The 70239-nt window shown below is 35.8% G+C and overlaps 2 protein-coding genes and 2 pseudogenes across 2 annotated transcripts; 1 reads left to right on the top strand and 3 right to left on the bottom strand.

Moving 5' to 3' along the window:
* The first annotated feature begins 3684 nt into the window (after positions 1-3684).
* LOC116894251 lies at positions 3685-4624 on the top strand (annotated as a pseudogene).
* An 11094-nt stretch (positions 4625-15718) lies between these two features.
* LOC116893224 lies at positions 15719-16424 on the bottom strand (annotated as a pseudogene).
* Positions 16425-30635: 14211 nt separating this feature from the next.
* Positions 30636-31631, bottom strand: LOC116894250 (olfactory receptor 14C36-like). Its single transcript, XM_032895956.1, has one exon. The coding sequence runs from the start codon at positions 31629-31631 to the stop codon at positions 30636-30638; it is 996 nt and encodes a 331-aa protein (XP_032751847.1).
* Positions 31632-64808: 33177 nt separating this feature from the next.
* On the bottom strand, positions 64809-65804 carry LOC116893223 (olfactory receptor 14C36-like). Its single transcript, XM_032895104.1, has one exon. It carries the CDS (start codon positions 65802-65804, stop codon positions 64809-64811), a length of 996 nt encoding a protein of 331 aa, XP_032750995.1.
* Positions 65805-70239: the final 4435 nt, after the last annotated feature.

The following is a 70239-nucleotide window of genomic DNA, read 5'->3' as shown; positions in this document are numbered from 1 at the left end:
ATAAGCCATATAACATGTATTTGGTCGATATGATTCTGGGGAAAGTATGAGGCAATTTCATCAAGGATTTTTCTATGTGTGTGGGGGAATGATCAGTCCTTCCTACAGAAAGTGCCAATTATTGCAACAGTAATTGTCTTAAGAGAAAAGTAAATAATAAGGAAGGCTTTTAAGAAAGATTTTCCCTTGGGGATTATTAAGTTGTAGCTATAGCTCCTTAAAAAGGTCTGTTGGAGACCTTTGATTACATAGTGTTTCAAAGAAAAATCTAAAACATAATTTAAAAACATGGTAAATCATTTTCTTATTTGTATTTGCTTTAGCATATATGAAGGAATGGCTAAAGTTTAGGACCCTACTTTTATCAGTCTTCTCAGAGGCTGAAATTCTAACCATCTGTCATGATTATAGAGTTTGCAAACTTGTATATGATCCTTCAGTAATCTCAATGTTAATGTTTATGAAATATTTTCCCTCATCTGTATCTGTAAAGCAAGTCCTTTCTATACATGACTGATAACTATTTCATGTTCCAGGTACTTGAGGAATCTGAATTAATTTAAAGTGTATATTTCAAATTTCTCTTAAAATACTGCAACACTCTGCTCCAAAAACAAAATGATTTTTAGGATGCATATACATATGTGTGTTTATTTTGTGGCCATTTTCAATAAAGAGTAAATCAATACCTAAATGTAGTAATGAGTACTTACAGACAGAGCTTGAATGTACACAGGATATCAGCATATGGTGGATCAGCAAGTGATCATAACAAGATATGTTAAAGAGAAATATGAAGACACAGTTGGAGGAAGTATTTTGATATGGTGGTCTCTCAAGATTCCTTTACAAAAGAAAAATATATAGAAATGCCAACTTGTCCATACTAAAAGTGTGTAGGTGAGTGACTTAATAATTTTCTAATTTAGTTCTTTCCTTATAGAGAAATTTTAGTTTCATTTATATTTGTGTTCTTTTTATGAAATTATGTTTTTGTACACTGTATGTGCTGGTGCCTATAAAAGACACAAATAGGTATTAGATCTATTGGAACTGGAATCACGGACAACTGTGAGCTCATATTGTCTCCAAGAGTAACAAGTGTTTTTAACTTCTGAGATAAGGCTCTCAGCCACTAATCTTTTTCCCTTCTTTTTCCTTTAAAAATGTTTTGAGAATATGCTTTAATTACTTACATCATCACTCTAACCCCTACACAACAGAACTGTTCTCTCTTTTCTCTAAATTTCTTATTAGATATATTTCTTTTACTTTACATTTCAAATGGTATTCCCTTTTCCGGTTCTCCTGTCCATGTTTTCGAATCCCGACCCTCTCCCCAGCATGGGTGTTCCCCCCTCCACCTCCCTTCCACCTTCGCTTGACAGTCCCTCACACTAGGGGTCCAACCTTGGCAGGACCCAGGGCTTCACCTTCCACTGGTGCCCCAACAAGGCTACTCTCTGCTACATATGCAGTTGGAGCCCTGGGTCAGTCCTTTGTATAGTCTTTGGGTAGTGGCTTAGTCCCTGGAAGCTCTGGTTGCTTGGCATTGTTGTTCTTATGGGGTTGCAAGCACCTTCAGCTCTTTCAATCCTTCCTCTAATTCCCCTAAATGGGGTCTTGTTCTCAGGTCAGTGATTTGTTGCTAGCATTGACATCTGTATTGGACATGCTCTGGATTTGTCTCTCAGGAGAGATCTATATCCAGTCCATTTCAGCATGCATTTTTAGCTTCGTCAATCTTATCTAGTTTTGGTGGCTCTCTCTATATATGGGCCACATGTAGGGCAGGCTCTGAATGGCCGTTCCTTCAGTCACTGCTCCAAACTTTGCTTCCATATCTCAACAGTATCTATTTCCTGTTGTTTTGACTAAGATACTACATGCATGTAAGTGCATATGTATATATGTGTTTATATGCAAACATACAGAGAGACTCTCGTATAAGGATGTAGAACACTGGCAGGAAGACAAAGTATTCTTAAAATTGATGAGAGAATAAAAGGAGATGCAAGGAGATTTGAAATAAAGTCAGAGGAGATGATGGGGAAACATGGAACAGATAGATAGAAGGAGACTCCAAGGAAGAAGAGGGTCAGTACTGATGGATAGGTTACTAACTAACTGATAGAGATAGAGTAGTGTGAATGGGTTAAATAAATTATGAGTTAGCAGAAAATGAGCCAAAAATTACGGCCTAGGCATTTAATAATAAAAAATTAGTCATAGAGTTGTCATCTTTGAAGCAGGATCTAGGAGAAACCCACTTATTATTTATTACATACATTCACACACATACACACACACACACACACACACACACAAATGCTCTGCACTTGGGAAGTCCATCTCTCCCATTCCCAGAAAGGTTCTTACTCTTCATCTCTTAGCAATCTCATTGATATCTTCAATATTTTAGAATTTTATAAAGTTAAGATGATATAAATGCTAAACAACAAATCTATATTTATGTTAGTTTGTTAACATTCATTATGACAATATTTATCTGTATATCTTAAACTAATATAAATATAACTAAGAGTTTACAATTACAAACCATGACTGGATACATAAAAATGTGATGTGATGCACAGTTTTATTTTCTTAAGCAAGGAAGTTTAAATTGCTTTGTTATGGAAATCTTGTGGCACAGAAGCCTGATTTTATAGAATTCCAGCAAATTAAGTGTGGTTAATTATCACAGAAAGCAAATAAAAAATAACTGTAAAAGCCAGGAAAGGAATTTGATAAACATAGACATATAAGATAACTATTTATTTGAAAGTAGGAAGAAGTCATAGATTATTAGGAAAGAAAGGTAAGAGCTATTGATTTCACCCACTCCTGGTCAAGCTGTGACTCCTTTGATCATTATCTCTGTTCTGAAATTAATGAATCTTATCAGTGAGATTAAAATTTCTAAGAGTGAGTAGGGGTAAATCTCAATTTGACCCAGAAAAAACTGTTTCTGCATGGAAGTGGAATGGTCCTTTGTACTGAAAGGGCTGAATCTTTCAGATGTTAATCTGGCAAGGAGATGTTGGTCCCTTAGAGATGATCACCCTGCTTATTGCACAGGCTCACCATGGATGTACATGAAAGAAGTTTTGTCCAAAGACTGAAAGCAACAAAATAAGGAATCCAAGCCTAGTCAAGGGTCCAGAAAACATGATAAAGCACATATATTCTGGCAAACTTTGAAAATATTGTGAAAGACAATTTCACATTAGGGAAAATTCTTGTAAATGATAATTCTGGCCATACAAAGTATAGCAGTGTCTGAAACAAGATTAAGAATAAAGGAAAATAAAAGTGAAGGAAAAGACTTGAAGGTTTTATTTTGCTGTTTTGTTGCCCACTGAAAACTGTACAATTTCATGGAAAAAAAGTCAATAATATTAAAAAAATGATGATATATTGATATATATATATACATATTTATAATATAATGTATAATTTTTCTAAAATTTGTAGAAACACATGGTACAACAGTTGTAAATGGTATATTAGTACAACTTATACATCCAGTGAAAAATAAAGCACCTTATTGAAAGATAAAGTGGGAGCTATACAATGTTTATCATGGGGTCCTGGCTCCCATTTCTGAGCATTTTGCACATCACTATTATGCAATTTTTGTTTATTTCTCATAACTTACAGGCTGGGGAAAGACTCCTTATCATGCCCAATGTGACTAAAATAACAAGTTTCATACTTATGGGATTCTCAGACGTTTCTGAGCCACAGACTGTATGTGGGCTGTTCTTCCTAGTAATGTATCTAGCAGTCATAATGAGTAACTTCCTTATCATCACTCTTGTCACTTTTGGATCTGAAACTCAAAACACCCATGTACTTTTTTTCCTAAAGAATTTGTCCCTGTTGGATATTTTTCTTTATTTCTGTTTCAATCCAAATTTTCTTTATCAATAGCATACACACACTAATTCAATTTCTATTCTGGGTTTGTGCCCTCCAAGTGTTTTTAATGACTACTTTTACATCTGGGGAAGGATGTATCCATCATAATGTCATAGATCGTTATATTGGCTATCTGTTCTCCCCTACACTATATGAAACCATCATGAGTAGTGGTAATGTGTGGATGGTGGGTGTTCCCTGGTCTCTAGGGTACTCCTCGGAGTTTTTATACACAGCCGTATATTTTCCATGCCTTTCTGTGTGGTTCCAGGTGATTCCACAGTTTTTCTGTGATATTCCTCATTGTTAAAGATTTCTTGCTCTGACAAACTCCTAGTCATTTATATAAGTCTTGGAATTGGTTTTGTCTGGGTATGTCTTTTTCATCTCTGTTGTGATCTCTTACTGTTACATTTTTCTCCACTGTGCTGAAGATTCCTACCACTAAGGTCAGTCCAAAGCATTTGCTACCTGCCTCCCCCACCTCATTGTTTTCAGTACTTTTATTGCTACTGCCTGCTTTGTCTATCTGAAGCCATCCTCAGAAGAACCCTCAGCTTCAGACAGGCTGTTTTCTGTGCTGCATACTGTTTTGCCTCCAGCACTTAATCCTGTGATTTACAGCCTGAGAAATACTGATATCAAGTGTGCTTTGAGGAGGTTGGAAAACAATCTTTTCCCAAGGAGTTCACTTACCTAACAAGTCAAAGTATCTGTCCATCGTATAGTGTCACATTTAACAAGCAAGTTTTATAATTTTCGATTCTCAAAAAAAAGTAGATTCTCTTATTTTGCCTTGAGTTAATAAACACTCAGATGAAGACTGATGTGGTTAAAGATCAGAAAATTATTTTACATCAGGCTAACCTCTAAAGTTACAATACCAGTATCTAATATTGTATGATAAAACCATTTTCATTTGGGGAGTATACATTTCTAAAAGAATTGGTAATTTTCTATTCAAGGTAAGAATGGATGAATATCTGGTCAATTGATAACTCCTTATCTAGTTCATTTACAAACAAAACAACAAAATTTTTGAGATGGAAGTGAAGGACCCAAGGGACTTTTGCTAACCTTATACCACCCACCTCGAGCAAATCTAGGCCAGGTTACAGCTTCCTGCCTCTGGCAAGGCTAGGCCTAGTTCCATTCTCCACCCACAGTTCTTAGGAGGAACAGGGACATTTTTGAAAAACAGCAGAATGTACTGACTAATAGTCATCTGACCCTCTGGTCTCAGATAGAGTTCAAATGCATGTCATAATCTGACCATGCTTGCTAGCCAATAGATCTGAAGGTCAACATGCTTATTCAATAAATTTGGACTACAAGGTTGCTAATGCAACTTGTACCCCTAAAACATATAAAAACTACTTGTTGTAGCCATTAGGGGTTGCCTTCTAGTCACTCATCATGAGGAGCTGATTGGGGGGTAAAGGATCCCAAAGTGCTGGAAAATAATCCTCTTGTGTTTGCATCAAACTTTTTTCTCTTGTCTCACTTGTAGATTTCTCCTTATAGTTAAGACTTACTTTGGGTCTTACAGAGGAAGCTTTTGAACAATCAAGCACATATCGTTTCTGTGCTAAATTTCTGTAATAATTAGAAAGAATAGACTAGAAGCAACCCATCAGGCCTATATTATAGTAGCCTCAATACTTGAGGAAATATCAAATTCTTGAGGCAAAGACAAACCTGGAGGAAGATCAGATAAGCCTATTCTAAAAGAAAATATTGGCCACTGAGTTTGAGACTATTATTAGAGGGACACCAGACAGGTGGAAATTTGAATGTCTGTTTTTCTGCACTTTCTCCTGAATAGAAACATTAATTATACATGAGATAAAACAGGCTTCCAAGTCTAAGGAATGAGTCTAAATAACTTTACAAGTACTAAAGAGTTTTAAGAACACAAGACACATTCACATATTACAATATTGATTACAAAACAATTACTGGAGATATAGCCGACTCTATGACTATCCTAAAGTCTGGAAGGGGTTCCCTGACCTGTGAAGATATCTGACCTTCATCCATTGAGCAGGAGGCTAGTCACCTGAGCTAAAATTTGCAGAACTAAATGAGTGGAATGCTGGCCTAATGCTATTGGAATTCAGATGAACCCATGATAAATCTCAAATGCTACACAGAAAGCTAAATCTTTTACACATACCCTGTTGGATTTGACTTAATCTGTCTTTGTTGTTCACCCAACATTGTTTTTGGTGAATGGAATGATTTGCTGTGTGCCATTGAATAAAGATCAGACACAGTCTTGCCTTGGATTTCAGGAGAAAATTGAATCCTTAACAAAAAAACACTTTCTTTTATTTTAAATTATGTCATTGTATGTATGTGAAATGGTGAGTATACATGAGTGAGGATGACATCAATAGCCAGAACAGCTCATATGGACAAAAATGATGTAATTCTGGATAACTTAATGTGAATGCTGGAACAAAAACCTCCATACCCAGCAAGATCAATACCTGTCCTTAACAACTGATTCATCTCTCCGAGGCACCAAGACATTCAAGCAATGTTGATATTAAAAGTTGATATTTAGAGATTTTTACAGATGTACTAAACACATTTGGGTGACATATGCTTAAAAATGTTGGATTTAGAGATTAAGTTCGAAAGAGAATGGTATGAGATGGCCAATGTTTGTTGTATATTTCATGAATTTTAGTGTCAATTAAGAAGAAGAATGGTATTTAGTATGGATATGTCTTTAAGGGAATTTCCAGAAAGTATTGACCTTGATAGGAAGATTTATCCTGGCTGTGCATTTGTCAACCTGCTTAGGAAAAAAGAAAGAATGAATGAATGAAAGAAAGAAAGAATGGAAGGAAGGAAGGAAGGAAGGAAGGAAGAAAAGAAGCTGAGCAGAGTACCATAAGAATGGATAATTTCATTTTCTGCTTTGTTGACACACTGTGACCAGCTCTTTCATGATCTTTCTTTGTTATTTGGATAGTATCTGCGAAAATGAGCTAGAATCAATCCTTGGTTTCTTGTAATGGCTTTTTTTGCTACATATATTGATACCACCTAGAAAAAATAGGTTAATAATGGATGTATTGTAGGAGAATATGTTCAGAGTATCTAATTTTGTGTTTTGTAACTTAAAAAAAAGACAACAAGTATGATGTCTCCAATAAAATACTATATAATTGAGGAAGTATATAATTACTCTGTTTCTGGGGAAATATGAGCATGTTCTTCATGATCTATTATAATTTATACACAATTTGCTGAGTAATATGATGTGTAGAAAGCACCAATAATTATAACATTCTCTAAAGACCTGGAGACTTCATAAGTCTATTCAGAATGATCCCTTATTGGAGACACCAAGGTAGTATCAATGTGATTTAAAAAAAATCTGTTAGAGACATTTTGACTAGATAAAATTTCAATTACATCCACAAGAAATAGTATAAAAAGGTAAAATATTGTTGACACCTCTGTCTCCTGCGCGGGATACGTGTCGGCCCGGAGATTTCCGTAATAGATCTCCGTAATAAACCTTGCCTTTGCTTATTACATCCAAAAAAAAAAAAAAAGGTAAAGTATTTTCCTCATTTCTTATATATGTATTATCCTGATAAGAAACAACTACAATTTAGTTCTGAATGTCAAGTTTTCTCACAGTCCTAAAGATGTAACCATATGCTATAATATCTGTCTCCAAAGCAGGATACATGTTCTACTGCCCTTTCAGGTGACCTACTGCTGAATTAAATTGCAATGTATATGAAAACTTTTGTATCCTCAAGACTATCTGCTAGAAAATCTTCCTACAATATCTGAAAAGTAACTCTTTTCTAAGAACAGGTAGAATCTGAATTTTTCTATGGTTTAAGGTTTATGTTTCAAATTTCCATTGATAAATGTAAAATTATACTATCTAAAATAATTTTATATGTATGGGGGAAATTGGGAGTGATATTACAGGCAATGTACTTTTGCAGTAATTTATTCACCATTTTTTTCTGTTTTTTTTTTTTTTTTTTTTCATATGGTTTAAATTGCCTACAAAATTCCTGGATCTTAACCCTAAACCATACATTCTTCTTGTGTGTCCAGACATTTTTTTTCTGAAAATGTCTAAATTTTACCCATTCTTAGGTACTACTACATTTATATAAAATATCGTTTCTTCCTCCCTCCCTCTTATATGATTCCCTCCTCCTCTACGCTTCTATTCATTTTCAGTATGTTTCTTACTCCTATTAATTTCTTCACAGTCTGCCCCTTACCCAGGCCCCAAAATGCCCTCCACACCTCTGAGAAGGCAGAGGTCCTTCCTGGGGAACCAACCCACCCTGGCACCTCAAGTCAATGCAGGAATAAGTACACCCTCTCCCACTGAGGTTAGACAAAACAAACTAGTTAGGGGAACAGGAACCACAGGCAAGCAAATAGTCAGGGTAAGCCTCCACTGCAATTGTTGGGAGATCCTCATGAAGACCAGGCTGACCATCTGCTATATGTGTGCTGCATGTGAGGTGGGGAGAACTAGGTCTAGCCCATGTATGCTCTTTGGTTGGTGGTTCAGTCTCTGGCAGCCTCCTAGGTTACAAGTTAGTTGACCCTGTTGGACTTCTTGGGGAGTCCCTAACCCCTCTGGGTTTCTCAAACCTTCCCCTAAATTTCACTTAGACTTGCTGAGCTCCTCATATAGTTGGGCTATGTGTCTCTGCATCTGTTTTGGTCAGCTGCAGGGTGGAGGACAGTTAGGCTAAACTCTTCTTGTGTGAATCCAGGCTAACAGACACAAACATAGCCTGAGGCTCCAAGGTAGTTGAAGGAGGAACTCAGGCAAGCAATGTGTCCACACAGGTCTTCTGAAGATAGCTGGGCACATTTGCCCCTAGGTTGGCAGATGTTATTACTGCATTTATTTATGTTCCTCTCACACAGCGTACCTGTGAATCCAGACTAGCAGTGATAAATATATTGTAATTACATTATCCCCTCCCCATTATCCTACAGTAGCCTCTCCTCCTTCCCATCAATAAAAAACAAACCTTCTTTCTCCCTCTTCTTAGAAACAAATAGGCAAGCAAGCAAACAAAAACAGAATAAGTAAAACAAACAAAAAAGTTTTTGAAAAAAAGAAGTTTGAGCAAGCATACTCATGTACACACACAGACACACACAGACACATACACACACACACACACACACACACACACACACACACACACACACAGACAGACACACACAAATACACATCCGCATTTCCCTCTTTTCTCTCAGTCTCTCCTCATGATAAAACCCATATGCATAAAAAAACACAAAATCAAGAAGCATAGTAAAAGAAGAGTTAAAAAGATCAGCAATGTTAAAAATGTCAAGGACCAGCCTCAGCATGGTAAGGGTTTCTGAGAGGAGTGTCTGGGAACATAGATATATTTGACTGGAAGTCAAACCCTGGATCCAAGCTAATGACCTGTGTTCTGCTCCATACAGCTTTTCCAGTATGCTTTTCTGGATGTTCTGCCTTCTCTCTGGAGATTTGTTTATATTCTGCTTGCTTGCTATTCTAAGAGATCTCTCTGTGGATGGATATCTTCCTTATGGGGCTGTGTGAGTGTGCCTATCTGTCTATATGTATCTGTCTGTGTGTATCTGTCTGTCTGTGTCTCTCTCTTCTGCATTTGTGCCTCAGTCTGTTTTCCACGCAGTGTTCTCTTTTTATCTAAAAAAAATTCTTTGGATAGATCTTCTCCTTTTGAATACAGGTCCAGTCTTTTATTTTACATATCAATCAGTCATTTACTTCTGTACTTAGGCGACAGAAAGCATACATTTGGTTTTCTTAGCATTGCAAAAGAATCAGTGTTCTGTCTACAAGTTAAGTGTAAAAGATAAGATACTTGGGTGGCACCCTGCCCTGAAATTACCATTTCTACCACACCTGGGTTTCACCTCCTTACTCTGTTGTAGGCTGACCTTTAATTCAGGAATCTGCCTGCCTTTGCATCTTTCTGACATCTGGCTCATAGTGTAGCTATCTTTGTTCCTTTAGATATATGAAGACCTCCAAAATTCATACTGCATTCTTTTATTTCGCAAGGCTGAGAAATTTTATATATATTAATATATGTATATGTAAATATATTGAACCATATGTTTTAGAGCTCTTTGCCATAGCCTCAAAGGCATTCCTCAAGGTTCCAGTGTTTACTATTTCACTAAGACATTAGCCACACCTTCAATATTCATGATAATGCCAGTGTCTGCACTGTAACTAGGTCACAGAGCATTGCAATCAGCAGCTGAATATACAACTCACCAAACCCTCCCCCCAACTCTCAGCAGATTGTTTTCAGAGGCTCAGAATGACCCATTCTTAAATACAGCTCTTGCTTTCTTGATAGGAGTAGCATGATACAAGTATCACAAGTATTTTCCAATATACAGGCTCCTTCCCTCTCTCTCTCTGTTTCTCTCTCTCACACACACACGCACACACATACACACAAAACTACAAAACTAATACTACCTGTATTACTATGTAACAAACCTAAAATAGCAGAAATAACCAATTACTTTTTGATAGTAACTCTCAAAAGCAATGGACTCAACTCCCCAGTAAAAAAAGGCATAGGCTAACAGAGTGGGTGTAAGGACAGGATTTATCATTCTGATATGTAAAATAAATATACCTCAATATTAAAGATAGATGTTATCTCTGAGGAAAAGTTTGAAAACAGAGTTTCCAAGCAAGTAGACACAATAAGTGGACACAATAAGTACACTTATGTATGTAGCCTTTCAAGTATCTAAAAATGAAGTAAAGGAAAAAAAATTGACTTCCAGATAAAATAATTCAAATGTATGCATATAAACATACAAAAAGCTCCTAGAACATGGAATAGATTAGACCAGAAAAGAAAGTTCCCCTATCAAATAATTCCCATGAAATGCAGAATCATCCTAGATGACTTCTCAGTTTTAAATATCTATACCACAAGTTAAAAAGCACACACATTCATAAAAGGAACATTACTAAAACTTAAATCACACATTAAAACGCATACATTTATAGTGGTGGCTTTCAATACCCTACTCTCAACAAATGACAAGTCATCCAACCAAAAACTGAACAGGAGATTAATGAAAATAGCAATGATATGATACAAACAGACTTAGCAGATGTGTACAGAACATTTCACCCAAACACAAAAGCATATGCTTTCTTCTCATCACCTCATGGAACCTTCTCCAAAATTATCCTTATACTTGGTCAGAAAGCAAGTCTCATCAATACAAGAAAATTAATGTAACCCCCTATATTTTATCAGATCACCATGACTTAAAGCTGAGCTTCTATAATAACAAACAATAGAAAGACTACAAAACTCATGGAAGCTTGACAGCCCTTTTCTCAATTACCACTGTGTTGGGGAAGAAATAAAGATATATAACACCTCCTAGAACTCAATGGGAAAAAAAGTCTAACATAACTACACTTATGAGCAGTGCTAAGAAGAAAGTTCATTGCAATAATCACCTTCATAAAGAAATTGAAGACATCAGATGCTAGCAACATAACACCGCTCCTGGAAGCTTTAGAACCAAAAGAAGCTATCAGACCCAAAAGGAGGAAAAGGCAGAAAATAATCAAACTTGTGTCCATTCTTTCCTCTGAGTATTGTTAGTCACTAGTCTGTGAGGACAATGAGAGCTTGAGGCAGGGGGCTGTGCTTGGATGGCATGAGTAATAACAATTGACTTCAGGGATCAGCTTCAATAAAACAGCTTTACTTTATTAAGGTTTTTCTTGAGAGAAAGGAAGTTGAACCTGTAATGTAGCCAAAGGCTATGTGATTTGCCTCAGAGGTTTTTGGGGTTACATGCCAGAAATGATGATTGGCCATAACCCAGTAGATAATTATTGTGGGAAGGGCTGAATAAGACATTTTGAGTCAGGCAGTGCTTGGAGAGAAGTATGTGCAGAATCATCCTCTAGAAAGGTAAGGTAGCTGTGCTTAAAGACAGTCTCTATATAGAATGAGGCAGAGAAGAGAAGACCTGCTAAGAATGGGAGTCCTTCATTTTGTAATGAGCTTGGGAAAATAATCCAGACATGGTGGATGGCATCCTTAATTTCAGAGTCTTCAAACAAAAATTCAGGGCTAAAATCAATGCATTATAAACTAATAGAATCACAGGGGAAACATCAACAAAGAAAGAGAATTTCAGACCAGTTTTTCTTATGAACATTGATGGAAAATATTCAATAAAATATTTGCAAACCAAATCCAAGATCACATCAAAAACATGAGTCACCATGATGAAGTAAGCTTCATCCTAGGGATGCAGGGGTGGTTCAATATATAAAAGCCTACCATATAATCTATCATATAAGCAATTTTAAAGAAAATAAAAGCACACATGACTATCTCATGAGATGTTGAAAAAGGATTTGACAAAATCTAATAGCCCTGAATGATATGTGTCTTGTAAAGATCAGGGGTGCACTGCACACACCTAAACATAACTGAAGCAATATACAACAAGTCAATAGTCAATATCAAATTATCTGGAGAGAAACAAAGCAATTCCATTAAAATCAGGGACAAGATAAGGCTATCTACTGTCTATCTACTCAATACAGTACTTGAATTTTTAGCTAGAGCTAGAAGACAATTAGAGGAGATCAAGAAGATACAATTCGGAAAGAAAAATTCAAAGTATTGTTATTTACAGATGATGTTTGTTTACATGTAGAACTACGGAACTCCTACAGAAGATACACATAACTGCAATCTGGATGTAATTTGAATAAAGAAATTAATTAATGAAAAAAAGAAAATTTATCTCCTCCTGTTTTGAGCACATTTACTATTTCCTCTTGGACTGTATTTATATCTTATACTTGAATATAAGCATCCCACGGGACAGGTTATACATGTATATCAAAAGGATTATCTCATTGTTGAAATGTTTATAATAGGCAACAAGATTGTTCAGCTGGTATAAACACTTGCTGTGAAACTGATTTTTTTAGTCCAATTTTTAATAACTAGATGTTGTAAGGAGATAATACACAGAGAGCTGCAATCTTTCTTTGACCTCCACATATGTGGCATGGCATGTGTATTCACATAGCATGGATACAAGCACTAAAAGATAAATTTAAACAATTTAAAAACATATAGAAAATATCATCTTGAGTGAGGAAACCTACCCCAAAAAGGATATGCATTATACGTACTCACTGATAAGTGAATATTAGCTAAAATATACAGAATTCCCATGATACATCCCACAGACATTAAGAAGTTAAACAAGAATGAAGCTTCAATTGAAGATCAATAAGAAGTGAAAACAAAATACGCATAGGATGCAGAAGGAGTCAGGGACCTGTTTGGGAGTGGAGAGGGGAGGGGAATAGTGTGGCAGAATCAGGTATCAGGGAGACAAGAGATAGGCACAGAAGACATGCAGAATGAATGGAAATAAGCAAGTATAAGGGAAGGGGTTAAGAATAACCCCTAGAAAATCCCAGAGACCTGGGATTGGGAGGCTTCCAGGACTCAATGTGGGTGACTTTAAATGAGATGCCCAACTGTGGGTACATGGAACCTGAAGAGAACACCTCTGGTAGTCAGACAGGTCCATCGCTGAAGAGATGGGTACATAAAATCACCCACAAAATTTTCCACCCTTAGTTTCTCCTGTCTGAAAAGAATGCAGAGATAAAAATGGAATGTCTATTTGGTTGAGCCACTGAAGGAGTGACCAACCAATGACTAGCCCAACTTCTGATACATTTCATGGATGAGACCAATCCCTGACACTATTAATGATGCTATATTGTGCTTGCACCAAGGAGCCCAGCATCATTGTTCTCTGAAAGGCTTTACCAGCAACTGACTGAGACAGATGCAGATACTCACAGACAAAAATTGAACAGAGACCAAGGACCCCTATGGAACAGTAAGGTAAAGGATTGAAGGAACTGAAGGTGTTGGCAATCCCATAGGAAAACCGATAGTGTCATCAAACCTGGACCTCTGGAAGCTCCCATAGGCAAAGCCACCAGGCAAAAACCATATAAGGATTGGCCCAAGGCCCTTAGCACTTATGTAGCAAGTGTCTGCCTTTTTTGGCCTCAGTGTGAGAGGATATGCCAAATTCTGTAAAGACTTGATGTGCAAAGGTGGAGGATGCCTGGTGATGGTGGGAACATTCTCAGAGGGGAAGGGAAGAGGGGGCAGAGGAAAAACTCTTCAAGGGGGTCCCAGGAGAGGAGACATTTGTGATGTAAGTAAATAAACTAATTAATTATAATATATACTAATATTTTAAAATCAACCACAATCACTTTATTAGAATTATTAACTTTTATTTTTAGAAGCACCTAATATCAATTATTGAAATTAGTTTATCTTTGTTTTTAATGATGAATTACAATAAATGAACAAATGCACTAGAAACCACATAAAAACAAAATGGGAATTTCTTTTTGGTTTTTTTTTTTTTTTTTGGCTTGATACTTTTAATTAAGTGAGGTTTACATTGATGGTACTGAAGAATAGTCAAACATGCATACAAAATTAAACCTCTTAGGTTCAGGTGAGGAAATCCAAAAAAAAAAAAAAAAAAAGAAAGAAACATAAGAGAAACAAATAACATACATAGGGCGGGGGTGGAGTATGACACGTGATAGGGTATCAGGACCTTGAGATTCAAGCAGACAGAATAGGGGCCATCCCCAAGATGGAGGAGCCCTAAATTGTATCGAGTCAGATTGTTTTTAACCTTAAAATGTTCAAGTGCAATTTTAATGTAAGCAAACACAGGAATTTCCTATTGAGCACATGGTGGAGCTGCACACCCTTTCTAAGCACACACATGCCGGATACCCAATAGCTCCATGTATATACTTGACATGCATCATGTGCTGGGTATTGTTGGGATGTCATGTCCTCATGTCACACAGTACTGGGCTGGGAACCAGACAGGAATGGCCCAGGAGACCTGCATAAGGCACTGCCTCACAGTGGTTTCTGAAGAACTGGTGTTGTGATTTCCAGATATAAGACTTTAGACTTCAGTGGCATTTACATATAAATATGCATAAATAAAACACGAAAGCCTAGGAAACAGCTCTTGCAGAGCAGACCCAGTGAGGGGGCAGTGGAGCTGTGCATGGTTCTCATGTCAAGCAGTCTACTAGAATGTAGACCATAATGGAGCCCCTCACATAAACACATGGCTGGCTACATTTACAGTTGCCTTGGGAGTGTAGAGACTCATTAACAAAAAAGTTTCTATTTAAACCTTAAAAGCAGCACACCAATCTTATTTACACTATAAATGTTTCTAATGTAGCAGCAGAGAATGCTTATGGAAAATATACTTTTTAAGAAAATAGAAGAAAATCTGAAGTATAAAATGATAAATAGATAGTTCACCTATCTAATTTAAAATAGACTAGACACAGCTTTGGCACAGCATCCTCCACAGTAATTCCAATGTCAAACAGTTAGGATAAGGAGCTCAGGGCAGAGAAGCTTTAGAGAGCTTACTCAGTTCCTTGAGATTGCTTCTGTTATGTAGCCCCCAGGGAACTATCACTGAGGGATCTCCAGGGCTGCAATCGTTGCAGAGGAAAATCTGTCCAGGATATTTTCCTAGTCAGACAGAAAAGTAGGGACTCTGTCTGAGGAGTCAGAGCCACTCTTAGGACAGGTGTTTGTCTCTGGATCACAGCACATGGAAGTTGCATGGGGAGTGGTGGCCTTGTCCTTGACCCACTGGGGTCCTAGCAGGTCTCCACCAGAATCTCTACTATATGGTCCAGCTCATCCAAGTCAGACTTACAAGTAGAGCTGGGAGGAGGTATGACTGCAGTGAAGCTCTCAAGGCCATTGCAGAGACTGAACTTGGTCCCACTCATCATTCCCATTAGCACTGTGTCCAGGTCATAGAAAGATCTGTCTGCATTTGAGAAGTTGCTCCACTGAACTGGAGTTTTTCTTCTCCAGGGTCTCAAAAATCTGGTCCAGGGACTTCTGAAGGCTTCCCTGGTATTCTTGTGGGTTGTCTATCTCCCAAAGGCTGCTCTGAGGGTTCCTTTGCCCCTGTGCTGAGCCAACTATGGGAAGTTCGGAAGCTGAGCTTTGCAATGGATTATCTTCCAGTTCTGAAGTGGGGTGCTTCCCCGCCCAGCCTCCTCACTGTACAACACAGGAATACTGTGGACACTAGGTGGTCAATCGGTGCCGTTTCTACACGACGGGGTGCCATGCCCTGCCACACGCCATTCTGGCTCATTTCCTCCTGGATCCCGGGACTGTGCTGGCAATGAGGACCAAGCAGCAGAGGTTGGGCTCCACTAGCATGTGACAGAGCGGGAGCTTGACAAGGGACATATGCAGGAGTGACTGTCGCTGAAAGCTTTAGGAAAGAACAGTGCCAAAACCCTTTACTCCTTCTTCCTGGTCACCACATTTTCTCTTCAGCCCTCTAGCAAACTTCCTGTCCTATGCCACAAGGAAGTCGCACCAGTTTGTCAGGCGCCAGGATCAGTCAGCCACAACAAAGGGTGGCCAAGGAGCTGTAGCAAGCTCCTATTGGTGGAGTACAGGGCGGAGCCCAATATGGAAATTTCTAAGGTGATTCTTACACACCACCCAAAACAGTTCCACGTGCCATTCACACCGAACCTTCAGGTTCTACAGAATGCTTGGTTTCTATTTTGTTTTCTCACTATTAAATAATACAAAAGTGAGACAGAGAGAGTATTTACCAGAAACCCAAACAAGTAAATCCATGGGAATGAATTTCAGATTGGTACAATAAAGAATTTGATTTATAGAACATTAATATCTGTTTCAATGATGCTGCGGATGCTCAGTTTACTCCTGTTAAATACAGGTACTACAGATTTCTCTGAAACCCTGCCATATTATTGGTCAAAGTGAAGTTTTCCTCCACAAGTAAGTTCTACATAGGTGTCAGGAAATTTGATGAATATTTCAAGGAGAAATTTGTATGGAATTATTATTGATGTTATTATTATTTGAATGGTTTTCAGACATAATCTCTTTCTTTAGCCCAGAGTGTCCTGAAGCTACTACAGTATTCTTGCCTTGTTCCACTAAATTGTTATACAGCGATTATATTGCTTTTTTTCATCATTAAGAGTTTCACATACTTCCCTGATTTTCTCTTAAAATCGAAATTTTTAGAAAATGCGAAGACCTGGAAACAAGAAATGTCTCCACAGTATTTTGCTACATTTCTTAATTCTAAAAAATGTGTAATTAGTCACAGTAAGCAGTAGGTGACCATATTTGACAAGAGATACTGACTTCATGATCAGATCTTCTTTGTAAATTTCCTAACCAGTAAACTGAAAACAGCTCATTCCCTACAAATGGGAAACCACCTCTGCTTAAATAATGACAGGACTTCTAGAAGAATATTTCTTTTGAAAAGGCTCCTAAGTAAATTTTTATTAAGAATAATTATGATAGTTGTGCATGTTTAATTTCTCAAATCCTGGTAGTTTAACTCCTCTTCCCTTGATTGAGGGCTGACTTCATCAGTAATTAAAGGCATTTCCACTACTGTATATTATAGTGCTGCTCCAGGAAGGCCTCATTCTTTAATCTTCCTCCTCTAACAGATTTCTTTCTATTTGAATTTAGGTCCTTGTTTATGACCATCTCACCAGTCCCTATATTTGAGTGACTTTATATGTTTAACTTTATGTCTAAATTTTTTCTATTATAGGATATTTTCTTTATTTACATTTCAAATATTATCCCTTTCCAGGTTTTCCCTACAAAAATTCCCAATCCCATTTCCCTATCCCTAGCTTCCATGAAGTTGCTCTATCACCCACCAATCAACTCCCTCTTGCTCCCTGCCTGGCATTCCCTACACTGGGGATTGAGCCTCCACCTGACTAAGGGCCTCTCCTCTCATTGATGTCTGACAAGGCCCATCCTCTGCTACATCTGTGGCTCGAGCCATGGTTGCTCCATGTGTACTCGATGGTTGGTGGTTTAGTCTCTGGGAGTTCTGGGATATCTGGTTGATTGATATTTTTGTTCTTCCTATGAGGTTGCAACCTCCCCCCCTCAGTTACCTCATTCCTTTCTCCAATTTCTCCATTGGGAATCCCATATAGAATAGAATTGAAGACCCAGAAATTAATCCACACTCCTATTTTCATTTGATCTTTCACAAAGGATCTATAATTATCCAATGGGAAAAAAGAAAGAATTTTCAATAAATGGTGTTAGTTCAACTAGATGTGGGCATATAGAAGAATGTAGCCCATAGCTCCCTGCTCCCAAGCCCTGTGGGAGAGAGCTGATCACCCAGAACCGTGGGCAATCCTGAGACTGCAGGGCAGTAGAGACTGCCACTTCTGCCCATCTTTGCTCACATCCCTGTCTCAAGAGGAAACTGCATAATGGCTCTGGACGAATATAGGAGCAGTCAAGCTGCAGGAGCACCATGGTTAGACTGCATCTGGATCTGAACTGAACTGGTCAAACAGCTCCCTGCACCCAAATTCCGTGGCAGGGAGAGCAAGACCTTCAGAGGGGTAGACCCTCCTGGAAAACCAGATGAGACCACTCCCTGCCCACATTCCTAACTCAAGAGGAAAATGCCTTGTGCCATTTGTGGTCCCTGTGCACAGGGACCTAGGAGAAGTAGGGGCTGGACCCATTTGGTTCCCGCCTCCAGGGAGTGTTGAAAGCCAGTGGACAGAAATGACTACAAGTCTGAGAGCAAAACACTCTGTTCCCATAACTGGATGAAAGAAAACAGGAAAATAGGTCTATAGCACTCCTGACACACAGACCTACAGGGCAGTCAAGCCACTGTCAGAAACAGCAATACAAGCTAACACCAGAGACAACCTGATAGTGAGAGGCAAGCACAGGAACCCAAGCAACAGAAACCAAGACTACTTGGCACTATCAGAGCCCAATTCTCCCACCAAAGCAAACACTGGATATCCAAACACACCAGAAAAGTAAGATCTAGATTGAAAATCACATTTTATCATGATGATGGAGATCTTTAAGAAAGTCATAAATAACTCCCTTAAGGGACAGAACAACACAAGTAAAAAACTAGAAGCCCTAAAGTGGAAACACAAAAATCCATTAAAAAGCTACTGGAAACAAACAACAAAACAGGAGAAGGAAATGAACAAAACCATCCAGGAGTTAAAAATGGAAATAGAAACAATAAGGAGAGCACAAATGGAGACAACCCTGGAAATAGAAAACCTAGGGAAGAGATCAGGAGTCATAGATATGAGCACCACCAACAGAATACAAGAGATAGAAGAGAGAATCTCAGGAGCAGAAGATTCCATAGAAAACATCAACACAAATGTCAAAGGTAATGTAAAACGGAAAAAGTTCGTAGCCCAAAACATACAGGAAATCAGGACACAATGAGAAGATCAAACCTAAGGATAATAGGTATAGAAGAGAGTGAAGACTCCCAACTTAAAGAACCAGTAAATATCTTCAACAAAATCATAGAAGAAAACTTACCTAACCTAAAGAAAGAGATGTCTATAAACATACAAGAAGCCTACAGAACTCCAAATAGATTGGACTAAAAAAGAAATTTCTCCTTTCACATAATAGTCAAAACATCAAATGCACAAAACAAAGAAAGAATATTAAAAACAGTAAGGGGAAAAGGTCAAGTAACATATAAAGGCAGACCTATCAGAATTACCCCAGACTTCTCACCAGAGACTATGAAAGCCAGAAAATCCTGGACAGATATCATACAGAACCATTTGTGTAAATGCCAGTCCAGGCTACTATATCCAGCAAAGTTTTCAATTAACAAAGATGGAGAAACCAAGAAATTCCATGAGAAAAACAAATTTACACAGTATCTTTCTACAAATCCAACCCTACAAAGGATAATAAATAGCAAAGCCCAACACAAGGAACCAAGCTACACCCAAAAAAAAAAAAAATATTCATTCTGCAACAAAACAAAGAGAAACACACAAACATAATCTCACCTCCAAATATGAAAATAACAGGAAGCAACAATCACTATTCCTTAATATCTCTCAACATCAATGGACTCAATTCCCCAATAAACAGACACAGAATCCCAAACTCGATACGTAATGAGGATCCTGCATTTTGCTGGCTCCAGCAAACACACCTTGGAGACAAAGGCAGACACTACCTCAGAGTAAAAGGCTGGAAAACCATTTTCCACTCAAATGGTCAGAAGAAGCGAGCTGGAGTAGCCATTCTAATATTGAATTGTCAACGATGGTGCTGAGAGTACCTGGAAGAGAATGGGGGACAAGAGATGCGAAGAAGGACGTCAAGACAACAGTCTGATCAAGGCAACAACTTTATTTTTTCCCAAGGCTGAATTTATAGTATAACAGGGGTAACAGAGGGAGGGGGAAAGTGTGAAACATTTATGCAGGACAAGGACACAGTATTCATGTGGTCAGCTGATGTCAATAGGATGTTGGTTTTTCAGAAAGGTTACAGTTTTGTCATGTCTATTGGTCAACAGGATGTTGGATTCTCAGAAACGTTACAGGTCATCACATTGGGTATCTTGATGTCAGATGTATTTCTCAGCAAGGTCATAGCTTTATCATATTATTAATCCTGATGACCAGATTTGTATTAGTCTTTTGCAGCTGGCTGGGGATGTTCCATGAACCCAGCCATACTTAATTCCAACCATAATAATAACTTCAAAAATGGAGTGCTTCAAGGGCACTGCTCCCAACATTGAATGAAATTGACTTTCAACCAAATGTCATTAAAAAGATAAGGAAGGAGACTTCATACTCATCAAAGGAAAAATCCACCAAGATGAACTCTCAATCCTAAATATCTTTGCTCCAAATACAAGGATACCTACATAATTAAAAGAAACCTTACTAAAGCTCAAAGCACACAATACACCTCACATAAAAATAGGAAGAGGTTTCAACACCCCATTCTCATCAATGGACAGATCATGGAAACATAAATTAAACAGAGACATAGAGAGAATAACAGAACTTACGAACCAAATTGTCTTAAGGGATATTTATAGAACAAACTATCCTAAAACAAAAGGATAGACCTTCTTCTCACCACCTCACAATACTTTCTCCAAAACTGACCATATTATCAGTCACAAAACAGACCTCAATCTATACAGAAGATAGACATAATCCCATGCGTACTATCAGACCACCATGGGCTAAGGCTAGTCTTCAATAACAATAAGGAAAGAACGCCCACATATACATGGAAGTTGAACAATTCTCTACTCAATGATGACCTGGTCAAGGAAGAAAGGATGGAAGAAAGAAAAGACTTCTTAGAATTTAATGAAAACGAAGGCACAACATGCCCAAACTTATGGGACACAATGAGAGCTGTGCTAAGAGGAAAATCCACAGCTCTGAGTGCCTTCGCTAAAAAAAGGAGAGAGCACACCTAAAAGCTCTATAACAAAAAGAGCAAATATACCCAGGAGGAGTAGAAGGCAGGAAATAATCAAACTCAGGGCTGAAATCAACCAAGTAGAAACAAAAAGGACAATATAAAGAATCAACACAACCAAAGCTTGTTCTTTGAGAAAATAAAAAAAAAAATAGATAAACCCTTAGCCAGAATAATCAGAGGGCACAGAGAGAGTGTTCAAATTAACAAAATCAGAAATGAAAAGGGAGACATAAAAACTGAATCAGAGGAAATTCAAAATATCATCCAATCTTACTAAAAAAGAATATATTCAACAAAACTGAAGTCCGGAAGGAATGGACAATTTTCTAGACAAATACCAGGTACCAAAGTTAAATCAGGAGCAGATAAAACATTTAAACAACCCCATAACTCCTGAAGAAATAGAAGCAGTCATTAAAAGTTTCCCAATCAAAAAGAGCCCAGGACCAGATGAGTTTAGTGCAGAATTCTATCAGACCTTCACAGAAGACCTCATACCAATACTGTCCAAATTATTCCACAAAATTGAAACAGATGGAGCACTACCGAATTCCTTCTATGAAGCCACAATTACTCTTTTCTTTTTCACAATTAATCTTATACCTAAACCATACAAAGACCCAACAAAGAAAGAGAACTTCAGACCAATTTCCCTTATGAATATCGACGCAAAAATACTCAATAAAATTCTGGCAAGCTGAATCCAAGAGCACATCAAAACAATCTTCCACCATGATCAAGTAGGCTTCATCCCAGGCATGCAGGGATGGTTTAATATATGGAAAACCATCAACGTGATCCATTATATAAAGAAACTGAAAGAACAAAACCACATGATCATTTCATTAGATGCTGAGAAAGCATTTGACAAAATTCAACACCCCTTCATGATAAAAGTCTTGGAAAGAATAGGAATTCAAGGCCTATACCTAAATACAGTAAAAGCCATATACAGTAAACCAGTTGCTAACATTAAACTAAATGGAGAGAAACTTGAAGCAATCCCACTAAAGTCAGAGACTAGACAAGGCTGCCCACTCTCTCCCTACTTATTCAATATAGTTCTTGAAGTTCTAGCCAGAGAAATCAGACAACAAAAGGAGATCAAGGGGAGAACAGATATATGTTGTTCTTCTAGAAGAGACATTGAAAAAAGGGCATTTGATTTTCTGCTGATATAAATGCTTGTGAAAGCATGTGATATTTGGAAAGGTTCTAAGTATAAACAACAGACAGTGAATGATGCTTTATGGTTTTGGTTTGCCTTACTACTCTTTGCTGGTCTGCTTTTGCCAGGACTGCATAGATAGAAAATGCCCTCAAAGATCTTCTGGTCATGTTTTTGCCACTTTTGTGGCCTTGGACTAATTGGAAGAACCTTATTGTTTCTTCTGGATAGAATTGCAATTTCTGATTCATCAATGGTGTTTGAGAGTAGATTGAGCTACAGCTGCTGATTCAGAAGTAAACTTCTGATATCTTGATAATGAAGAACTCTTTCTAAACAAGTCTACATCTCCCTTTGCTGTATTAACCTTTTGTTTCCACTAGGCTAGAAGGAGGTTAAAGCATTTAACAACCCTTATTAAAGTACATTTTGAAAAATCAAAGCCACAAAACCTTTACACCACAAGACTCACACACACACACACACACACACAAGCACATACACAAGCACACACACACACACACAAGCACATACACAAGCACACACACACACACACACACACACATACACACCGAATGTTCAAATTATATAGAAACATGCAGAAGATACAGAGAATTTTTGAACATTTAAAAAGCTATTGTGAATCTTTCTTTTAATTAAAGGAAAGAAAAATATAATGTTAAAGAGTTTAAATGCTGAGCCAGGAGGAATGCTTCATCAGTTAAGAGCACTAGCTTCTGTTGTAGGAGTCTGGGTTCAGATCTCAGCGTCCATGTGGAAATGAATAACAGTCTACATATAACTCCAAGAACAGAACACTCAATGCCTTCTGGCATTTGAAGGCACTGAATTCATGTGGTGCATAACTGTACGTACAGAAAAAAACATCAATACACATATAATAAATCAATGTAAATCAAATAAATCTTTAAAATATTTCACAAGTTGGAGTAATCAAATTAAAATATTCCATATATGTTATTTTAACTCAAAACAATAAATGAATATTTAGCATTTTCAGTTCTGGAAATATAAAGAAAGTAATTTAATAAAATCTGTCGTTTATGCTAGAATTCAAGAATTTTGTGAATATTGTTAATTCTGGATACATGAGCTTAAATAAGTTTTCTGAACACATAGTAAGATAAACTACTAAGCCCTTGGGAAAGATTAATTGCAATTTCTATATATGAGACCATTTAATCTAAGGATATGGTTATTTGGCACTTAATAATTGAGCAGACTGATGAATCAAAAATGAAATATTTAAAGAAATTTTTCTTACGAAATTTACCCCACAGATTCCAGACATAAATGCTATGTACAGAACAGCATTTAACCCTTGTAGCTTTAATATGGCTTTTATTGATTTTTACATCCATGATTTTTTTTATTTTCTATTGAGACAATTCATTTTAGTAAGTTTCTTTATGCATGTCAACAATGGACACTAGTTGGATTAATTGGACTGGGAGAGAACACAAAGAACAAATTGTTTAAATAGTAAATCCTTCCAAGAAGCCCTCTAAAATGTTTCTCTGAGATTTACTTTGTAGATACAAACTGTCAGTAAACTGAACTCTATTATTCTTGGCACTTCACCTGTACCCAACATTCTGCAATGATACTCTCAGGCATACCCAAATATTAAATCTTGTTATCCTGTTGAATAACTTATTTGTGTGAAAATTGAATGCTACATCCTGGCATCCTAAAGAAGAAGAGACCATTTCTGACATAAAGATTTGTAAAAATTGATACATTGCACACTACCTAGGAGAATATCTTAAAGATCTAAGAAGATGAAGCTAGAAGGGGAACAGCTAACCAACCAACTGAACAAACAAACAAGGAAAGAAGAAACAAATGTCAATAATTAGTTATTATTGTTGTTCAACTTACAACAATTTTGTTTCCAAGTCTATGAGAACTTTTTGTGTGAGTAATTTAGGAAACTGTAGGTGAAAGAATTTGGCACGTAAGATGCACTGCACAGTATTTTTCTTAATAATATTTACTTATCCTGTTTAATTGCTTGATTCTAGTGAGGAGCTTGGCATATATTGTTTAGGAAACATTACTAACTATTAATCTGCTTGGGTTGGCATTGCCTCCATTAGTAAATGAATCAAGCAACTTCTCCACCATGCTGGCCCAGAACAGTGAGGAAAATCTATCCTAGATAGAAACTCCAACAACTGTGAGTCAAAATTCACTTTTTCATTTTATGAGTTGACTGTTCCTGGTATTTCTAATTATAGTTGTAGAAAGCTGACTAATACACTACGTTTGAGAGGCACGAGGATATCTCATTTTAATACAGAAAATCTACTACACATGTATAATGCATGTCCTGCTTCAACATTACAATTGTTTACCAATATATCTTATTAGTCTTAATTTCAGATCTTACATCAGTACAATCTGACTCAAGGCTATGAAACGGCTAGTGATATACTAGTAGCAACATCATAATTCTAATCTTTACACAGTTTATAATCTTAAAATCTGTTTAATTTTAAAAATATTTTAAACTTTTAATGACAGGTTGGCATGATGATACCTTTAATCCCAGGAGTTGGCAGAAATCAGCAGGTGAATCTCTATGAATTCACACCAACCTGGTCTACATAGCAAGTTCCATGTCAGCCAGGGTTACTTACATAGAATAGAAAGACTCTGCTTCAAACAAGAAGAACAACAACAACATCAATAAGAAGTCTTTAATGAGGTTTGGCTTAAAGTTTCATGCATCTTGATTATGTCAAATAGCCTTGGATTTCTCTTGTAAGGTGGTTAACTGTTTTTTTGTTTTTGTTTTTGTTTTTGTTTTTTTGTAGAAGATTTGATGACAGAAAAAATGCAAGCCTAATTTGAAACATTGAAGTCAATAATAAAATGGTACAACAGTAGTCTTATGAATGAAATTATGTGCCACTTTCATCAAACCTGTTATTGCTACATTTTGAAATGGTTATATATGTTGATGTGTACCTACATGAACGTGAACACAAATATACACTTAAATTTTGTTCATAATTAAGAAAACTATTCTTTACATATAAAGCTCACTTTGCTTTGATTTTATGTAATCTGATGTAATTTTGAAAGAGCGATGAAGGAAAATCTTTTCTAATGGATATTTGATTTGATCTGTTTCCCCTCTTAAAATTTTTTAAAGATTAGCTTTCCTCTGGAAAAATGAATTATTTTTAGTTTTGTTAATGGTCGTCTAAATTTTCTGGATGGTATCTTTAAGGAAATAGTCTTTCCTGTTTAGCAGAAAAGTATCTACATTCCATGAATCACTGCAAAAAATACGTTGAGAGACCTTTAAACATATTCATGCCCCAAACACAGTGGAAGCATACTTTAGTGGAAAAGCCAAAGTTGTTTGTTGGAAGGACAGTTCTCTCAAATGAAAGAAATTTACTCTGAATGAAGAAGAGCTCATAGAGTTGTCATGTTTTTTTCCATCAGCATTCTTGTTAAAGGGCTCTCCTAAGAGAATGAAATCTGAGTAGAAGCTTTGAGAGCCATAATTCTAGCAAGAATTAAAAAAGCTCTGAAAATTGCAGCAGGCTCCTGCATTTAGTATAAAGTTATAATCATGGTCTAATAGGCCATGCATCTACAACTTATTTTCACCTTCAACAGTAAACATTGGATGAAGAAAGAAAAGGAATCTAGAGTTAATAAACTCATTTTCATGACAAAAACACACATATAAGTGTATGGCATTTGAATGTATTATCTATTGACCTTTAAAATATTAAATGTCTTTGTTTTGAATTCATAACTATACTCTGAGAAGATACTGAGATTTCTTGTAAATGTTACATATCTACTAGCATAGCCATAAGATCAATATACAGTTTCTTATGTAACTCAAGATTGCCCCAAATTTGTAATCCTCATATTTCAGACACTCAAATTCTGGGATTATACATATTTCATACAAATTGATTGTTAATTGAAATAAACATATTTTGTGTTTTTTCTAAAAAGTTTCACATTAAGGACTTTTTGATGACATATAATTTTTTCTTTTATTGGATATATTTTTATTTACATTTCAAATGTCATTGCCTTTCCCTGTTCCCCAGATAAGACCCCTACCTTATCCCCCCTTTTCATCTATAAGAGTGTTCCTCTTCTCATACAACCCTACCTCACCCCCCTCTCCTGATATTCCCTTACACTAGGGGTCAAAATTTGGCAGGACCAAGAGAGTCACCTTCCATTGGTTCCCCAACAAGGCCATCCTCTGCTACATATGCAAATGGAGGTATGAGCTAGTCCATGTATAGTCTTTGGGTAGTGCATTAGTCCCTGGAAGCTCAGGTTGGTTGGCACTGTTGTTCTTAAGCCCCTTCAGATCTTTCAATCCTTTCTCAAACTCCTCCAATGGGGGTCGCATTGCCAGTAAAATGGTTTGCTTCTAGCATTCGACTCTGTATTTCACATGCTCTGGCTGTGCCTCTCAGGAGACATTTATGTCCGGTTCCTGTCAGCATGTACTTCTTAGCTTCATCAATCTTATCCAGTTTTGGTTGTTGCACATATAGGCCATATGTGGGGCTGGTTCTAAATGGCCTTTCCTTCAGTCACTGCTCCAAACTTTGCCTCCATATCCCTTTTTTTTGTTCCCACTTTAAAGATGGAGTGAGGCATCCACACTTTGGTCATCCTTCTTCTTGAGCTTACAGAAGCTTTGCAGTTTTATGAGGTCCCATTTGTCAATTCTTGATCTCAGAGCATTAGCCATTGGTGTTTTGTTCAGGAAATTTTCCCCAGTGCCTATGTGATTGAGACTTTTCTTCACTTTTTCTTCTATCAGTTTGTGTGTATCTGGTTTTGATGAATTGGTTCTTGATCCACTATATTTTAAACTTTGTACAGGGCAATAAAATGGCTTGACTTGCATTGTTCTACATGCTGACCTCCAGGTGATACAGCACCGTTTGTTGGAATTGCTATCCTTTTTCCATTATCCAAACTTCAGCAAAGTGGCTGGGTATATAATTAACTGAAACAAATAAGTAGCCTTACTCTACTCAAAGGATAAACTGGCTAAGAAAGAAATTAGGGAAATGACACCCTTCATAATAGTCCCAAATAATAATAAAAATTACCTCAGTGTGACTCTAATGAAGCATTTTAGCACCTTTGTCAAAGATCAAGTGACTATAGGTATGTGAGTTCATTTCTAGGTCTTCAATTCTATTCCACAGATCTACCTGCCTGTCTCTGTAACAATACCATACAGTTTTTATCACTATTGTTTGGTAATACTGCTTGAGATCAGGGATAATGATTCCCCAGAAGTTCTTTTACTGTATAGTTTTGGGTATCCTGGGTATTTTGTTATTCCAAATGAATTTGAAAATTGCTCTTTCTAACTTGATATAAAATTGAGTTGTAATTTTGATGGGGATCAAATAGAATCTGTAGATTAGTTTTGGCAAAATGGTCATTTTTAGTATATTAATCCTGTCAATCCCTGAGCATGGGAGGTCTTTCTATCTTCTGAGATCTTCAATTTTTTTCATCATAGACTTGAAGATCTTTGCAAACATATCTTTCACTTGCTTCTTTGGAGTCTTCACTCTCTTCTCTACCTATTATCCATAGTTTTGATCTTCTTATTTAGTCCTGGATTTCTTGGATATTTTGGGCCAGGAGCTTTTTGTGTTTTACATTATCTTTGATGGTCATGTTGATGCTTTTTATGCTATTTTCTGCCCCTGAGATTCTCTCTTCTATCTCTTGTATTCTGTTGGTGATACTTGAATCTATGACTCCTGCTCTTTTTTCCTAGTTTTTATTTTATCTGTATATTTGTCTTCCTTTGTTCTTTCTTTATTATTTATACTTCCACTTAAATCCTGGATGGTTTTGTTCAATTCCTTCACATGTTTGGCTGTGTTTTCCTGTAAATTTTTAAGGGATTTTGCGTTTCCTCTTTAAGGGCTTCTACTTGTTTACTCGTGTTTTCCTGTATTTCTTTAAGGGAATTATTTATATCCTTTTTAATGTCTTCCATCTTCATCATAAAACGTGATTTTAAATTTAAATCTTGTTTTCCCAGTGTGTTTGGATAGCCACTATTTTCTTTGGTGGGAGAACTGAGCTCTGATGTTGCCCAGTAGTCCTGTTTTCTGTTGTTTAGGTTCCTGTTCTTGCTTCTTGCCATGAGGTTGTCTCTGGTGTTATCTTGCTGTCTCTGACAGTGGTTTGACCCTTCCATAGGCATGTGTGTCAGCACTTCTCTAGACTTATTTTCTTACAGCTGGATCTGGGAACAGTGAGCTCTGCTCTCAGGTGTGTAGCTTCTCCTGGGGAATGGATTTCAGTTCTGGGCACAGGCAGAAACCCAAAGGGTCCTGGCCTCACTATTCCTAGGTTATTGTGCCCAAGGGGCACAGATGGCACAAAGTTATTTCCTCTAGAGTCAGAAATGTGGGCAGAAAGTAATTGTCTCCTCTCGGTTCTCAGGACTGTCCACACTTCTGTGGGTCTAGCTCCCTCCCCCATGGATTTGGGAGCAGGAAACTTTCATCCATAATCTTTTATAGCATACCCAAGCACTTTAAAACTATGTAAATTAATCCACTCTTATTCATAGCCCTCCTCTTAATAATTAGGGAAAAGCCAATGGTGACTCATTTGTGCAGATGTGTTGGGAAATTGATTTTTTCTTCTTTTATGTTTTCAAAGTTTTCATAAATATCTCTTAAACTGTAGAATGTTAACATAAGAAAAAAGAAACTGGTACGTTTATATCATGGAATATTAGTTAACTGTGAAAAATGATTTCTAACAATTGGAACAGGGTGTTACTGACTCTTTTGTGTGCCTGTTTTGCCTTTTTTCTATTTTTAGGTTGCCTCATCTAGCCTTGATATAAGGTCATATGGGTAGTCTTATTGCATCATGTTATAAAAACTTCAATTAATATCACTAACAGACCTGATCTTTTGACAAGAGAAATAAAGTAGCAATTGATCTGGGATAGAAAATATATAGTGGGAATAAAGGAGAGTGGGATTTTGCAGTTAAAATGTATTGTATGAAAGAAAAATAAAGAAACATTTTTTAAAAATGAACTAATGAAACGATATTGGTAAATGTGTGGAATTGGAAAAAAAATTCCCTAGTGGAGTAACCCAGACCCAGAAAGACAAATTGAATCTGGTATATGTTCAATTTATGTAAATGTTAGCCTAAATTAGTCAGTAATAGCCAGGACACTTAATAGTAAAGTAACTCATGACAATCTGATATACTTATAAATCTGTACCTTGCTCAACCATGATCAGAAAATTCTTCATGGAGCATATGGGAGCAAATACAGAAACCTGCAACCAGATATTATACAAAAAGTGAGAGACTATGCAACTATCAACTTAAAAGTCATGTCTCCATCAATTACTGTCCTCTGCAATTCATAACTCCTGTGCCAGAGGAAGAAGAAATTGTATAAGAGCTAAAAATGATGGAAGAAACACAAAAAATGGCCTCCTCTTTATCAACATGACCTATGCACATATGAATTCACAGATATGAGTTAGCATGCATGTTTCTATATAGTTCTTACTGTAAAGTATACTACAGTTGAAATGGGATGCTTTCCCATGCATTTATCTTCTACTTAGAAACAATCTCTAATAGATAATCATTTTCAAGGATAGGTTAAGTTTCCTCCAAGGGAGTCTGAATGGGTAAGCAAATTATTTTTAAAGGAAAAATTAATGCCCATCAGTAGATAGTCAACAGAAAAAAAAACATATTGTTTAATCATATGTCTATGTGTCTGTGTTCCTGTGTGTGTATTTCTCTATCTTATCTTTCTACAAGGCCTTTGTGTATATATTATTTTTTCTTTCATTTTAGTGCTTTTACGAGCTTCTGGAGTGTTTGAGCAAGTATATATGATTATATACCTGCTGTGTGTGTGTGTGTGTGTGTGTGTGTGTGTGCAAACATGGACACACACATGCACATGCAAGAGTGTGAGCCTCTCTGTGCAGAAATATTTATTTTTATTTTGTCAGTTTTCTTCTTCTAGAAATATCTGACAAATACTCATTTCTTTTATACTCAAACGTGAAAGAAAGTCTTAATACTACTTTCTTCACAGCTGCCTTTATCTGTCTATTTCTTAAACTATAGATTATAGGATTCAAGAATGGTGGAACAATAGTATAAGACACCGAAAGAGACATCTCCTTACCTACTTCTAATGTTAGTACTGGAGGTCTTAGATACACATAAGTAGCAGAACTAAGAAACACAGACACCACAACAATGTGAGGGACACAGGTGGAAAAGGCTTTCCCTCGCTCTCCTTTGACAGGAACCTTCAACACAGTTGATAATATCCGAACATATGATACAGCAATGAACGTAAAGCAGCTACAGCCAATGACAATAGCAGAGAGAAGCATTAAGAGTTTGTTGTTAAAGGTATCCGAACATGAAAGCTTCAACAAAGAGGGGACATCACAGAAGAACTGAGGGACTACATTAGAGTGACAGAAGGAAAGCTGGAATGTTTTGAAAGTGTGCACACTTGCAATGACAAGAGAGCTATGTAGGGAAACCATTGTCATCTGAACACAGAATTGGTGGTTCATGATCACAGGGTAGAGAAGAGGCTTGCAGATGGCCACATAACGGTCCTGGGCCATGATGGTTAGTAAAAACATCTCTACGCATGCACAAAAAAAGACCAAAAAGATTTGCGCTGCACATCCAGCCACAGAAATGTTCCTGTGATCTGTGAGAGAGTTGAAACAAGCATTAGGAACAGTGACAGAAACATAACACATATCTACAATTGAAAGATTCCTAAGGAAGTAATACATGGGTGTGTTCAGGGTTTGGTCAACTGTAGTAGCAATGATGATGATAAGGTTCCCTAACAGACTGCCCAGATACACCAGGAGGAACAGCACACTGAGTAGGATCCTCAGCTCCCAAGACTCGGCAAAAACCTCCAGGAGGAACTCAGTCACTAGGGTAGAATTGGCCATCATATCAAAGAGCAGGTTTTCTGAAAAAAATAAAAAAGTTGAACAAATTTCCATTAAAATATTTTATGTCTGTTTTCTAAAAACAGCATTTTAGTGTGAAAAACAAACATTTGTTTCTTTGGCTTGTGTACTTTTTTAAAAATATGCTTAGTTAATTCATCAAGGTGGGTCTGTATTGTATGTTGTTAAGTAAGTACTTAGAATTGGTTTTAATAATAACTGTCTAACAGATCCTTTGCCTTAATAAATATTAAGGTGACTAAAATATGGTAAGTTCTTTTTCCAGATAAAAACTACTTGTGCCAATTAGGAATATCCAGAAATTTTTAATGTGTGGGATTTATTATGCAAATTATTTTGATATTTATTTTCATACATATATGTATATATATATATATATACATATATATATTTACTTTTGAAATGCCTTTATGTTATATGATTATTTTCATATGTCCACACATATGTACATGATGGGGAATTGTGGGAAGTGAAAGTGAAGGTGAGAAAAATGATCATAAGTTTGTGAAAGAGAAAGACGAGCATGGAAATAGGAAGAATTTTGGAAATCTCATTCAGTCCTTGTGATATCTGAGACATTTACAATAATCCATTTGCATGAAAACTTAAGCATTCTTACCCCTGCATTCATCATGCAGAATTTTCTGTTTTTATAGAAACCTCAGTTTTTTTTGGTTTTTTTTTTTTTTTGTTTTTTTTAAAATTACTCCTGTTACATATGAAAGTTTCAGTTTCTTAAAACCAAGTGTTAGGTTATGGGAAGAATATTTAAATATACATCCACAGTAACCCTCAGCTATTTATTTTGGCCAGCTGACTCCTGAAACATAAAGCAGTTTATACAAAAAAAAACTAAACATGATGTAATGCATGATGCCTTTTAAGTTTTTCAGTTCAAGTCAAACTTGGCTGCTATTTATGTGAACCATGTTTCTCCAACAGTTACTAACATACTACTAAATTCCATTGGTAATGCACAATATAAAAACGTTAAGTTCTAAAGCTTATAATCAATAAAGTGGTGCTAAAATAGAAAAACCTAAGTGTATAAAATTAATGGTAAGCTGCTGTCAGCTTAATAAATTAAAGTAACAAGTTTTAATATTCTCATGTCAGCAACCAAAGATAATAAATATTAATTAATTAGAAAGAAAAAAAAGCCTAAGAAGAGCTGACAAAAACAGCTGTGACATAGACATAAATAAGGTAAGAAAGGAATTTCAAGAGCATGATAGCTATATTTCCTTTTTTTTTTGTAATGAATTTTTTATTTTGGAAACCTAAAACTTCTAGCAGTATGAATGCTGAGTGGTTAAAGAAAATATTCCTTAGTGATATTAACTAGGGAATATTAACTACATTTACTTCTTATTCTCATATTTTGTTTCATCACAGAAATGGTAGTAAATTCTTTTGTCAAGATATTAAGACAGAAAAAAATTCTCTCAAATATACTATTGCCTCTATTGACTATGTAAGCATATCTATACTCTATTTGCAATTTCACTCAAGATTGCAGTCTAAAATGCCCACAAAGTATTTAGAATCTCTGTAAATTGAGTAGAAAAATTATATCACCTAACATATTCCTGACTGTATTACAACAGATACTAAGTACAGGCTTTTAATCAGTAGATGAATATTCTTGCAAGGGTTCAGGAAACCTGGTGACTGTGATATCATCAGAGTCACCTTCTACAGCAGTGTGAACTGGTTTTATGAAAAGAGTGACTGAGTATCAGGATTCAGCATTAATTAAATCATACTTTATTTATGGCTGCAGTGTGCTATGGGAAAGGAATGTTGGTCACTTACAAAAGCAAAGCATTCTTTCACAATGTCCATGATGACCATGTCAGGGTAATTATAAAACACCAGATTTGGACAACAACTACAGGATGGTATTGTGTTGAAATTTCACCAGTTATTGAACAGCTAGATCTTGTTACTTTTACAAGGTGCTTCCTCATGTGTGTTGTAAATTTTCAATATCTATGCAACTATTTAATACATCTTACTATTTATATATGTTCAATATAAAAACAATGTTAGAAGTAAAATGATAATATATTAACCAGAGCTGATACTGCATGTGGGCTTTTTGAAAGCTGTATGACATCAGATCTAAAAAGGAAAAAGTCCTAGTAGAGCTGAGGTGAGTGCAACTAGGAAGTTGAGTGGATTCATGATACTGCACTGCTTGGTGAGCATTTACAATTGCTCTAAGACAGTATACATAGGTTAAAAAGTCACTGGAGTCAAAGATCATTACCAAATAAGAAGAAACTAAAAGGAATCAATTACAGTTATACATATTTGTGCTTTCATCATCCAATCATTTCAATGTAAAAACATATACTACCAGATTTTAAATAACTACCACAATAGAAACAGTAAAAATGATTTAATATTTAGCCATCAATCATACTTAAAACCGATTATAAAAGTTGGAGGTGTTTGCATCACCTATCAATAGTATCTACCAGAAATATATGGAAATTTTACCTTAAAAGTATCAGGAAAACTGTGTACCAATTATTCTCCACCAATAAGACTTATCAGTTCTTTAGCCTGTGAAGTACCTGCACTCTTTCTGTCTTCCATTCGCAGTGGCATGGATCACATGTGCCTTGGAGCACATTATACTGAGTGAAACAATCCTGGAACATCATTTGCTGAAACATAAGAGATTTTAACAAGTAAACAAAAAAAAAATCACCCCATTTTTCCAACTTTAAAGTGAAAAGATAATCAGTGATAAAATGGGAAAAATTACAAAACACTTATGAATCAAATTTTGAAAGTAGATTAAAGAATAAAATAAAACAACTTAGAAAATAGATAAAGTCAAAAAGGTACTGTATGACTACTTTTTGATTCAGCATCTTCGTCCCTAAAGAATATTTAATCATAATAAACATCCACACTAATACTCTTCATTTTGCCAAAGGCTTTTGTATCAAGTAACATAAAAGAAAATCACATATTAAGCTTCAAATTAATAAGAGCAGAATCACAAAGATGGATGTGTTTAAAATGTAAAAAGCAATAAATTAACATGAAACATTGGAAAAACTGTCAGTTATGTTAATAAAATAGTAAAAAATTATTAAATTGATTTCACCACAACAAAAGACTTCAGAGAGCAGAGAGCAGATTTGCTCCCAAAGATGATCCCCTAAATATTTCCAAGTTCGCAATCCAACAAACAAAATATAGAGACTTTGTAGGTTGTATTTATATCTCTGTGCGTGTGTGTTTGTGTGTGAGTGTGTGTGTATGCGTGTGTCTGTGTATGTATGTTTGTACGTATGTAACTAATATTTCATATATGTAACAGTAATAAAGGAAAAAGATATCAATTTGATAGTAGAAAATTATGGTAAGAGCTGAAAGGAAGTTACAGAACACAACTGGAAAGAGAAAAGAAGAGGGATAATGATGTAACAAGATTTTAATTAAAATTTGTTGGAAGTGTTAATACATTTGATGCCACAGAAATGAAAGGATCTAAGACAAATAGTTGTATGACAAGAAGTCCAATAATAAGGTGTGAGTTAATGTCTCAAATTAAGGAACGTACTTAGAAAACTATTTTTCACAGCAGGAAAACACAGCAGGAAAAAGTAAGGACACTGATTAGGATTTAAATGACTTCCAGAATTAAGAATTCCAGTAACAGAGAGTTTTATGGATAAATTTATTAATACAAATTTTGTTTCTTTATTAAAAGAACTTTATGTATATATTCTAGAAATACAAATTTGTTTTACATCATAAGGCAAGAATAAGATATCACAATTAAATGCACATGAATAACCTTGATTAATATTTAAACTCATAAAAATGTTTGTAGATCTTATATGTATTAATGATTTTATGTTAATTCATTAAATATGTCAAACTTCTTGGGGAAGCTTGATTTATTCTTTCATTGAAGAAAATTTCAATATAATTCATTAATGATTTTCACAGATTAATGGATATGAGCATAAAAAATCAAATGTCAGTATTAATGTATGCAAGAAAATATTTTACAATATTCAACAAAGTCTACATATAAAATTTTCAATCATATATGAAAAGTAGTGTTTGTAGTATAAAAATAAATCTTTCCCTAAGTTTCTTACAAGGCAACATTGACAATTGTCACTCATGAATTGCTTTGAGTGTACTAGAGAGTTCTTTCCATAGCATGAAGACAGAAAAAAAATTAATTTTGAGGAACCTGTGCTAACTCAATGTATCTCTGTGTGGTGGTTGTCTTTTAAATTTAGATTATAACATAATTGTAATCCTCCCTTACCTTTTATTTCTCCAAAACCTCTGATAGACCCACTAATGCTCTTTTTCAATTTCATGAACCTCTTTTTCTCTCACATTCTTATTGTATTACAAATGTATTTGTGTACAAATATATATTCCTGAATATGCTTGATGATTCTTTGAGTTTCTTGTATGTATGATTTCAAGTATGACCACTTTGCATTGCACATCCAATTTAAAGCATGTTCTAGGTCCCTTTCAAGTACAGAAAGCATTAACCGTATTTAAATATTATAGCTTGTGACTTTTAAAATTAAATATCTAGATCTAAAATATATTTAGGTGCTAATTTAATTCCTGTAGAAATTTGGAAGTCAGTTTATTACATCAGGAATTCTTCAGAATGTGCCTCCCAGAGCTGAATATTTATGCTTTCATTTTTTTGAACGTGTATACCAATATACATGCATTTTATATCTTTTCTTTATTCAAACTATAAAAATACATGAAAAGATTTTCAGAGGATTGTGTCAACATCATATGTAGCAACAAATGATGAAGAAACACTTGGTAAAAGGACACAGATTAACTTTTTATTGAATACATTAAGTTCTTAATAAGCTTAGAGAAAAAAATGAATCCTCTGGGAGGAATATATAATTTAATTACTCTTTTTTGTAATGAAATATATTTCAAACCAGATTTTTAAAATCTACAAATGGAAAGTATCTAATAAAAAACTATAAATGGAATTCAAAGTTTCCATCTGATGAGTCTGAACACATGCTTTATGTCATTCTAGAAGGTGACAATTTAATGTCTATAACCAATATGAAATTTTAATGTTTATAATTGTTTTATGAATTTAATTTAAATTTTATTACTTTTATATGTAAATAGGAAATAAATTTATCTTGGTTTTCTGCTGAAAGGCATATATAGTTAAACTGGAACTCAAAGAGGAAATTTAGCAGGAAAGTACACTCTTTTTATAAGGTCAGTATTTTTATGAGTTGTGCCATATACTTGATAACAAAATATTTCTTACAAAATGAGCTGCATATGGCATCAATATATTAAAATATATTTCTAATGAAATAAAAGGTCATTTAGTAGGTAATTTACTGATCATGTGGATGAACTGTGTTCATATTATGGCTCTCACATAATGGATCACAGTCATCTATAGTGGATATAACACATTTTTCTTGCATCTAAATGCACTACATACTTGGGATAGGCACACATCTATGCAGAAAAAATATCCATAGACATATTTATGAATATATGTGTATATATGTGCATAGATTAATGTAAATTATGTAGATGTAACAACAATTAATATAAAAAGACATCATAATATTAAAAGTGTTTAGGGGATATATGGGAGGACTGGAGTGAGTAAAGAAAAGGGAAAAAATAAATTAAATTATAATTTTAAAATTACAAATGTAAGCAAGTCTTTAAACATGTTTACCAAAACATGTTAACATGATTTTTTTCATCCTACACACTCTACCTATATCTACATATCTATATGTCTATATGTCTATATACTGTATATTTACTTATGTGTTTGCTATTGTATATTATATATATACATATATACATATACATATATATACATGTGTACATGTTAGTATCCTTATATAAATATTACATAAACATAATATATAAGTGTATTATATATTATATAAATTTTTTAACCCTTATATTATTTCCTCAAGTTGTTTATACAAACTTTTGCATATTTCAGAAATATTGAATAATTAAAGAATGTTACAAGTACAATGCATGATTTAGGTTGCATAGAAGCACAATGATCACCTTTTGTTTTATGGTTAACACTTTACTCAACCACGCTCCCTGATATTGCTGTTACTTATGAAGTGAAACTGAAACTTTTATTAAATAGCAAGATTTTTTCTGTGATTCTTTTACTTTTATAGTAATAGATGATGAATTCACACATTCTTTTAATGAAATTATTGATTGTCAGGTGGCGATGTAAGATGGATTTTCTCAAATACTCACTATTTATGTTTGGACTTCATTGTGCATCTTATAACACTTACATTTATATTAAGAAATTGCTGGGAAGCCATCAAGCAGTAAAAAGAAGTATGTTAGGATAATAACCATGGTCAGAAGACACTTACCTAGGCATTTTTCATCATTCAGAAATGACAATGAAGCTTTGAGTTGTTAACTTTTGCAAATCAAATAATTGTCAGTAGCAAGAAATAAAAGGAATTTGTCCAATGAGTAAAATTTCAGTCTTGGTTTTATAAATTGACTAATCTTATTAATTTTTATATAAAATCTAGCCATTCTCTTGAGTGCAAATGCTCTGAGAACACAGCCTTAATTAGACAAAATGCCCAGAGGTAATTTTGGTGGGTGATGATTTCCATAGAACTGGTAAAAATAGATCCAATTAAAATTCAAGATCAGATGTAGGCTAAAAGAACAAATAAGATGCCACCAGAGTCACCTGAAAGTGCATAGATGATGATGTGGATAGTGAAATAGTTCAGAAGCACATGGACAGCTTCTGTCATCTAACTATCTGCCATCTGCACAGAACTCAGGACATTATCCTATGTGGTTTTAATATCTCCAACCAATCAGATATTCTTTCTTTCTGTCTGTCTCTGTCTCTCTGTCTCTCTGTTTTCTCCACCTTTCTCTTTGTTCTGTTATGTTAGTTGTTAATCCTTGAAATATACTGAAAGAAGAAAATGGTAGTCATTCCCATAAAACACACACACCTACACTTTATATATATAAAGTCTTTCAGGTTTTTTACTTCCTTGTTTCAGAGTCATAAGAATTATGTCAAATATGAATTATAAATCACACTCAAATTTTTCTAAAAATTCAAAATATTTCACATCTCTGTAGCTTACTGCTCATAAAATCGTAAGAGATAAAAATATTAGTTATCCAGTTTGTACTATACAGTTTATACTGAATACTGTCAGTAAAACATCTTCAGATCTGTCAAGCTCATTTAAACAAAATAATAGAAGTTTCACTAGATCTAGTAGATCAGTTTGAGTCTGAAAGTTAGAGACTGCATAAAACCATGAAGTGAGAATACTGTTTATATTCCTAGTTCTTTCTTCATAAGGAGGGGTCATTATTTGGTTTCTTTTCTTTCATTTTTTAGATATTTAAAACATTAATTTTTCTTTCATTTTTACTTTCCTTTCTAATTAAAATATAATTGCATAACTTTTCCTTTCCCTTTTCTACACTCCACCTCAATTTAGTTCTTAAATGATTGATTCTTGGGAGTGGTTTGTGGGAAAAATATTAAAGAGCTTGAGAAATTTTATGAATGAAAGGATGTAGCATTTTGCAATTAGTGCTTAATGGACCATCCTGATAGGATTTGAGAAGATAAGAGTACCATGAAAATGTGTTCAATATATGTCCATATCAAGAGGTTTTAGAGGGAAACACAGACACTTGTAGAAATCATTTCAGTATTGTTAGTAGCTATACTTGGTAGCTTTGTTTTATTCTGAGAGAAACCTTCCCTGTTTCCAAACCTGTATTGTGTATTTGAGTGGAAATGATTTCAAGCAGGACTGAGTTCAATCTGTTTGAAGGAGATAATGTCAAGACAGTAAAACATTAATGTGTGATATGGTTATTTACCACTGTATATACTGGGGTCTATACTGAGAGTTTAGATTAAAAATTGTGCAGCTTACGAAGAAAAGAACATGAGCAATGCTAAAGTGGTAGAGAAGTAGGGTGTAAAGAAATCAACTGTGCTTGTTGAAAAATTTGAACAACTAAGAAAAATCACATATTTTGCACTTGTTCAATAGATTAGGTGCGTTGAAAGCCAACTTCGACTTATGAACAGTTGCAGTTTTATGCACATTTATTTAAAATGGGGAAATGGATATGAAAAACCAAAAGAGATTCCCTGTTACAAACAGGCACCTAGAAAGTATTGCCTCTGGTCCCATTATTAAGTCACTCAGAATACATTTTATCTAAGTCCAGTTTATATCTCGAATTGGTATAGTCACTCAATTTTATCACCTGTTTGTTGCTGTTTTTTACTGAATGCAAAATGTCAGAATTTTGAGAAGTGGAATATTACATGAAGGTTTAATTAAGTCAGGCAGTGAGTGTCAAGACTACATGACTTCATCGTGGGGAGTTTTTGCACGAAGTTGTAAAGATAAAGTCCAAATTATACTGGATACTTTAGCACATAGGAAATGCTAAACCATGAGCCAAGGAAAATTATTACTACAGTATGAAGCCAGGGCAAGAGAAGCCCTAATTTTTTACATGAATAAGAAGTGCAACACTGGATTTATCCAATCCTGGTGACATTTAAATGATACCACATATATATTCCAGATCTAGACTTAAAGTTAACTGGTGTCGTGTTTGGGTCTTCAGTTTTCTTTTGTATGGCCTTTCATTCTTTTGCCCCATTTGTCATTTGGAGTGTCATTCTTACTTACTGTGTATTGAAAGTATGTGAACCATTTTTATTTTGTATGCATTCATATTTAGTAGTGCATTGAATTTCAGAAGAGATGTTTTGGGTTTTGAGGCGTAGTGAAATTGTTGAGATTTAGGGAATTCTTAGAGCTGAACTAACTTTACTTTTATTAGCACAACTGACTTCATGATACAAGTAAAATTCATGCCACAAAATTTAAGCGGACAGTCTTCCCCAAATGACTAAATATCTGTCATCTTGTATACAAACTTTTCTGGAACTCTGGGAAGAAATAACCCTGTTAGGAAAGACCCTACACAAAGTTTCTGTAATTGCTCAACTAACAAGCTGAGTTATTGAGATTAAACAATATCCAAAGACCCTGAATCTACTGAAAATCTCACTCTGTGTTGGGTGGTTTAAGGACCTGGTTCTGAGGCACTCACCCTACATAACTGAAGAAGTATATACTTATGAAGATACCTAAAACTTATGATTCTCCTGAGTCTGATTTTTTATGAAAAGCAGTTATATACCAGCTTGATCCTAAAAGATGCATTCTACAGCCTCTGAATGGCAGAGTTGAATAAACCCATCTTTGCTTTTAAATAGAAAGACACAAAAGGAGGTTACGGCAAGCAACTTATTTAGACCAGGTTGCTCAAAGGATTTTAAAATTCTCCAAATCTGTTAAATAGGTCACTAAATTTTGACCTCATGATGATGGGTTTCACAGGACCATGCTCTTCAATAATAATAATAATAATAATAATAATAATAATAATAATAATAATAATAATGAATAATGAATAATAATATCCTCCTGGTCCATAAAACTAAAATGAATTATATAAAAATGCCACTGAAGTATTACTGCAAGAGCTATAGATATAAGGCAAATAGAAGGTCAGCTAAGAAAGTTGAAATTTATACATCAATGGTTACAAATCTTGGCCACAATCATAAATTAGGAAAAGAGGATGATACTCTCTAAGTGAAGGAGATTTACCACCTTTCACATACCAAAGACAAAGAATAAGATATAGTTTTGAGATATAATTACTCCTCTTTTTGTAGACTAGAATTTTCAGAAACAGCAAGACCTTTCCCGATGCCCCAGCTCAAATGAGAACACTGATTTAATCAGGCCTGAGACTACACAAAAGATATTTGAGGCTTTAAAAAACATTTTTGACTTTTTCTTCTGTTCTAGTACTTCCAGATGTCCAAAAATATTTTCACCTGTTATGTGTGGGGAAAAAAAGGCATTTTGAAGGGTTTAACTCATACTTTGGGGCCATGATAATGTACAGTGACATACTTGTCCAAAATTTCAGTCATAAAATATAGATGCCTATGATGCTTTCTGATGCCTGTCCAATATCTGTTTGTCCCAGTAGCAGGTCATACACCTGGACAACTCTACAGTATGGTTTTAGAACCCCACTACCATTAATCCTGATAACCTCTTTCCTGATGATAGCTCACAACTGCTCATCTATGACAGTCATTAGATAAAAGATGTAGGCCTTCTGGTTTCTACCTGTGCAAGGAGCAGAGGCTTAGCTCTGGATCCAAACCCACACAGCCCACACCTGAATTGCAGCTCAACTCCTCAGGTATATGACACATCTAAAATCATAGGTGAGTTTGCAAATCCCACCCCAATAACTGGCATAATGGGGCTGCTGGAAACATGGGACAAAAAGAACGCACCCAGCCAGAGATCCTCATGCCTTCCAGTTTGCACCAATACCTGGAGCAGAGCTTCTGCTCTGGATCTCCACCCACTCAACCAATATCTCAGTTGCAGCTCAATCCCCCTGGAGTTTTGACGTATCCAATATGACAGGATCAGATGCTCATAGTCTCAAAAGTAGGACAGGCTCCAGTCAGAGATAGGGAGGCCACATTACACCACAGAAAACCAGATCAAAGGACAAAAGCATAACATAAGCAACAGAAACCAATTCAACTTGAAAACATCAGTATCCAGTCCTCCCAACACAACATGTCTAGGATATCCCAAAAAAAAAAAAAAACAAAAAAAAAAACTACAAAGCAAGATTAAATATAAGTTGTTATTTTATTAAAGAGAACTTTAAGAAGGACATTAGTAACTCCCTTAAAGAAGTACAGGAGAATAAACAAGTAGAAGCCATTAAAGAGGAAATGCATAGATCCCTTAAAGAAATTCTGAAGAACACAACCAAACCAGTGAAAGAATTGAATGAAACGATTGGGGATCTAAAAATGAAAATAGAAACATTGAAGAAAAAAAAAAACAGGAGATGGCCCTGAATATGGAAAACCTAGGAAAGAGAATAGATGTCACAGACATAAGGATCTCCAACAGAACACAAGAGAGGGAAGAGAGAGTCTTATCCACAGAAGATACCATAGAAGACATTGACACAGCAGTCAAGGAAAAACCAAAAAGCAAAAATCTATCTCAAAACATTAAAAAAATCAAGGAAACAAGGAAAAGAATGAACCAAAGTATATATAGCAGAGAGTGAAGATTCCCAAATCAAAGTGCCAGGAAATATCTTCAACAAAATTATTGAAGAAAATTTTCCTAACCTAAGGGAAAAGATGCCCATAAACATAAAGAAAACATACAGAACAACATACTTTTGGGACCAGAAAAGAAATTCCTCCCGTCACATAATAATGAAAACTCCAAATGAACAGGCACAAAAAAGAAAGCAGCAAGAGAAAAAGGTCAAGTAACATAAAGGGAGACCTATCAGAATTACACCAGACTTTTCAACATATACTCTAAAAGCAAGAAGACCCTGAGCAGATGTTGTAAAGTCCCTCAGAGAACAAAAATGTCCAGACTACTATAGTCAGCAAAATTCTTGCAATTACCATAGATGGAGAACACAAGGGATTCCAAGTCAAAACCAAATTTATACAGTATCTTTCCATTAATCCATCCGTAGTGAAGATAATAGAAGGAAAATTCCAACACCAGGTGAGAAACTACACCCAACAAAAAGCGAGAAACTAATCTTTACACAAACCGAGAAGAAGAAAATCTCACAAACATAATTCTACCACTAACAACAAAAATAACAGGAATCAATAATCACTGGTCCCTAATATTTCTCAGCATAAATGGACCCAAAGCTCCAATAAAAATACTCAGGCTGCCAGACTGGATACATCAACAGAAACCACCATTTTGTTGCACACAGGAAAGATACTTCAGTGACAAAGACAGTTACTACCTTAAAGTAAAATCTAGGAAATTTTTTCAAGCAAATAGTCCCAAGAAACAACCTGGAGTAGCCATTCGAAAATCCAATAAAATAGACTTTCAACCAAAAGTTACCTGAAAAGGTGGGAAACTATGTACTTGTCAAAGGAAATATTCCCCAAGATGTACCTTCAATTCTGAACATCTATCCCCTAGTGCAAGGGCACCCACATTTGTAAAAGAAAAGTTACTGAAGCTCAAAGCACACAATGAACCTCACATAGTAATAGTAGGAAATTTTAGCATTCTGCTCTCACCAATGGACAAATCATAGTACCAGAAACTAAACAGAAACACAGAGAAACTAACAAAAGTTATGAATCAAAGGTATTTAAAAGACATCTAAAGAACATTTTACTCTAAAACAAAAAAATATACTTTCTTCTTACCACCTCATGGTACCTTCTCAAAAATCAGCCGTATACTTGGACACAAAACAAACCCCCACAGATGCAAGAATACTGAATTAATCCCATGTATTCAATTGTATAATCACAGACTGAGGCTGGTCTTCAAGAGCAAAAACAAACAAGGAAACAAAACCAAAAAAAAAAAAAAAAAAAAAAAAAAAAAAAAAAAAAAAAAGCCCTAGTACCTTAGAAGCTGAACAACTATATATCCAATTATAATTTTGTCAGGGAATAAATAAATAAATAAATAAATAAATGATTTTTCAGACTTCAATGAAAATGAAGGCACAGCATATCCAAACTTATGGGATACAATTAAAACAGTGCTAGGAAAAAAAACTCATAGTTCTGAGTGCCTCTGTAGGATTATAACTTGCACCAGCTGTAGGGTTATCTGGGTTCCATATTTGCTCTGCCACAGGACTCCATTCAAGCTGGAAGGCTAGACACATGACGTTAGAACACTTCTTAACCCAGGCTGATGCTAGACTAGTATATGTCAATAGGGCAGTCCTAGGACACAGTTCCAGAGGTGGGGAAACACAGTTTGAAGTGCAAGACATAACCAGAGCTTGATGGTGGTGGGGGCTGTGGGTCCAGGGCCTGCAAAGGGGCAAGGATTATCAGGGTTCTCAGGCTCTTGGGCATCCAGGTGCTGCTGCAATGCTGCAGAAAATCTAAGAATGGAGTTGTGGCTCACAGGGCTGGATCTAGCCAGGGGACCAGGGGAAAGAGGAGAGCTCTGAATGGTGCCTTGGGTGAGTCCTTAGCTTGAGGGTGGTAGGTTTGAGCTTGGTGGTGGTGGATGGCAGCACAAGGAGGCTTTCTTCAGAAGATTAGATGGCAGCTCTGAAGGCAAAGTCTTCTCTGTCACTCCCTACAGCAGATCTGAGGAAAAGATACAACCCATGGTTTTAAGACATTTAGTGCCAAAGGAGCCAAAACTATTCAATGGAAAAAAGATAGCATTTTCAGCAAATGGTGCTAGTTCAACTAGAGGTCAGCATGTAGAAGAATGCAGATAGATCCATGCTTATCACCATGTACAAAGCTTAAGTCTAAGTGGATCAAGGTGGTCCACATCAAACCAGATACACTCAAACTAATAGAAGATAAAGTGGGGAAGAGCCTCGAACACATGGGCACTGGAGAAAATTTCCTGAACAAAACACCAATGACTTATGTTCTAAGATCAAAAATTGACAAATGGGATCTCATAAAACTGCAAAGCTTCTGTAAATCAAAGGACACTGTTGTTAGGACAAAAAGGCAACCAACAGATTGGGAAAATATCTTTACCAATCCTTCAACTAACAGAGGGCTTATATCCAAAATATACAAAGAACTCAAGAAGTTAGACTGCAGGGAGACAAATAACCCTATTAAAAATGGGGTTCAGAGCTAAAAAAAAGAATTCACAACTGGGTAGTGCCAAATGGCTGAGAAACACCTAAAGAAATGTTCAACATCTTTAGTCATAAGGGAAATGCAAATCAAAACAACCTCAGATTCCACCTCACACCAGTGAGAATGGTTAAGATCAAAAACTCAGGTGACAGCAGATGCTGGCGAGGATGTGGAGTAAGAGGAACACTCCTCCATCGTTGGTGGGATTGCAGACTGGTAAAACCATTCTGGAAATCAGTCTGGAGGTTCCTAAGAAAATTTCACATTGATCTACCTGAGGATCCAGCTATACCTCTCTTGGGCATATACCCAAAAGATGCCCCAACGTATACCAAAGGCACATGCTCTACTATGTTCATAGCAGCCTTATGTATAATAGCCAGAAGCTGGAAAGAAACCAGATGCCCTTCAACAGAGGAATGGATGCAGAAAATGTGGTACATCTACACAATGAATACTACTCAGCTATCAAAAACAATGACTTTATGATATTCATAGGCAAATGGATGGAACTGCAAAATATCATGCTGAGTGAGGTAACCTAACCACAGAAAAACACACATAGTATGCATTCATTGATATGTGGATATTAGCCCAAATGCGCGAATTACCCTGGATGCACAGAACACATGAAACTCAAGGAGGACCAAAATGTGAATGCTTTACTCCTTCTTTAAAGGGGGAACAAGAATACCCTTGGGAGGGAATAGGGAGGCAAAGTTTGGATCAGAGACAGAAGGAACACCCATTCAGAGCCTGCCCCACATGTGGCCCATACATATACAGCCACCAAACTAGGTAAGATGGATGAAGCAAAGAAGTGCAGGCTGACAGGAACCGGATGTAGATCTCTCCTGAGAGACACAGCCAGAATACAGCAAATACATAGGCGAATGGCATCATTAAACCACTGAACTGAGAACGGCACCCCCATTGAAGGAATTAGAAAAAGGACTGAAAGAGCTTGAAGGGGCTTGAGATCCCATATGAACAACAATGCCAACCAACCAGATCTTCCAGGGACTAAGCCACTACCCAAAGATTATAATTGGACTGACCCTGGGCTCCAACTGCATAGGTAGCAATTAATAGACTAGTAAGAGCACCAGTGGAAGGAGAAGCCTTTGGTCCTTCCAAGACTGAACCCCCAGTGAACGGAATTGTTTGGGGGAGAATGGTAATGGGAGGAGGATGGGGAGGAGAATACCCGTATTGAAGGGGAGGGGGAGGGGTTAGGGGGATGTTGGCTCAGAAACCGGGAATCAGAATAACAATTGAACTGTAAATAAGAAATACCCAAGTTAATAAAGATAGAGAGAAAAAAAGACATTTAGTCCATGGCAGAAAGTGGATGAGTATTTCCATACCCCACTTCTTGGAGTGGGCCTGAGATTAAGTACATTTTGCAGGGAGGAGTGTCTACGAAGAAAAAGTTATTGGTTATGCCTGCAGGCCTTTGGATATCTCATTATATTGGAGATCTGCCTTAAACCTATATAATCTGTGGCCATGTCTTTTACCTGTGGAGGGGATTGGTTTGTTGCCATTACATGACTGATAGCCACAAATTTATGAAGGGCTGCAGCTAGTAACTGACCTGGTTTCCTGGGAGTCAGACAAAATGCCTACTGTCCCTTTCAGGGTCACTAGGATTTCTAACCTCCTCAATCAGGGACCAGGGTGCTTCCAATGTCACAGATGCATCCATAAAGTAATTGGAGAGATCATACACTAGAAGTTTAACAGCTAGTCTAGAACAAAAAGGAACAAATTCACCCAACAGAAGTAGTCTGCAGGAAATAGTCAAATTCTGGGATGAAATCAACCAAGTAGAAACAAAGAGAATGACACAAAGAATCAACAAAACTAGGACCTGGTTCTTTGAGAAAATAAACAAGATAGATAAACCCTTAGACTAAGGGTTTAACCCAGCCTAAACCAGAGGGCACAGAGACATTATCCAAATTAACAAAATCAGGAATGAAAACAGAGGTATAACAACAGAAACTGAGGAAATTAAAAAAAATCAAATCCTACTACAAATGTCTATACTCAACAAAACTGAAAAATCTGGGTGAAATGGATCATTTTCTAGACAGATATAAGCTACCAAAGTTAAATCAGGATCAGTTAAACCATTGAAACATTCCATGACCACCAAGAAAATAGAAGCAATGATTAGAAGTCTCCCAACCCAAAAAAAGACTAGGGCCATTTGGTTTTATGGCACAATTCTATTAGAACTTCAAAGAAGATCTAATTCCAATACTTCTTAAAGTATTCCATAATATAGAAACAGAAGGAACACTATCCAATTATTCCTATGAAGCCACCGTTATACTGACATATAAAACAATAGAAGACCAAACAAAGAAAGAGAACTACAGACCAATTTCCCTGATGACATTGATGAAAAAATGCTCAATAAAAATCTTGCAAACTGAATCCAAGAAAACATCAAAATGAACATCGACCATAATCAAGAAGGATCCATCCCATGAATGCAGGTATTGTTCAATGTACAATACTCCATCAATCACATTAAAATCAGGGACAAGAAAAGAATGGCCACTCTCTCCCTACCTATTTAATATAGTAATGAAAGTCCTAGCCACAGGAATTAGATAACAGAATGAGATCAAAGGGATACAAATTGGGAATGAAGTAGTCAAGATATCACTATATACAGATCATATGATACTATACATAAATGATCCCAAAATTGATCTGCTGATAAACAACTTCAGCAAAGTGACTGGATATAAAATTAACTCTGACAAATCAATAGCCTTCTTCTACTCAAATGATTAAAGGGCCGAGGAAGAAATTAGGGAAACACCACCCTTCACAACAGTTACAAACCTTATAATATATCCTTTTGTAACTCTAACTAAGAAAGTGAAATATCTGTATGACAAGAACTTCAAATCTCTGAAGAAAGAAATCAAAGAAGACCTCAGAAGATGGGAAGATCTCTCAGTCTCATGTATTGGCACGATTAATACAGTAAAAATGACCATCTTATGGAAAGCAATCTACAGATTCAATGTAATCCCCATCAAAATTTCTGTTGTTATAAATTCTTCAACACAAATAAGCCTCGGTAAAGAAAACATAACTCAATTAATATGAATACAAGTTGCGCTCCTAGACTGGGCAGATCTACCACTGTACTACTCTATATCCCAGCTATGAGATCACTTATAACTTGTGTTTACTCCAGGACATGTGCTTCAGCAACATCTTCCTTCAACCTATTCTTCCTCTCTTTCTCTCCCAAACTCTTCATCTCCACTATCCCTTCCCTTTCCCAAATCACTGGCTCTCTCCTTTGACAATTTAAAATGGGGAGAAAGTTCTGATGAAGTCACCTGATTGATTCCTCATCCTAGGCAGCTATTATTGGCAAAGCATAATTAGCATCAAATACAAACAGCATCAGGCCAATTCACAATTCCTGTTTTAAAAGTCTCCCCTTTAGGTATAAATTGAGTACTACTATCAGCATTCTACAATTTATAATGTATAAAATACACTTAACACCCAGTCTGTCAATTTTGTCCATTAAATAAAGCACACTGCCATATATTCTAATGTAAAAGACATAATTCTACCTCTGACTTATGTACTGGTTTAGATTGTATGTCATCTGAAAACCACTCTGTTAAGTCTATATCATCTATCTTAGTGCTAAACACCTTGGGTTTCAACCAGCCTTCAACTCCATTCAGAAATCCAAAAACAATCAATATATATATATGATCTGAAAATATGAGAATTGCAAAACCTAGCTCCCAAACTTAGCCAAATTATGGAGCCTGCTGATCACCTGGACAATCCCTCTTTTCTCAAACCATTAGTGCATCAGTCTTCAGCCTTCTTGCCCATCACTGTCTGACAGATCTCTGTAAAGTAGAATTTTGAAGGACTGATTACGCTGTGTTGGCAGAGATTATCATTCTGCATAGTTTGTCTCTTTTCTGGATAGTATTTTATCTGTTGATGATTTGAGGCAATCCTTCCCTGGTTGCTGTCTTTCCATAACTGAATCAACACCATTGATCCTCAATTTTTTTCTTAGACTCGAAAAGGGTACAGACAGGTATCTAATCAAATAATTTTTAATAAAAAAAGTCCATAAACATAATATTCTGTGGATTCCTTACAATGCAAAGCATTTCTGAACTGCTAAACCTTGACTACTCTTGGCCATTTCTAATTGAATTATCTCCAAAAAAAAAGACATTTTAGTCACTCAGAACAATGAATTTCATATCTGTCCCTTAACTTGTATTGCTTAATCATTTAAAAACAGTTTACAATGACAGTTATAGGACTGGGTCTAAGCCCTGTATTCTTCAATGTGTTGTACAGGCACAATACCTGTATGAGTGTAATCATATTAATCCCACTTTTATATAAATAAAATTCATACCAGTGAAATCCTTAAATTTGAATCAAATAAATCTACATCAATAAGAAGACTACAACTTTAACGCTGTATCAATTACAAAGATATAGGTACATAATATTTTTTAAGAGTAAATTTGCTAACTTATCCTATTTGCCTATTTCTCTAACTTCTGTGATATACTACAACTCTTTCTGTTCTACCCCCTTACCTTTTACCTAAGAGAGAAGGAAAGGAAAGAGGAAAGGAAAGGTAGAAATCACTGAATTTAAACTCTCTAGTTCGCTCCCTGTCCAAATCTACATTTGTAAATTATCCCTTAAAAACAACATACCTATAATTCAGAAAATAATCAGAACCACACATCCAAATATAAGGAATTGGGATGATGATTTTCTTTAGTATGTTTCCAGCTGAATTGGGGTGAAGAATTCCCATTTGAAGGCCCAAGGGGAGATAGGAAAGTTTGCTTTTACAAAGGAGAACTAGCTGGCATCATTTGCCTTCTAGTCACTATGTGCTTAGAAAGTTCATTGCTTAGCTGACATTTTGACTATCACTTTCTGAAAGGCTGGATAGACAAGCTAGCTATTCTGGAAAAGTTCTGGAAGCAAATCTTTAAAAAAGACAGCTGAGACCCAGTTAAGGTAGAATCAAATGAGGAGCTGGAATGGAAGGCCCCAGAATCTCAGCATACCATCATTTGGATCTTTTCACAGCTGTTTTTCTCTTCTTTTTTCCTGTGGCACTCAAAATATACAAGCATCATATAGCTTTGTAAAGGCATTCAGATGGAGTAAATAGGATGAAGATCAATAATGAAAGACGAATGCATTTCTTCACAGGTAAATTTGATCACATAATTAAACTATAATATAATTTTGTATACATGATATCTTAGAGGATTTTATGTAATGGCACATTATGAGAAATTTGTACCAAATAAATGTTATTAGCTGTGTACAGACATGTTAGTCTCAGCCAGTTCCAGAGGTATCTCCATATACAGAGATATAAACATCACTACATATATATCACCTATTCGTTAATTGTGTTAGTCTCCCTTTTCTTCTCTTTTTACAAGTCCTTCAGTAGGACTCCCTTTGTTATGTCTGATTTTTATCAACTTGGAAGGAACCCACAGATTTTCTTTTCCTGTGGAAACATAAGCATAAATCTTCCCAATTAAACACCTTTCACACTCTCCATTCTGATGTCAGAATATCCTTAATATAAGCAGGCTGGTTTAGTTCAATAGTTTTGTTCCATAATCCACTGTTTTTCAGCAGGTGTGTTGTTTTGTTCCTTAGTATTTGAAAATATGAAGTTAATAATATGCTATGTAATCTATCTTTGGGGGTTTCTGTTGCCCCCCCATTTGCCTACTAAGCATCTCCTGTAGAGTGTGACTAGATCTCTCCACAATGGTTTGTCCTCTAGGATTGTGTGATATGCCTGTAACATGTTTTATATTATTATTTTTTTTCTTTTTTCATCTTTTCGGAGCTGGGGACTGAACCCAGGGCCTTGCACTTGCTAGGCAAGCGCTCCACCACTGAGCTAAATCTCCAACGGCCATGTTTTATATTATAAAATACAAAAAAGTGCTTCATCTTATGGGAGATATATGTTGGATCATTGTCCATTTTGAATTGTATGCATATTTCCATAATGGCCATAATTTCTAACAAATGCCAAATTATGGAATCAGTCTTTTCTGATGCTGAGGCAGTTGCCCATTGAAATCCTGAATATGTGTTTATAGTATGGTGCATATATTTCAGTTTACCAAACTCTGTAAAATGGAAGACATCCATTTGCCAAGTTTCATTTTTTTGGGTGCCCTTAGTGTTAGTTCCTGTGAGCACTGAAGTTTGATTATATAATGCAAGAGTAGGACATTGCTTCACAATTTCCTTGGCATGTTAACAAGTGATAGAAAATAATTTCTTTAAACTTTGTTGTTAACATGGTGGCTTTTATGGAATTCTGCAACCTCTAGTATACTTCCAATCTATTGCTGGTTAATTTCATTATTATCTTGAGCCAGAGGTTCTGGGAGAACTGTATGAGATCTTATGTGTGTTATATATATATATATATATTAGATAAGTCATATTTCTGATCATTTGATGTAACTGAATTAACAGCAAAGCCAACTCAGAATCATCCTGAATAAGTTTTGCAGTTTCTATGTGTAAAACAACTGTTTCTCTATATTGAGAGTCAGGTCCTATATTAAGAGACTTTTGAAAATCTGACAACACCATGAGTATCCCATATAATTCAGATTTTAAACTGATCTATACGGACTCTCAGCCAACTTACTTACATCTTTTGATTTATAACCTGTCTTTCCTGACTTACTGGCATCCATGTAAAATATAGTGGCTCCAGGTATTGGAGTTCCCTTTATTATGCAATTGAGAAAAAATTAGTTCTTTTTATGAACTGAAGTCGCTTGCTTTGAGGGTGTCTGTTATTAATCTCTCCCAAGAAATTACTGCACAATCTTTGCCAATGATCATTTTGTGCCCATAATAAGGCAATTTCTGCATTAGTGAAAGATACCACAATTTCAACTGGATCCCTTTCAATTTATTGTCAAAGTCTCATTTTTCCTTTTAGTATCAATCACAGACATCTTCAATGTAGACTTTTAGTTTTTTACTTTGTTTTGGGCTAAAAAGGGGGAGTTATTTCCCTGTGTGCCACACAATTATTTAAATCCAAAGAACTCTCTGTGTGTTTATGGGACCCTACAACTAGGCATACTTCTGCCTAGGTGAAATGGTAAGTTCCACATATTGGCATATGGCATGAACCTCTTCAGGTATTTTATATGGGGAAGAGGGCATGTTTGTGTTTTTTCTACAAGATGCTGCAGGAGTGTGCTAGCTGCCATAGAGGCTGGTGAGACAGACTGATGCTGGAACAGAGAATGATGCTGACCTCTGAGTTTACTCAGTGCCCCACAATGGTGACTGGAAACCTATTTTGGACGTATGTTCCTGACCCATCTTAACTTGCCTATAGCTCAGATTGGACAAGCTGCCTTGCTTCAAGCTTTTAGACCTTGTGGAACAGAGAACATGGAGATCATAGATAATGCCTTCAGGAATTCAAAGAGAAATTATGACTCTTTTCTTTAATGTGACAAGTTATTCTGATTCAATCATAGACTGGTCAATCCAATATTGCAAATAAGATTTTCATTTGGAAGATTGGTTCTGGACATTTTCTTTTCTTTCTTTTTTTTTTTCAATTGATGCAACTCAGTCATTTTTATTGCAACTGAAGACAATACATCACAGAAACTTTATGGTAGGTCTGGGGAAGTGTTATTTACAATAAATGATGAAGTAGTTTGTCTTTGGCAATATGATTACACATGAAGAACGCAAAATGCTGTATGGATCCCTCCCAAGCAACACCAAGTCCCTGGAGCGCGGCTGATGGAGTCATCGTCACACCGCTGCTTTAGGCTCATGCAAATGCCACCGAACATCACTTGCTTTCTCCTTTATGGTTCTCCCCTTCTGTTCATGATATTGGCAGTTTTCTACAGAAATACAGAAAAAAAATTGGCTTTTGAAGAAATTATTACTCTTGTAAATAAATTTGGCCATGTAGACCTGTTGGCCAGGAAAGGTCGGGTGACTCTAAGATTCAGCCACAAACCTTGTGGGCTTCTGCTTTATCATTGTGGTCTTGTTTGTTTTCTGTAAAATTAGAACAAAACTCAGAAGTGTTACAGAATCAGAGTAGTAAAAAAACAAAAAGTCTATGTAGCTGTTTCCCAGACGCACAGATTCTTCTTCCCTCCCCATGTGCACCATGGTAGGACAGGCAGTGAGAACAATGGCTGAGCCAGCTATGACCTTGGATGGCTGCAACACACATACTCTAGAAATGGAGACTGTGTCCGTAACTGAAAGTGTGCTGTTTCCTCTAAAACAGGAGAAGTGGGGGAAATCAGGTATGAAAAGATAATACAATTTCTAGGTTTGACAGGATCACCATATCGAAGTCTTTTGAGAATCCAATATGGAGTATCAATTATTTGCAAAAGGGTGGAGAAGGCATGTTCTCTACTTTTGCAAATGAAACACAGTGGAGGAACACTGCTGTATAGATTCCAAATAATGAGTCTTGATTCCAATACTAACGAGACAGGAAGGGTACTTGTGAGCATCCCATAGCAAGTCAGAAATGGTCATTCCACAGCGGGCTCATTCCAGAGGCTCGACAGCGCGAGGCAGCACCGTAGACTAACATCCGTCTCGGCCGTGAAAAGGTGGATCGTTTTGAAAATGGTGTTTTCCTTCCTTAATTTTTGGTCAGCGAAGAAGCTAGCACTTGTTGCTGAAGGGTAGAAGAGTGACCAAGTCACGCCCATTATTCATGATAAAGCAACCGAGTGGTCGAGTCTGTGCTTAATTCCAGAATAGCCAGCAGGAGAGAGGACTCTGGGAGTTAGCCACCGTGGCTGGCGCGCTCTCAGAGGAGGAGGAGTTAACAGATGAATTCACGAAGGTGGGCAGGTCTATACAGAACACTGAATGCTGTGTGTAACTCCTCATGACATCCCAAGAAACAGGAACATCACACAATGTATATACTTTGATTTACACATTCCGTTACAAAGGGAAAAGAAGGAGGAAAAGAAACAAAAACAAAAAAATAAACAAGACATCATTACAATTCTGTAACTGTGTTAACTGCAATAGGCACCAAAGTCTAGAGTCTGACAGGTAACCAAAAAAAGGGTTTATCACTTAGGTTATATAGCAAAAGTGTTGATGTATATTATATATAGTAGTATAAATAATAAAAAAGTATTATTTAAATTAGATCACAGTGCTGCATCATGTGCCTAACAGTGTTTGATAGAGTACTGGTGGGCTGGGACCTACAACACAGAGAACTGAACTGTCAACAATGCAAAGTCACAACTAAGAGGGGACGTATGTTCCGATGTTTTCTTTTGGTGGCAAAAAACGAAATAATAAACCCTGCTGAAGATGAGAGAAAAGGACTTGTCTACAGGACACAGAAACCAATCTACACATCTGGGCAGCTGTGATCCACCAGTTCTGAGACATTTATAAGTTCATAATTGTCTTGTATGAAGTCATATTTGCAGTCAAAAAATTGATACGGGAGCTGGATTTTAAACAAATGTTAACACATGTGCTAAAACTCCTAATCTTTATTTATTGGTCATGTTAAAGTTACTTTTGACTCTTCTACAATATTTAATGTAAGTTATATTGGTTGTACACTTTCTAATTTTGTTACTATATTGAAGTCTGGCATATACTAGCTTTTGTTTCATTGCTTGTGAGTATTATAGGATCTTGATATTCTAAAAGACTTAAAAATATTGGAAGAAGTGAGTCAGGCTTTAAACAGAATCAATAGGAGAGTGGGTTTGACTATTGCTGGTATAGTGGTGTAGCTATTTAATTAATAACACTATTGCTTTGACCCAAGAAGTTAAGACAGTTATTTTTGTTGATCATTTAGCAAAAATCTTCTTGAGTATTCAAGAAGATTTATACATTTGGAGCAATATATTGATGATCTTAGTGTTATCCGAATGGTACTAAGGCTGGAGATTCTTTGCAGGAATGCCATCTTCATGAGGCTGCTGGGGCCAGGGAACTCTGCTCTGGTTATGAGGTTCTCAGGCATGGTTCCATTGCCTGTTGGTCATTGTGGAGAGAAAACCAGCTGATACTGAACCATCATGAGAAAGACTTTGACATCTTTGCTGATATTGTAGTAACCATTGCTGCTGTAGCCACTGTATCTGCACTGTCTGGGATTGCCCTACCCAAATCTGATGTTAAGGCAAGTACAGCAGTTAAACTTTCAGGAAAAGTTGTTGATAATTGGGAATTGTAAATTTAAATCAACAGTTAGTGTTCTTACAGGAACAGCTTGATAAAGGAATGCCCTTGGTGTTATAGCCCTCAGTGGTATGGCCCTCAGGCACTTGTAGACTAGTAGTCGGCCTTGTAATTCTTACACATGCACAAACAGCATTCCCAGTCCTGGGCAGCAACTAAGCAGGTGTTGCTCTCCTTGATAGGAGACAATCCCTCTGCCCAAATCTGGCTCAGCCTTTACAAGAAGCGGTTAGCCAAAGACAGGCAACACTTTGGGACCAATCCTCACCTGAGACAGAGGGCTCTGAGACTGGCAGAGTTTTCAGAGATGGGCAAGAGGTTGGGACCCCAAAGTGTCCTAAGACAGGTAGGTGCTGCTTAGTAAAAAATAAAAATGGGGGACTTGTTGAGCCCTCCTGGGTCCCCTATAGTGTTTGACCCCTGCTGAAGCCCTGCTGATTCATGTAGAAGCCTTTTGTTCCTAAAAAAGTAACACCCTGGCCCTGAAACAGCACACCTGGTTGGTATACCTGGGTGATAATCAGTTCCTGTCTTTTTTTTCCTGAGGACTTTCATGGAAATTTCCACCCGGTGAACTTGGGTGTATATATTCAGTGAATAAAGGAAAAGATTTCGCATTCTTGTGATACAAATGATCCAAGTATGTGTTTTTTCTTAAAACCCACAGGCTTATGCCCATCTCTCAGTACTTCATTGGTACAGGCACCGACAGTCAAAGTCTCATTTTTCCTTCGTTATGAATCAGAGACATCCTAAAGGTAGGTATTTGGTTTCTTATTCTGTTTTCATGCTAAAAATATTCATTCTAAGATATAATCTTCCCTCTGAATAAGAATTCCTACAGGAGAATGAGTAGAGGGTAAGATGACTAAGATGGAGGTCATTTTTTGGTTAAATAAAATCTAGGTTATAATCTGAAATTCCCTTTCTCCCAAAGCTAACTCCTTCTCAGCTTCAGCTGATATTTTCCTTGGGCTATTTAAAACTTTATCATCTTGTAAGGTTTGGAATAAATTACTTAGCTATTGAGTAACCAAGCCAATCATAGCCCATAGCCAGTTAATATCTCCCAATAGCTTTTAAAAACTATTAAGGGTCTTTAATTGGTTTCTTATTATTTTATACCTTAGATACTTAATAGAATCCCCTTTGCATTTTTTTCAGGGGCAATTTGCAATCCACAGCAAGGCAAGTTTGTTTTTAGTTTATAAACATTTTTTCTAGGATACTTATATCTGGATGAGTCAATAGGACATCATCTGTATAACGATAAACAATAGATTGGAGAAACTGTAGGCAAATCATCTTCAGTAGCCATTGTACAAAATATTGTCACAAGGTAGGGCTATTTAACATTCATTGTGGCACTACTTTCCAATGGTATTAACCAATGGTATTATCTTACCTCTGTTGAAGGCAAGTACTGAGAAAGCAAACCTTTCCTTGTTGTGTCATATAGAGGAACTCTGAAAAAAGAAACTTTCAGGTCAATCACTGTAAAAGTTCATTCCTTAGGCAACAAGGAAGGCAGTGGGATCCCAGGCTGAAGATAACTCATTGGTTGAATAATCATATTAATTGCTCTGATATCTGTCAACATACTTTATTTGTCAGACTTTTATTTTAATGACAAATATTGGAGAATTCCAAGGGCTGGTAGGCTCCTTTATATGGTGAGCCTCTAGCTGCTCCTGGACTAGCTGTTCTAATGCCTGCAACTTTTCTTTTGTCAAAGACCATCGATGAGTCCAAATGGTTTGGTCACTCAACCACGTTAGTGGCAAAGCTGTTTTATCTTAGCAGTAGTGGCTCCTTTGGGTGGAAATAAATTGTCAGCCTCTGCTGTATCTTGTTTATGGGCAAGTCTGGAACTGCCTTTCATAACCTTCCCTGACTAATCTAAAATTTTAATTAGGGGTTTGATGGGTTTTTTTGCCAGACACTGAAACTGTGGTTATATTAATTTGGGTTTTCCACTGCTGTAATAGATCTCTTCCCCATGGCTATATCCATCACATATAGCCTCAGTTTAACTATCTTACCTCTGGTCATATATATTTAAGCCACCTAGTTATTTGCTTTATTTGGGATAAAGTCCCACCACCTTGAACTTTATTATTCACTTCTCGGAGTGGCCAATTAGCAGGCCAAGTTGTTGGAGAGATATGGTGACATCTACTCCAGTGTCAATCATTTCTTCAATTTCAATATTCTTTACTAGTATTGATCTTTTTTTTTGTTGTTGTTCTTTTTTTCAGAGCTGGGGACCGAACCCAGGGCCTTGCGCTTCCTAGGCAAGCGCTCTACCACTGAGCTAATCTTCTGTAGAAGTTTGCCAAAATATTCACTTTTGACTCTCTTTGAGGCTTTTGGACTTGTCTATAGAACTTGAGTAAGCCTTGTCTGGTCTCAAAAAATCTGTTTTTTGTTTGTTTGTTTGTTTGTTTGTTTGTTTGTTTTTAAGATTTATCCATTTATTATATATAAGTACACTGTAGCTGTCTTCAGATACACCAGAAGAGGGCATCAGATCTCTTTACAGATGGTTGTGAGCCACCATGTGGTTCCTGGGAATTGAACTTAGGACCTCTGGAAGAGCAGTCCGGTGCTCTTAACCAATCTGTTTTTAAAGCAGTGACTTTAATTGTTCTGGGGAAATGAGCTCTTCCTGCTGACACTGGTACCTGTGGGTGGTCTTCATGTAGGTATTTTGGCAGGGTGTTGCCCCATTTATCTGTTATGGCTCTCTATCTCATAGTCAAATGTGGGCCTTTACCACATCATTTGCATATTCTATGACTCATAGGCCTCCTTTTGGTATTACTTTTTCCTGCAGTTATGTCTGAGACAACCCTGCTCACCACTATTAAAGCATTAGAAATCTTGTGTCATCTCTAGCTCTCTAGTGCCAGCTGCTCCTATTACAGTTATATCAGGACAGCAAGAGCTAAGATAAGCTGTATGACTAATCCACACATCTATTGATTTTTTACCTTGCCCCCAATGGTCTGCTTACTTCCTTACATTCAGTATTTAAATTTTCAAAGGCTAAAGGTTCAGTTTTTGCTTTTCTTATTGTTGAGTCTGATACACTCCTTTCCATAGCTGAGGTTAACCTTTGTAAAAGGTCAGGAAAAGTTTCTTTAGGAAATCATATGACTTAAATGAATGGTTCAAGATTTGCTTCTGATTCTGCAACTTTGTCCCAGGCTGACCATCTACACAATGATACAGTTTCTTCACCATATACCGTCTCTACCTCTACCTCAGCAAAGCAGCCTTCACCAAGCAGCTGATCTGTGGAAATATGTCTACCCCTGGCTCTATTTTGTTGTCCTACATCCCTTGCCTCTTCTCTCCACCATGAAATCCATTGTGAATTTGCAGCAGGCTCTAGTATTACTCTGGCCACATCTTTAAATTCTTGGGGGTTTATTCTTTCTTTAATAGCCAAAGAAATCAGGAATTGTTTTACAAATAGCAAATGCATTCTGAAATTTGTGACACTTTCCTTAAAAATTTTCAGTTCTAACACATCCTTGGGTTGTCATTCAAATTCTTCATAACCCTGTGGATGATCATCATCTGGAGGTCTTTGTCATATATTAACCAGATAGACTAAAGTTTGTTTTTTAATAACCTTCAGTTGACTTTCTCTAATTTTATCTTCTTTTTCTACCTGAGTATTTTCATTAGTTGAAATTTTAAATTCCTTCTTTAAGGTCTGTGTCCACCCTCCATCTCTCTCTTTTTGTAACTCCTCCTGTTCCTTGAATTCCTGAATTCTCTATTCCAGGTTCTGCCTCCTTGAATGTTCTTTATATTACAATTGTGATAGTCTGCTGTGAATTATTTTTGATTGATTAATTAAAAAAGTTATTCTGCAAGTCTTGCTTCCAAACTTCATTATTTTTTCTTTGTTGCTCAGTCTGATTTATGAGCTGTTGTATGTTTTGTTCTAACATCTTTTCTAGCACCTGTCTCCCACCTTGTTTTTCATCTTTCTGTCTCATTCTGACCTATAACTTCCTGTGTCTTCAAGTCTAGTGTTTCCTCTAGGCTATGCTCTCATGTCTTAAGGTTATCGCACTGTTGCTCAGACTTCTCTATGAACTTCAGAAAATTCTATTCTAGTGTTACTTTTAATCTCTTTTCTAAAGAAAATATTTTTTTATCTAGGGCCTTGTCTTTTGAGAAGACATAGTAAATCAAGAGTATAAATATTGCAATACCAGTAAATGATACGGTGTCTATTTCCTTTAAATCCATCCCTGTCAGACCACTCAAAACATCATCCCATAAGGCCCAAAAGGTATTTATTGTGTATTTCATCTTTAAGGATCCCAAGGTTATATATCTCTCTTTATATTAATATATTACCTGACCTCAGGCCTTTGTACTTTTGTCTCCCTCTGCTGTTCGATTCAGAACACTGTAGTCCTCTCCTACTCTTATTACTAGGGAGAAGCCTCTTTGGGTTGCACATGACAGGGTTTGCTTGCTTGCTTATCTCAAGCAATCTGACAGAAGCATCCAGTCTGGCTGATCTTTCCTTTGTAGACCTAAGGGGATACAGGGAAGCAAACACATAAAAGCTCTCCAGGATGTAGATGCCCAGACCCGGTTTGCTGTGTCTGTCAGAAAACTACCTCACAGGCAGTTGTGCTCCAGAGTCTTCTGTCTATCCCTGGGATTCTTACAGCATACTGCTCAAGCTCAGCTCCAGGTTGGGATGCTTCCACTGGCTGTAGCTCTCAGCCTGGGGATTGAGGAGCGAGCCTCTGTGAAGTTCTCTGTAGACCCCTCAGACCCAGTTAGCTTTCAATTTACCACTGGTTCAGCATAGATCACTGCCAGAGCCCTATTAAAAGGGAGGGGTCAGTGAACTTTTATCTCATGTTAGTTGAGATCTAGTTAATATGTTTGAGGAATTCCTCCCATGATTCAGAACTAGGTAGAAATAAATAAAAGTCTATAACACCAGGCAGAGTGGATACAGACATATATTATAGAAGTTAGTAATAAGCAGATAGATGGTAATATTTTGGTTTACAGGATACTCAGATTCTTTCTAACATGGGATCCATAGGAATATTGTGTTGAAATCCTGGTTTGACAATTTGTCTGCTTCTTAATGACATGCATTAATGGAAATGTGATGAAATTTGTTTTTATAGTTAGAAGAAAGAATATAGAGTTGATGTGAATCACATAGGAATTTCACCCATGGTTTGGAACTTAGGGGAAAATAGTCACTGACTCTAAGGAGAAAGTGATGATATTTGCCAGTTATAAAAGTTATTATAAAATAGACGTCAGTACACAAGGTAGGGTGAATATAGACATATATTGTGGAAGTTATTAAATGAAAGTCAACACTCCAGGTAGAGAGCTTAACAGATATATTCTGGGGTAAAATCTTAGTTTGACAAGTTGCTTACTTCTTATTGGTTTTGGTATTAATGCAAAGGTGATTAAATTGTTTTATGAATTACCCATTAATGCCATATGGCTTAACGATTCCAGTTAGGCAGGGTTTGTAGTTATTTTTGTTATTTTTCACAGCATGGGGCTCTTCTTCTCTTAATGTGGACTGCATGGAAATTTTGGATTTATTTCCTGGCATAGCAGGTTAGAAAAGCCTAAACAGATTCATACAGTATGGTTGACCTTAATTCTTTTGTAAAAAATTGTTTTATTGTTCATAATGGATATGATTTTGAATCTTATGGTTATATTATTTCTTTGAGAGAGAGTACAAGATACAAGTTTTTCTGGTTACAGACAAAAGAACACTGTATTTTGTGAGAAAGATTTTGTCTTTGTGCTTTTAAAAGGGGTGATTAGGCTTTGGACACCTTCCAGAGTTATATTGATTAGATTTGATAAAAGTAGACCAACTGAAAAACTAAGTTTAAGAGAATCAAAGAAAAAGTTATTGAAAGAATCTTTACCTCGATTCCCTAAACTTTGGAAGGCTAAAAGTGGTTATTCTAAGGTTGTTGTCCTAGAAAATTTAGTAATGGTCCAAATTTAACAGGGAGGAATTAGCTAGAATTGGTTATAAAGTCATAATCTCATTTTGTAGAAATTCTTATATTTGTTACTAAGCTAAAGTTATAATCTTTTACATTGGTACAGAATTTATTTGATAAAAGTTTAGATTTTCTTTGATAAAAATTTTATTGACTTAAAATTAATATCAATACACTCATATATAAGCCTTGTCCTATGTAACACATTTAAATATTAAAGGCTTATATCCAGTTCTTTACTGCCATTAAAATACTAATCTGAGATGATCAAACATGTGAGTTAAGAACAAGATAGCAAGTTCATGGCTCTAAGTTTATTGTTAGAGTGATTTCATGATAATGTTAAGATAATTAAGGGACAAACGTTCAGATTACTTACATAGTTAGAAGGTTTTCAAAAATGTCAGAAATACACAAAATATGACATTTAAAGTTATTTATATTTTATTGAGAAATGTCTGCTCCTAACAGCTCCCCTTTAGTGGATTCAAAGAAGAAATTGAACATTTCCACATCCAGGTGATGTGATGTACTGTGGTGAGACAGCCACTAGGCAAGAATTGTCTCACTTCATCTACAGACTAAATATTGTCCAGAAAAGCACACATTTTAAAACAGTCAACTAATAATTTCTGCCAATTCAGAATGATCACCCCTTTGAAATTCTGTTTTTTAAAAGTCTGTTAGATGATCCTAGGCCAGAAGGTTGAAGACTTGTTCTCATGTGTTGTTAAGAGGGGACTGTGCATGTATGAAATTGTCTCTATAACCTGTCTCAGTTCTAGAACTCATGTTACGCTTACAGATATTTTGGTTATTCTCAGATTTCTGATGGGTTTGAAGACTGATTACAATCTCATATTCTACCCAGGTTGTTTAACTTTAAGAATACATATTTCATTAGATAGTTATTAGATAGTATACAAGTTAGCCAGGATATAACATGGATTTTAAGCCTTTCATAAGCTTGAATAGATAACTAAATATTGTGTTTAACTGATAAAATTTTGGACTGGATGTTATATATATTTTATACTTTTTAAATTACAAAATTATAATAGTTGGGCTCAGCGTACATTTAAGAGAAAAGTTTTATATTTTTAATTAGAAAGTGTGAAGTGTACCTTGATATCACTATGCAGGTGAAAGCATATACAGGATAGTACGAGGCCTGTCATTGGAGGAGAAGGAAGAATGGGCAGGAGAAATATTTTAGAAAGGGAGAAGGCAGAGTGAGGAAGGAGGAGCTGGAAGAACATGGCAGCAGATGATAGGAGTCTTCTCTGTGCATAGATACAGGTTGTTATGACTATTTTTAAGAAATGGGTGTGTACAGGATTATGTGCTGTCTAGATTGGCAAATCATATCTTATCATTTGGGTCAATGGTTAATGTGTGGTATATTTTTTTCATGTGGTGACATAAGTGAGTTCAGGAGAGTGTATAGTGGTGAAACAAACCAAGCCCACCAAGGAATTGGATTGTGAAACTATCCTGGCCATGAGTGAGCACAAGGGTACTGCACTGGTGTGGATACCAGACAGCATGGGTCAGGGGCAGACTTGAAGAGATAGTGTAGAATGATGAGTGCAGGAACTGGACTAGGGTCTTTTTTATTTTTACAACAAATTCTAATTCAATTCTTCATAGAGTTAGAAAGAGAAATTCTCAAATCCACTTGGAATAACAAAAAAAAAAAAAAAAAAAACCAACCAACCAAACAAACAAACAAACAAACAAAACAGGAGAACAAAAACTACTCTCAACAATAAAAATCTTCTGGGGAAATAACTATCCCTGACCTCAAGCTATACTATAGAGGAATAGTGAAAAAAGTGTAGAGTATTGAGTCACTTGATCTTTAAGAAAAAAGCTAAAATCATTGGTGGAAAGAAAGCATTTTCAAATAGTGCAGGTTCAACAGGCAGTCTGCATGTAGATGAATGCAAATTGATGCATTCCTATCTCCAGTACAAGAATGTGCATAATAGGAATAGGAATAATGGGAGCTGGCAGTTAGAATGTATTGTATGAAAGAAGAACAGAGAAAGTTTTAAAATGAACTAATGAAATGCTATCAGTAAATGCATGAAATTAGGAAACAAAACAAAACAAACAAACAAATAAACAAAAGCAAAAGAAAAACATGCTCAGTTGAGTAACCCAGAATCAGAAAGATGAATCTAATCTGGTATATATTCACTTTTATGTGAATGTTAGCCTAAATAATTCAGACCAAGGTACAGTCCATAGACCCACACAAGTTAAGTGTTGCATAAGGGAATAGATGGGGACAGACAGAGAGAACATTAGAAAAATGAAATAGGGGGGGAAGAAAAAAAAAGAAAAATGAAATAGAAAAGGTAGCTATGGGTAGATTGGGGAAATGGAATGGGAGGATTAAGTATGGTAATGGAGAAAACATGGGAACAGGGAGGGATTATTGAGACACAGCTAAAAATGAGGACCTTTGGAAGAGTATTATGGACACCTAATTCAGTAGAGTATTCTTAAGTTATATGTAAGCAAAAAGACAATCTAAAAAAATCACCCAATAATGAGGGAGACAGAGTGACACCTGGACACCTGTTGTGATCAAATTATGCTAGGGAATATAAATACTTGGCCAAAGTTTTCCAATAAAAACCCTTAAAATCATTAAGGCCATTGCCAGGTTGCTGGGCAAAAACTGATAGCAACATCTCATTTGTGAAGAAAAATATTCAGTATATCTCACTGAACATGGAAGTTGTTAAGTTGGTGCCTACAAAGTGCCATAACATTATAGTGCATTTGTTATATGAAATACATTCCATGTTAGCAAAGCAGAAGATGGCCTTGACTATTATGAGCTTCTTGAGTGTTTGAGCAAGTAGGATTGATTTTATACATACTGTGTGTGTGTGTGTGTGTGTGTGTGTGTGTGTGTGTGCGCGCGCGCGCATGCATATGTCTGTGCACAAATATTTCTCTTTATATTGTCAGTTTTCTTCCTCTAGAAAACTCTGATAGTTTCTTATTCCTTTTATATTCAAATATGAAAGAAAGTCTTAACATTACTTTCTTCACTGCCACCTTAATCTGTCTGTTTCTAAGACTATAGATGATAGGATTTAAGAATGGTGGAACAATAGTATAAAACACAGAAAGAGTCATATCCTTAACTACTTCTAATGTTACTACTGGAGGTCTTAGGTACACATAGGCAGCAGAGCTGAAAAACACAGACACCACAATAATGTGAGGGACACAGGTGGAAAAGGCTTTCCCTCGCTCTCCTTTGACAGGAACCTTCAACACAGTTGATAATATCCGAACATATGATACAGCAATAAGGATAAAGCAGCTACAACCAATGACAATAGCGGAGAGAAGCATTAAGAGTTTGTTGTTAAAGGTATCTGAACATGAAAGCTTCAACAAAGAGGGGATATCACAGAAGAACTGAGAGACCACATTAGAGTGACAGAAGGAAAGCTGGAATGTTTTGAAAGTGTGAACACTTGCAATGACAAGAGAGCTATGTAGGGAAACCATTGTCATCTGAACACAAAATTGGTGGTTCATGATCACAGGGTAAAGAAGAGGCTTACAGATGGCCACATAGCGATCCTGGGCCATGATGGTGAGAAAAAACATCTCTATACATGCACAAAAAAAGACCAAAAAGATTTGTGCTGCACATCCTGTCACAGAAATGTTCCTGTGGTCAGTGATAGAGTTGAAACAAGCATTTGGGACAGTGACGGAAACATAGCCCATATCTAAAATGGACAGAATTCTGAGGAAGTAATACATGGGTGTGTTCAGGGTTTGGTCAACTGTAGTAGCAATGATGATGATAAGGTTCCCTAACAGACTGCCCAGGTACACCAGCAGGAACAGCACACTGAGTAGGATCCTCAGCTCCCAAGACTCAGCAAAAACCTCCAGGAGGAACTCAGTCACTAGGGTAGAATTGGCCATCATCTCAAAAAGCAGGTTTTCTGAAAAAAATAAAAAAGTTGGACAAAGAATAAAATTTCCCTTAAAATATTTTATGTCTGTTTTCTAAAAACAGCCTTTTTGTGTAAAAAATCAAACATTTGTTTCTTTGGCTTGTGTACTTTTTATAACATGCTTAGTTATTAATTCACCAAGGTGAGGCTGTCTCTCTAACAGTATTGTATGTTGTTACATACTTAGAATTTATTTTAACAAAAACTAACAAATCCTTTGCCTTGTTAAATGCTGTTGATTAAAATATGGCAAGATCTTCTTCCAGATAAACTAGTTGTGCCAATTAGAAATATCCTGAAATTTTTAACATGTGGAATTTAGTATGCAAATTGTTGTATGTAACTATTTTCATATATATTTATTTACCTTTGAAATGTATTTATGTTATATGATTATTTTCATATAAGTACACATATGTACATGATGCAGAATTGTGAGAAGTGAAAGTGAAGATGAGATAAATGAACATAAGATTGTGAAAGACAGATGAACATGGAAAAATGAAGAGTTTAGGAAATCTTATTCAGGCCTTGGATATCTGAGACCTTTAGAATAGTCGATTTGCCTGAAAACTTAGGTACTTAACCTTGCATCCATGAAACAGAACTTTCTGTTTTTGTAGACCTCAGGTTTTTCTAAAAGTTACTCATGTTACAATGAAGGTTTCAGTTTCTTTCTTTTTCTTAAAATTTTTATTCACTTATTAATTTTAGTTATATGAGTACAATTCAGCTGTCCTCAGACACACCAGAAGAGGGCATTCGATACCATTACAGATGGTTGTGGGCCACCATGTGGTTGCTGGGATTTGAACTCAGGACCTCTGGAAGAGCAGTCAGTGCTCTTAATCACTGAACCATTTCTTCAGCCCCAAGGTTTCAGTTTCTTAAAGACAAGTGTATGATATTGGAAGTATATTTAAATTCATACAAACCGTAACCATGAAATATTTATCTCGGTCAACTGACTTCTAGAGCATAAAACAGTTCACACAAAAAACTAAACATGATGTAATGCACAATACCTTTTAAGTTTTTGAGTTCAAGTCAAAGCTTGGCTGATGTTTATGTATACCATGTTTCTGCAATAGTTATTAACATATTATTAAATTCCATGGTAATGTACAATGTGAAAACCATAAGATCTAAATTTATAATCAGTATGGTGGTACTAAAGTACACAGGCCTTAGCATATAAAATTAATAGTACGCTGCTATCAGCTTAATAATTAAAGTACAAAATTTTGATATATTCTCATGTCAGCAACCAAAGTTATTAGCATTATGATATATTACATTATAATTATAATTAGAAAGAAAAGCACCCTAAGAAGAGAGGAATAAAGCAGCTATGACACAGACAAAAAAAGGTAACAAAGGAATTTCAAGTAGTAAGATAAACACATTTACTTTTTTTTAATATTGAATGTTTTATTTTGGACCTAAAAATTCTAATAACACAAATACAGAGAAGTTAAAGAAAAATATTCCTTAATGATATTAACTAGTGAATATTGACTACATTTAATTCTTATTTGCCTAATTTATTTCATCATGAAAATGATAGTAAACTATTTTGTCAAGATGTTAAGACAGAAACAGCTTTCCCTCAAATATACTACTATTGCCTCTATTAAATATGTAAGCATACCTGTACTATATTTGAGATTTCCATCAAGATCTCACTGTAAAGGGCCCACAAAGTATTTAGAATCCCAGTAAAGTAAGTAGTAATATTAAAATGCAAAACCATATTTCAGAATATATCAGCTAACCTATTTCTGGTTGTATTACAAAAGATACTGAATACAAGCTTTTTACTTTTGTTTTTTGTTTTTTGTTTTTTTTTAATCAGTAAATGAATGTTCTTCCAAGGGTTCAGGAAACCTGCTGTATGTGACATCATTTGAGTCACCTGGATAAGGTGCTTTATGAAAAGAGTAACTGGCAAACAGATCAGGATGCAGCATTAATTAAAGCACACTGTATTATGGCTGCAGTGTGCTACAGAAAAGAAATATTACTCACTTATGAAGAGCATTCTTTCCCAAGGTCAATGTTGACCATGTTAGGGTAATTGTACACCAGTTTTAAACAACAACTATAGGACGGTATTGTGTTGAAACTCCATGGATTATTGAACAACTAGACCTAGCTACTTTTATAAGCTATCTCATCCTTTATGTCATAAATATTCAATATTGATGCAATGATTTAAAAATTTTACTATTTTTATATATTCAATGTAAAAGCAATGTTAGAAGAAAATGTAATATAGTAAGCAGAATGCACGCATAAAGTGATATTGCATTTGGACTTTTCAAGGTTAGATAACATCACATCTGCAATGAAAACGTCCCAGTGCAGCTGAAGAGAGTGGCAACTGGGATCTTGAGTGAATTGATGATACTGTACTGCTTGGTGAGTTCTTACAATTGCTCTAAGACAGTACATAGATTAAAAAATCACTGGAGTCAAAGACCATTACCAAATAAAAAGGCACTAAAAAGATTCAATTTCAATTATACATTTCTGTGCTTTCATCATCAGAGCATCTCAATATAAAAGCATATACTATGAGATTTAAAATAAATACCACAATGGAAACATGAAAAATGATTTAATACTTAGCCATCAATAATTCTGAAAACCAGTTTCAAAAGTTGGAGGTGTTTGCATCATATATCAATATACATACCAGATACATACAGAAAATTTACCTCAAATGTATCAGAAGAAGTGTATACCAATTGTTCTCCACCAATAAGACTTGTCAGTTGTTTTGCCTGTGAAGTACCTGTACTCTTTCTGTCTTCCATTTGCAGTGGCATACATCATCTTGGAGAACGTTATACTTATGAAAATATCCTGGAACATCATTTGGTGAAACGTAAGTGGTATTAAAGAGTAAATGAAAAATAAAATCACCTGAAATTTTTCAACTTTAAAGAGAAAAGAACTAGAGATAAAATTAGAAAATTGTCGAAAGACATAAATTAAATTTTGAAAGTAGATTAAAGAAGAAAATAAAGACAACTTAGAAAATAGATCAAGCCAAAAAGGTACTGTACAACGATTATTTGATTCAATATCTTCATCCCTAAAGAATATTTAATCATAATAAACATCTACACTAATAATCTTCAAATGAAAATTATATTGGACCAAATGCTTTTGTATAAAGTAAAAAAAAAAAAACACAAATTAAGCTTCAAATAGGGAGATACAAAGAAAATATTAGAGCAGAATCACAAAGATTGAGTGTTTAAAAATGTAAAATAAATAAATTAACACGAAGCATTGGGAAAATTATCAGTTATACAAATAAAATGGTAAAAAAAATATCAAACTATTGTCACAGTAGCAAAAGACTTCAGAGAGCAGGAGAGCTTACCCCAAAGAAGAGCCCCCTAAATAGTTACAAAGTGTTCAGTCCTGAAATCACTTACACAAAAACATTCAACAAAAATACAGTCATCTTAGGTTGTATTTATATTTTTGTGCATATACACATTTAAATATAATATATAAATGTAACAATAAGAAAGGGAAAAAGACATCAATTTGAAAGTAGGAAAATATGGTAGGAGCTGAAAGGAGGTTACAAAGAAGTGGCTGGAAAGACAAAAAGAAAGGGATGATGATATAACAAGATTTTAATTGAAATTTATTAGGAGTGTTAACATATTTGATGCCAAGGAAATAAAAGGATTTAAGACTAATAGCTTTATAACAACAAGTCCAATAATAAGGTATGAGTTGAATTCTAAAATTAAACAAGATATTGAGAAAACTATTTTTCACAGCACGAAATCAGATCACATGAGTGACAAGTAATGACACTTGTTAGGATTTAAATGCCTCCCAGAATTAATTATTCCAGTAGTAGAAAGTTTCATGGATAAATTCATTAAAGAAAATGAATTTGTTTCTCTATTAAAATAACTTTTTGTGTTTATTTTCTAAAAATAAATTTTTGTTCTACACAGCAAAACAAGAAGATATCACAATAAAATAAATGCATGTGAATAAGCTTGATAAATTTTAAAATTCATCAAGGTATTTGTAAATTTTATACATAATCCATTAATGCTTTTCACAGATTAATGGATTCAAGGATAAAAATCACATGCCAGTCTCAATGTATGCTAGAAAATATTTTACAATATTCAATAACATTTACATATACAAGTTTTAATCATGTATAAAAGGGAATGTTTCTAGTATAAAAATAAATCTTTCCCAAAGTTTTTACAAGGCAAAATTGATAATCATAACTCACAAATTCCACCAAGGATAATAGAGAGAATTCTTTCCAGGGCATGAAGACAGAAAAAAATTAAATTTGAGAAACCTGTCCTACCACAATGGATTTCTGTGTGGTTTGTTGCTGTTGTTGTGGTGGT

The sequence above is a fragment of the Rattus rattus genome, chromosome 2 (assembly GCF_011064425.1).
Source record: "Rattus rattus isolate New Zealand chromosome 2, Rrattus_CSIRO_v1, whole genome shotgun sequence".
Classification (NCBI taxonomy): Eukaryota; Metazoa; Chordata; class Mammalia; order Rodentia; family Muridae; genus Rattus; species Rattus rattus.
Note: the sequence above shows the minus strand (reverse complement) of the source record. Positions and strands in the feature narration are given on the sequence as shown.

Coding starts and splice junctions, on each gene's coding strand:
- LOC116894250 (XM_032895956.1), bottom strand. CDS start 31,631: ATGATGGCCAATTCTACCCTAGTGACTGAGTTCCTCCTGGAGGTTTTT.
- LOC116893223 (XM_032895104.1), bottom strand. CDS start 65,804: ATGATGGCCAATTCTACCCTAGTGACTGAGTTCCTCCTGGAGGTTTTT.